This window comes from Archocentrus centrarchus, chromosome 11, assembly GCF_007364275.1.
Source record: "Archocentrus centrarchus isolate MPI-CPG fArcCen1 chromosome 11, fArcCen1, whole genome shotgun sequence".
NCBI classification, from domain to species: domain Eukaryota; kingdom Metazoa; phylum Chordata; class Actinopteri; order Cichliformes; family Cichlidae; genus Archocentrus; species Archocentrus centrarchus.
The window spans coordinates 29,873,252-29,945,340 of record NC_044356.1 but is presented as its reverse complement, the minus strand read 5'-3'; the positions used below and the strand labels follow the sequence as shown (position 1 = coordinate 29,945,340).

General features: G+C 39.9%; 2 protein-coding genes across 3 annotated transcripts; both read left to right on the top strand.

Annotated features, from left to right (window-relative positions):
• The first annotated feature begins 31,043 nt into the window (after nt 1-31,043).
• Nucleotides 31,044-64,505, top strand: oprd1a (opioid receptor, delta 1a). The gene is made up of 3 exons (XM_030740993.1): nt 31,044-31,294; nt 61,887-62,242; nt 63,781-64,505. The coding sequence occupies exons 1-3, from the start codon at nt 31,044-31,046 to the stop codon at nt 64,308-64,310; spliced, it is 1,137 nt and encodes a 378-aa protein (XP_030596853.1). The 3' UTR covers nt 64,311-64,505.
• LOC115788092 (uncharacterized) lies at nt 32,038-40,916 on the top strand. Of its 2 annotated transcripts, XM_030740992.1 has the most exons (8): nt 32,042-32,197; nt 33,014-33,047; nt 34,404-34,480; nt 35,634-35,739; nt 35,848-36,831; nt 37,513-37,665; nt 38,455-38,547; nt 39,830-40,915. In XM_030740992.1, exons 5-8 carry the CDS (start codon nt 35,848-35,850, stop codon nt 40,148-40,150), a joined length of 1,551 nt encoding a protein of 516 aa, XP_030596852.1. In that variant the 5' UTR covers nt 32,042-32,197; nt 33,014-33,047; nt 34,404-34,480; nt 35,634-35,739; the 3' UTR covers nt 40,151-40,915. The 2 variants fall into 2 exon arrangements, with proteins under 2 accessions (XP_030596850.1, XP_030596852.1); XM_030740990.1 differs by lacking the exon at nt 35,634-35,739 and having other exon boundaries at nt 32,038-32,197; nt 39,830-40,916.
• Nucleotides 64,506-72,089: the final 7,584 nt, after the last annotated feature.

Below are 72,089 nucleotides of genomic sequence, written 5' to 3'. Positions count from 1 at the left end.
ACGTAATATAGATTTCTCAGATTTATAGCATTGGATGCCACAGGAAAAGCTTCTTGTTTAGCATTTTTCTGTTGTACTTGAGCACCCAAAGCACTCTACTGTATATACATGCCTCATTCACATTCATTGATACAAGTGCTTCAGTATGTTGCCCAATGATACTTTGGCATGCAGACTGAAGCAGCCAGGGATTAAATCACCAACCTCATGATTAGTAGGTGACCTGCTCTACCGCCTGAGCAGCCACATTACATATGGTCATGACACGTGAAGTCACATGTCGGAGCGCTCATATGGGCCATTTTGGAACAAACGGCTGATATTGTCATTCGGATTGGAGGACATGTTAATTTTGACCACTCCTCTTTGCAATGTTGCTTCAGTTCAGTGAGGATTTTAGGTTATGCATATCTCTCTTATGGTTCTGCCACAGCATTTCAATCTTAACTTTTACAGTGATTCTGTTTTAGATTTGCTGTTTTGCACAGAATCATTGTCTTGTTGCTGGAAACTGTCTTGAATGTTTTCCACTTGTGAATCATTTTATAGAAATGACCTTCAGATTGTTCTGGAAGGGCAAAAAGAAAGTAAAAAATTCCAAAGTTTTACATATCAGAACTGGATGATGTTTATTATGGTTGCTGTGCAAAACCTTAGACTTGAAAGAGGATGTACATTCTTTTTACCATGACTGTGTATGTGCATATAAATACACTATATGGGACAATGTGTATGGCCGAATGTGCGTACACATGTGAGCAATGTATAACTTCATACTGATTAATGTAGGGGTTTGCTACAAAATGGCACTTTTGAGACAAAAACTTTTTCTTTAATAAGAACCTTTACTACCTTTAGACTGTGAGCAACAGGATTTAAAGATATAGAAACTGATTTATCATTTTGGTTGATTTTATCTTTTAATAGAATATTTATTCCCAAACAGAAATACAGTTTAATAAACTAACACACAGCAACTGCTTTTGGAAACTCATGCAGCAATCTAATGCTAAGCAGGCTGGCAGCCTTGGTGATGATGTGGAATGATTGTTTATAAGTCATTCTTATCGTGAAGAGAATAAGGAATGTCATCGCAGAGCAACCAATATTTAACCAATATTTGAAGAAACTGAGTTCATGTAAAGCTTATTTGGTTTTTGTTATTAATGCCTCATGCAGCATAAATAAACATGAGCTGAAAAGAATAAGTGCTGTTTTTAAAGTCAAAGATGATGTATGGAAATATATTCTGTACCGTGTCAATCACAGTAAAGAACTGGTTTATTTATTTTTGCAAAATCTTTGCATCTATATTCTATATTCATGGTAATCTATATTGAATATAAAAAAAATATTGGATATATGATGAGGTCCCATATGGAATGTTTATTCCAATTCAGTAATCCCAACAACAGTTTTATTGCAAGGTCTTTACCTTGCAATAAAACTGTTGTGAATATTAGAGACAAAGCTCCAGCAATCATATGATCCCCCATGAGAGTGGCAACAGTGGGAAGGAAAAACTTGCCTCTGAAAGGTAGAAACTACCAGCAGAACTAGTCTCAGAGAGGGGCAGCCATCAGGTGGGGGCCATAAGTTGGAACAGGAAAGCATTTTTTCTTGGGAATGGGTGGAAAGCGTGTGGTTTTTGGCAACTGTTTGTTGGCGCACAGGGGATGGATGGTAGTGACTTAATATTTCCAGGTAACTCATTCACTGCAGACATCTGCCTGGCTGGGTCGTTAATTGGTGGCAGATGGACGGGTTCCTTTCCTGCTGTCCTTTGCTGTAGGCTGCCTTGCTCCTGATACAGCAACGTGTCTGGTCAGTACAACCTTTGGACAGTGGTTCTTGTGACTCTGCACGAAAGTAGCCTGAACCCTCCCTGTCTGAAAGGAGAACATGCCTTCCCACATTTGCTTCTAAAATGGGAATAGTTTTTATGTGCAGCTTTGAGAAGCCTGGACTCCATATACTCACAAAGGCATTGATTCTTCTTGGCAGACTGTCACCGATACTTTAAAAGACTCTTTTAGCTTTTTTCTTGAGCTCAGCATGGGCACATTTTTCTCCGGCAATGGCAAAATTCTTTGGAGCTTCTACTTTTTATTTGTCTAAGTACATCATGTCCCGATCTCTCCTTTGTTCGGGCTTCTTCCTCTCCTGCTTCACTCAGATTGTGGTTTGTCTGCTGTCATATATTGACTTAAGCATTGCGGCTCTCTCTCCTACTCAGTGCGTTTCTTTTCTACTTCTTATTCAACTCGCTCTCTAAACACGTTCTCCTCTCAGTGCCATCTTAGCACTCTGCATCTTCTGTGTTTTTTTAAATTTGACATAATTTCTGTTTTTATCTGTCATTTTCTCACTATTTTCATATTATGAGCTATGGCTTGATTTATCTATCTTTCATATTCCACCTTCTCTTTCTGCTTGTCCATTTTTCTCTACTGCTCTCATGCAGCCATTACTTCAAGCTGTTCTTTCAAGACCTTCCTCTTAAGCTTTTCTTTCTGCTTGGTTTCTTGCAAACCCTTCCTGCCACAGCTTTCTTCTTTCTTGTTCCTTCTTGATTTGTTTCTCCGCTTCTTTAAGTTCATTTGTCTTTATTTGTTCTCTCTGATAAGACAACAGCAACAGAATGCAGCAGCATTCCTTTCAAGCAGTTGGTAACAAGTGACCTCCTGACCCTTTTTTCTAACTTTATCTAATGCATGCATTAAGTCCTCATCAAAGTTTTGTTTTGCTTTTTTTTCTTCTTCTTCAAAACCTCTTCTTTAAACATATTTATCCTTTAAGTCACAATATGATTTTTACCTTATTTTGAATTACACTAAATGAGTGATCTTGAAGAAACAAAGGGGCACCAGTGATTAACTTTTTCCATTTGAACATAATTGATAGAGCAACAAAGAAATGAAAAACTGTCCCATGAATAAATAAAATTACAATAACAGAATCTTCTGCTGTGGCAGTGGTCAAGAAGGTGTTCCTTTCCTGACTGTGAGTGAAGCAGAGACCTTATTTTCATTTTACCCCCTGTGGGCAATCTGAGCAAATTCAAAGATGCAGTAATAGCTGGGTGGTTCCACCCAAAGGTCTATCAGCTTCACAACTAGCTTCATTGGCCAAATGATGTTGAAGGCAGAGCTACCATATATACCCAAAGTGGCTCTGATGGAGTTCTGTAGTTCATAAAAAGCCCCAATGTGAAGTCCTGATAATAGGAAAGCTGTATCAGATCTCTGATCTTTATACATATTTACATTTTTCTACGTGACAGAGCCCAAAATAAGTGGACCAATATCAGATTTCTATATTATCTTAGTAGAAAGAAGTCAGCAGGAACTGAAACTTGGCAATTGTAAAGCCATGAATTACAATGGGACAAACCTACAGTAGAAACTTCGTGTACCTTTACAAAAAGAGAACCAGGGACACCTACACCCAGCTTATGTCCCAAAAAGAATGTGGTCTTTATGCTGACATGAATAACTCCAAAAGTAAGAAACACAGGCACAAAGTAGAAGGATGATGAGCTTGACACATGGCTACCAGGGCCAATCTCAGAGTATCACAGCACTTGGATGACCATAGGCTTAGAATTCAAAGCATGTGGCATCTTTGCAGCTTGGAGTCGTCGTTCTCCCTCAATCTGCAGAAATGGCAACTTTACCATAAAGCCATAAACGTCAGGTTTTATCTCCAAACAGCTCAGGCAACTCATTTTGAATTAGTCAATTTTGAAAATAACACAGTGTGGGTTTCATCTGTTGTTACAATGTTTGCAGAGAAAGAAATTATGAGAATCAAAACTGAATATTTGATTGTCGTTCAACAACCTAAAAACAAAAAACCTTTCAATATTTAGAAACAACACATTATTAAGACCTTTTTATCTGACTTAGCTTTCTTTCTTGTCCATGTTAAACACACCATGAATGGTTAATGCATGAACCACAGGGGGAATTTGTTCCGCTTACAAAAGCAGATAAAATAACCACCTTAAACTTGTAATAACTATTTAAACCTTTCCCTGCTGTAACATATTGTTATTCATATATAAACATTAGGTGATGTAACAACACTGTGTTTACTTTTTCTGACTACCTCCTTCATGGTAGTTAATTGATATTATAGACAGGGGTATCAAACTCATTTTACACCATGGACCACATACAGTCCTATTTCATCTTAAACTAATAACCTAGAAAGAACACCTCCAAATGAGCCCCCTTACTCTCAGTATAAACTGCACATTTAGTCCCTGGGATGTCTTAAGAAGAAACAGTGTTATCCTTACAACAGTTCAAACACCTTGTTTGGTCCTTGCTGATGGTCAAGATACAATCAATGGGTGTTTACACAAACTAAAGTATACAGAAAATATGCCTTTCAAATTGGAGACTCACATTCTGAGATTCTCTTTCCGGAGGGGAAACCGAAACTCCACAGCGGACCTTCATCTTTGCCTTTGGACATTTACGCTCCAGAATTAGAAAAATAGATAACAGTGTATTTAATGTCTCGGGGCACAAGGGCTGATGATCAGGAGATTGATGTGCCTGTGTTGATGGGGTTTTTTTAATCACTGTAAGGGACAAAATAATTACTGCTGATTTCATGTTGCCACAGCAGTGAGGATATGAGATGGGGCTTAGAAATATGATCCTATCATGAATGGATAATGAGTTTGGACAGGTCTGCTTTGAAGGAAACTTTGCTTCAGCTGTTGTCTTGTGAGATAATTAAATAAATGAATTTGAAGTAGAAAAGCTAGGGCTAGGACTCATTTATAATAATGTGAGCATTTAAAATTACAAAAATTATATAATAAGTTACATTCGCAGGAAAAAGGGGCTACCATTTACATAACTGGATATCCTCCTCCTCATGCTGGTCACACATTGCTGTGGTATGGCATCCCTTTCTTTAACCAGCACTAGCATTAGAGTCAAGCAGAATAAGCTGAGCAGTGCTACTCAAAAATAAATAAATAATAGTTAAAATATAAATAAATAAATAAAAAAAGGTAAATAAAGGAACACTTTAAAAACATGTCAGATCTCAATGGGGAAAACATGTCAGATCTCAATGGGGAAAACATGTCAGATCTCAATGGGGAAAACATGTCAGATCTCAATGGGATATCATGCTGGATATCTACAGTATACTGATATGGACTGGGTAATGTGTTAATGTGGCATCCTTTCACTCCTATTTGATGGAAATTTTTGTCTAACTAAAACTAAACTTTGTATGGCTAACCAAAGAATGACAATACCCAACCAGAGACAGAGGAGGTATGCCTCTTTGTGGAATATTGTAGAAGGTAAGCAATAACCAAAGACACTATGGTGTTCCACCATTGCTTCCTTAGTTGTATAAAATTTGAATATGACAAGGAGGGGGGCTCTGACTGTGAAACTGAACGCTCATTGGCTATCAATTTGTGATTGACAAGTCATTAGCCATGACCAAAAATTGACAAAATAGAAATAAAATATGATTCAAAATCTGTGAGTGAGCTCAATAAACTCAGCAGGAAAGCGTTTACAGAGATCAAGACAGAAGATGTTTTCCATAGACTTCTATAGGACTGGAATTCTTTCTGCAAACCACAGCAATTGGCATCTGATGGCCTTCAGACTAAGTGTGGTTTAGGACACTACTCTAGCTTCATTTTTCCAACCACAGAACTAGGTCCATCTTTTATACTGTGAGTGTGGGTATGTGAGTATGATGAGGAGTTCAAGTTAATTAAAAGCAGCTTCACATTTCAACTTCATTGTTCAACTTCACCTTATTGAATCAGTTTAGTTGTTGATCAGTAGATCAGAGTTTTGATTCAGATTTTGCTCTGGGATCTTAAGTTTGTAATAAACTTAACACCTCAATAAAATCCACCCAAATGTATGTGTCATAAAAAATATTTGTCTGGAAAAGAAAGAAAAAGAATTAATAAAAGATTGGCTGGTGGATTTTTCCATCTACCAGTTCCCTTGGCTGGTGACTTAAAGTTCATTTCTGTCACTCTAAGTAGTCAAAAATGAAATAAATAAATCAAATAAATCCAGCTTTGAAGACATGACCTGGAGCAGCTTTTAATGAGGAAGGAGCACAGTCTGAATCTCAGCTGAGCTGACACAGGTACTCTTGGTCCCGAGTCAGGTTTCCCACAGCTCAGGGCTACTGACTCAGGGACAGTGGTTATTCAGTACAGTCACTTCACTTTGAAACTTGTTGGCAGAGATTTGTAGTTTCACTATTGACTGTTTTCAATGAAACTGATTACTGCAGTAGAAAAATGCTTCAAATAAAAACTGCGCTGTGAATGTGTGTTGTTAAATCAGTGTTATTAAGAATATCGACACCACCTGTCAAAAATGATTGATGGCCCACCATTAATTTAGGAAGTCATACATTTATGATATAAAGTTATAACAATTCATAAGTTATTAAATTAAATATTAATTATTATTGTTATTATTTATTATTTTAATAATACAATTGAAATATGTATTAGAAATCTAATGTATGGGACAACAGTTCATTGTGTTTTGATGCCATTTTATAGGCAAAATGTAAACTTTTTAGTAGAAAATACTTGCTTTTTATGAATGCTTTTAATTTTGGAATGCAATATAAATATATGTGTAAATGATATTAAATATGTTAATCAGAACTGACTGACGAACAGGGGTTTAGAGTTGTCCTCACAAAGGTGGGAGGCAGTGATGGTGAAGGATGGGAGATGTGGGCATTATTTTATTTAATTTTAATGAAGCCGAAGTATGAGGAAGATCTGGAATCACTCATCTGCCTACTTTCTCAGGTGTTTGGCTGCTTCTCTATTTTACATCACTCACACTTCCCATGCTGTCAAACTCAATGCTGACCGAATCACTTCTAGTCCAATCATCTTTCAGCCTCCACTCAGTGTGCTTTAAAAACCACTGCTTATCTGTCATTCTCCCTTCCAGACTCATTCACCTTCCCTTCACCACCCACGGGCTCCTTCCAAGCCTCCATCTTGGTCTCCACCACCACCAGTGTCTAGACTCCAGGGGGGGGTTCTGCCATAATTCTCATCTCTACTGGAATTCCCTTCTGCTTCGATGGGCCGTCGGAGTCTAATCGCCAAATAGCTAATTGTATTTCTTATCAATAAATCATGTTTAATTTCTCTTAATGGTCTCTCCTTATTGAATTTGTATATGTTTACTCCATAAAAAATAATCAAAGCAAGACCTAGACATCCTTCTTTGCGTAACCCTCACTCTCTGCAGCTGGTGATCAGAGAGAGATCCAGATGTTCACAACACCAGGACCCTGACTCTACTGAGGTGACATGAGTGAAGAATTAGCACCTCTAAGTCTTTTGCCATTGTCCTCAGCCGGAAAAGGGTGGATTGCCCACTCCAGCTCAGGGACGAGTTCCTGCCCCAGGTGGAGGAGTTCAAGTATCTTGGGGTCATATTCACGAGTGACGGGAGAAGGGAACGGGAGACTTACAGACGGTTTCGGGCTGCATCTGCATTGAAGCAGATACTGCACCAGTCTGTCCTGGTGAACAGGGAGCTGAGCACAAAGGTGAAGCTGTCAATATACCAGTCGATCTACGTCCCTACCCTCACCTATGGTCATGAGCTCTGGATAGTGACCAAAAGAATAAGACTTGCAAATACAAGAGGCAGAAATGAGCTTCCTCCGAAGGGTGGCTGGCCTCTCCCTTAGAGATAGGTTGAGGAGCACAGCCATTCAGAAGGGGCTCAAAGTAGAGCTGCTGCTCCTTAACATCGAAAGGAGCCAGTTGAGGTGGTTTGGGCATCTGACTAGGATGCTTCCTGGGTGCCTCTTGGGTGGAGTGTTCTGGGCATGTCCCACGGGGGCCCCTGAGGAGGCCCCGAGGCAGACCCAGGACACGGCTGGAAAGATTATATCTCAGCTGGCCTGGGAATGCCTTTAATGGGTTTAGTTTGTTATGTGTCTTACAATGTGTTGAGTGGGTTAATTCATTCAATCTGCTCAAGACCTGATTCATATATGAAATGAGATTCCTACCTGTTCACATCCATGGAAGAGTTGTAGCTATCTTTAAACTGACATGATTTATATAGCAGCTGGATGGCGTAGTGGCAACACACTCACCCATTCAAATGAATGGACAAGTGTGTCCAAACTTTTGATGCATCATCTGTGGACAGAGGACATGGCTGACAGGAAGAAAACTTACCAGTAGCTATAAAAGGCTCACCTGAAAATGAAGTAATTATTCCAAGTATAAGTTGAAACAATAGTTTGAAGACGGAAACACATTTAATAGTGCAGGTTAAAAGACCTTAGTTTATCACTGCTTGCAAAAACCAAACAAAACAAAAAAAACCCAGCAAAAATCATGTTTCTAAACTTTGAAATTTAGTTATTAAAATGCACACACACACACCATGTGTTTTGTGGCTTCAAACAGATTAACAACAATTATTCATTGTCATCAAACTAATTAACAATGACTTCCATAGAATTATTTAACAGTGGCAGTTAAAGAGTGACTGATTATTATACTGCATAACCTCATACTACTCAAAGTGATGTCTATTGAGTTCTCTAGTAAATGCATTGGGAAAGTGTGCACTCTAGCTCCCTGGCTAAATAAATATCTCCTGTGGACATGCAACACAGACCCTGAAAAAGGATAAGCGGAAGAAAATGGATGGATGGACACACACACACACACACAGGTAAACTCATCAAGGCAGTGTTGGAAGGAATAGCAGTGCCGCTACAGGGGTGTATCATTAGCAGTGTGTGTGCGATGCCATTATCAGAAATCTGATTTTGCACGGGCCCACAGGGCTGCAGTATCATAGGCAGAGGTGTGATCTCATTGCAGGGAGAGGACTATGCACATTGTAAAGTATATGACGCTGTAAGTCTCCCTGTAATACTTGGAAGGACAAGAGGCAAAATGAGTGGCAACCATGTGCCTCACATAAAATAAAACACAACAGGGAGCGGGTAATGGAGTCCATAGCAGTCAAACCAGTGGAAGAAATATCAAATATTATTTTGTCCAAACAGGAGTACGATGACCCTGTCTGGACATGCTGTGAGTAGGCAAAAAAAAAAAAACCTGCACCATAGAGCTGTTACGTACTGCGCACACTCTGACAATGAGAGAGCCACTGCCACCTACTGTTGTGGATGTGCAATTACACTTATTCTAGTACGGCAAAAAAAGCATGTTCCCCAGGGTCAGACATGCCCCCCCATGATAGTGCACCATGCCCCCCAAGGGGGTGCGCCCCACTATTTGAGAAGCACTGTCCTAGACAGACCAACTCAACTGGTTCCTTTTGATTTTGTGGAGTAGCAGTGCTTCAGTCCCTCTCAAATGACTGAACTCCTCACCCTCTCTCAAAGGCCTTTTTTCACCGACTTGGTGCCAACTTGAACCGTTCAGCATTTTTTCCACCACGAATGCACTCGGTGCTCAGCCGAAAAACAGGTTCTGGTCTGGAACCAAGAACGTGTGACAAAAGCAGCAGAAGGCAGGACTCTGCCACCTTAACAAAAAGTTTCTACTGCTATTTCACTGCATGGTTGGGCCCTAAGGCTGAACTTGCTCCTTTGTATCAGTTCATAACAGATACTTGTTGTCTTGCTCGTAATTGCTGTCTGTGTACACCTTGTGCCGCACATAGATGCTGCAGTAGTTTTGTTTGGACTGTAAAATCTGCTTGCAGTACAACAACGTGTTCTCCTGTGTTTGTGCCCTTCGGCTTTCGTGTCCAACGAGGACTCACCACACTCATACGTAAAGGAACAGTTCACAAAGCATGGTGGAAATGCAGGCCTGTTCTTAAGCCTTTTGCCGGTTCATTTTAACCAGCACCAACACCAGCACTGCCACAAGCACTGGCACTTTGGTGGTGGAAACGTAGTATAAGGAACAGCCACCCTGTGATCTCATTCTTTCCATTACTACACAGGCTGCCACTTTACATTCATCTTCAAACCACTCCAGTACGAGCTGGAGGCCACCACCTTGTTACAGGCAGAGCCTTCCCCTTTGGGAGTGTAGCCTTGTGGGGAATGTATTTCAAGTCACAGGGTGCATGTTGTAGGCTAAGAGAGACTGCCCATGTTTGTTTTTTCCTCTGCGTCGCCCTGTGTGCGTGTTGCGGGCTAGCGCGGCAGAGGAGGAAAAAGGTGTGTTCGGTGGCGGATGAAAATAAATAAAGGTTCTGTTGCTGAAATCTTGGAAGTTGCTGTCTTTCTCCGCCTTGCGGAAGCTGACCCGCAGTGGATGAGCAGGCTTGTTACCAGCCACGAGCCAAGTGAAGAATAAGCCAGAGGTCCTCTTACCACGGTTGGGAGCCGTGATCTGGTCTGGGTAACAACCTGATGAAGCCAACAGAACCACATCATCTGCAAAAAAGCCAGCAATGTGGAAGCCTTCTGCCACTTGGCACCAGCTAAAAATTCTGTCCATAAAAATTATGAACAGAATCTGTGACAGAGGGCAGCCCTGGTGAAGTCCAGCACCCACCAAGAACAAGTCTGACTTATTAACACAATAACAAGACAGAATCAGAGAACTGAGGTGAGGGAGATGCTGAGAGACTCCCAAGATTTGAGATTCAAAATTGTGGCTTGATCAGACTTTTAACTACCTATTTACATTTTCTAGTTAAATTTCTATTTACATTTAAACAAACAGCTTTTTTACCAGTGCGTCATGGGGAATCCGACAAACAACTGGATAATCCAAACAAGACAACCAACAAGAAGACAAAGAGTGATTTGACATTAAGTGTTTTAGAGTCCATTAGCAAGAAGCTGGATCTCCTAGCCAAGATCCATCAAGAGATCAAAAATTTAAAAATAAAACTTAGAACCACCAGCAAATAGCTGATCTCCAATATGACAATGCTGAACTCTTCCGTCAACAATAACGGTGCAGATGGAAAGTCTAAAAACTGAATAAATCCTCAAAAAACTATCCTCGACATACAAACAAGAAGTATGTAGGACAATATGATTTTCTCAGGAATCCCTGGAAATACACCAGACAATCTGGAAACACTGATTAAAAACTTCATGCAATCCACTGAATCTTGACAGAAACTGTCGATACCATTGCATTTCACCACGTTCACTGACTCAGAGCCCGAGGAGGAAATGGACCACATCCCATCACTGCAAAATCTGAACATTTCCAGCAGAAAGAATTGGTTAATGGCAAGAAGCATGAAGCAAAAGTAACATCATTTTGGTATGAATTACCAGTTTCCTAGGGATATTACTAATAAGCATACAATACTATATCCCATTCTAAAACACCATAAACAGAAGGATAAATGGGACTTTTTAAATGAGATTTAAAAACAGCAATTGAAGGAGCCTTTCTCATGTGTAATGGTAAATCATTCCATAGGTTGGGAGCCACAGACACCTTTGATTTTGTTTTGCATCTTTGGAACAAGTAAAAGCATCTGGTCTGCTGACCAAAGGGAAAGAGATGGGTGCAGCAATTCAGACAGATAAAATGGGGTATGACCATTGAGAGACCTAAAAAAAAAAAAAAAAAAAAAAAAAAGGATTTTGATATGGATTCATAAATTAACTGGAAGCCAGTGAAGAGAAGCTAAAATTGGAGTGGTGTGCTCTCATTTGCTTACACCAGATAAAAATTGAGCAGCAGCATTTTGCACCAGCTGTAGGCGAGCGATGGAGGCCCGGCTAATTCTGATAAAATTGCACTGCCGCAATCAAGACAAGACATTATAAAGCATGTATTACCATTTCAAGATTACATATGGAGAAAAGAGGCTTGATTTTTGACTTCCGCCTCAACTGGAAAAAGCAGTATATACAAGGCGTTCATTCACAAGCAAAGAGAACAACAATTCTGGAGTATGTCACAAAATGTAAAGCAGACATTCCTTTGGATCCTGGGGCTCTGTGGTCGACTGGTTCTGCCTGGGTGGTGCGGGCACTTGTGCGGTGGGGTACTAGGGCCCTCATCGTAATGGTGCCGGCTGGTGCTGTCTGGGTGCCCTGGCTCACCCTGGGGGGGTGTGGGGCAGGTAGTTCCCTGGGCCTGGGCCTGGGGGAGCTCTCCTTGGCTTGGGGTACCGATCGAAGGTTGGGGTGGTTGGGCCTGTCGGGTGGGCTCGGGGATGTACTGCTTGGGTGTGTCATAGTGGGAGTGGCCACGGCAGGGAGGGCATGAGTGATATTCACTACAGTATTGATTGCGCAACTTGTGGGCCTGCCTGGCTTATTTTTTTTTGGGGGGGGGGGGGGGGGGGGGGGGGGGGGGGGTGTACAAGCAACACTTGTTAAAATGAAAGAAGTCCAGAATAAGTGTGAAACATCTTTTAACACGTCTGCTATCAATTGTGGCCAGGCATGAAAATCCACACAGTTACAGCAATCTGACATCAGAAGGGTCATTATCATTATCAAAAATTCACTGAATGCAATTTTTAAAATTGTTTTCTGTTATTGTGAATGATTTTTACTTTCTGTAAAAGCCGCTTTTAGTTACAAACTCCTTAGTAGTTTTTATTTTTTTCCATCCCTTGACAGTGGTTCTGGATCGAGCAGCCAGCAGGCAAATAATGCTCTGGTCGAGACAGATGCCAGCTAAACAGGCAGGATTTGCCCTGGGTTATCCTTGCCACCTACAGCACTTGAAGTCTGTTCCAAGAACATCTCTGTGTCTTCTGCTGTCCCGTAGGTGGGGGATGAGACAGACTGCATCCAGGCAAGCCAAATCAGTGGCCTGAGGGCAGAACACACTGCCAAGGCTTGGATGACCCTCTGTTCACTCACACGTAAACACAATGGTTCCTGCAAGAAGTCGAGCTGGACGTCCATTTTCTAAAAATGAAACACCAAGTGAGAAAAAAAGTTGAAACAAACTGCCACAGAGACACTACTTTGAGGACATTTAAACATTTTACAGGAGATTTTTTTTCTTCAAATTGAAAGATATTGAGGAACTGCAGGGAACTCTCACTTTGTTACAGTGTGTTAGTGTGTCTGTCTGTTTTACTCCTTCAATGCACAGAGCGATGAAGAGCATAGAGGAGAACAGCAAAAAGCAGTAGCTGAATTAGAAATTCACAAATTAGATAAGATGTACAGTTTATTTTAATTATTTTTAGGGACCGGCTGATTGCTCCACACTGCACTCTACCTATTTGGTTTTACTTTCAGTTCACAATTATCTCATTTATATTGAAAGATTGATTCTTGATTGAATTTTAGAAAAACCCAAAGATCAGAGGATCTCATTTGGCAGTGCTGGGGAAGAACAACTCTCTTAAACAAATCTCAGGCAGTTCTCAGGGAGGGTCGGCCATCTGCCTCCGACCAGTTCACGCCTGTGGTTAAAGTGATGATAGAAGAGAGGAGCACACAGAGACCACAGACAAACAGAACACCTTCACTTTCACTACCAAAACAGAACAGAGTTGTTCATGACACACACACACACACAGACGCAGTGTGATCTTGCTGTCAAGTACACACACATATGCCTAATAGAGCACGGTCCATTTTGCATGTGTGAAAAATACATGGAAACTTGCTGTTCAGGTTAGGATATTTTGCAAATATTAAGTCTAAAGACACCATAAATCTTTACAGCTATGAATGATACGCACACCTGCTGACTGGGAGCAGCATACAAGACTTCATTTTCAGACACACTCTAAACCAGTTGTCTGGTCAGTTTGATTTGTGGTTTCTTTTGGACTATAATGATAAAATATCTCAGCCTGATCACGTACAATACATCAGGCGATTTGAGTGGTGGAACCAGCAGTGGCTGGGATCCCACACTGAACTCCAAAACTCTGCTGTTAAACCCCGACGGGGTCGAGCAAGAGGCCTGATTCATTTTTTTATTTGCAAGCACAAGTAACAGCTGGCTTCCTCTGAAAGGTGTTTAAACGGATCCCAAATTTAATGGGAGAATTCAACAGCGCACATTTCTCCAGCCGGCATCTGTTTGAAGCATCTGTGCTCCAACCAGATTTCCTCCACGGACAAATATTATAGAACAAATAAATATATAGCTATTGATATAACCACACTGGACTAAAGCATTCAATCTCTCCCTCCTTTTCCTTTCTCATCCCCCCTTTGAATTTAAAAGAAGTCAAATGCATAAACAAGGGAATTTAAAGACTAATTACTCTTGGGAGCCTTGAAACAAAAGTTATTAGGTTTGATTTTGCTTAATCCCCAAAATGTAAACCAACAAAAATTAGAGAGCAAGGTCCGTATCATTGATGCGTTACCCAATCAATTCTCATCCCACACAAAGGCTTTCTTCCCTGGGCTGTGTGTTTTTCTTCCATCTCTTCCACCAGCAGGGTAACATGTTACCACACATAAATCAAAGTTTTATAATGCCTTCAGGTGTATCAACAGAAATGTTTTCTAGCATTCGTAATAGCAAAAACAAACCTCGCAGCGACCCCGTTACCCACAATTACATCACTTTCAGGGGTACAAATGTTTCAGTGTTGCTGCTGACTGATTCTTTCATCAGAGTTGTTGGACAGGCGCAGAGCAATAAAACAGAATGAAATACTGTTCGCTGCTATTAACTCAGAAATTCAGTGCACAGAGATTCTTCTCTCCAGTTAATATGGGCAGAAAGTGTGGCAACAGTTGCTTTGCAGGGACTATTTTCAACTAAAATCTGTTTGACACAAGCCTGAATGGACTGGATGAAAAGCATTGTTTTCCTAACTTTCCAACCCGTCTCTTTGCATAGATTCACAGCACTGTAGGCACAAAGGCAGAAACTGCAGTGGGAACAACAGTCCAAAATGATGAAAGATAAATATTTAAGACCTTTCTGTGCAGCTACACTTGAGCCGTAAGCCATTATACCTCTTAAACCATACCTATCTGTATTGCTGGTTGAGTGCAGATTGAAAGAAACTAAACAGTGAAAAGCATACTTGAGTTTTAGTTGTTGATTGCTATTCTGTCCTTCAACACCCCAAATTGTGAGTTTCAGCACTGCAGTATGTGAAAAAGCATATTTTTTCTTTCACTTCTATTTTGCAACCTGCCCCCTCAGACGTACAAGCATATACACTAGGGGAAAAAGACAAAGCTACAAATATGCTAAAATATGTTTTTAAAGATGTTGTGTAAAATTCTAAGCTTTAAACAAAATAATAATAAAATCCCCAAAGATGTCAGGAGGGAAAAGTTATATTCTTATGTACGAAAACTCTACAATATGCCCAGTGATGTGAAGAAAAACACGAGGAAGGAAGTAGAACAGTTTGTGCTTTAAAATTATTTATTCCTCCAAAGGCTATCAGGACTTAAAGATAAGGCGAGGGACTCAATCATTCTGGAGGTGCTCACAGCAGAGTCACTACTCCTCCATATCAAATGGAGCCAAATGAGATAGTCTGGGCATCTGACCAGGATTCCTCCTGGGCACCTCCAAGGTAAGATGTTTTGGGCATGTTCCAGGAGGAGGCCTCGCACTTAACAGATTACACCTCTCGGCTGTCTTGGGAATGTCTTGGTGTCCTCCTTGAAGACACCAAGAGGCCTGAACCCACATGAGCAGCAGATATGAATGTCTGTAGTGCCAGACATTCTAATATCCACGTGTGGCGCATTGAGTCATAGGCTTTCTTGTAGTCGATCCAAATGACACTCAGTTTGGTCTATCTGATCTTAGGCCCCTTTTACATGAGAAGTTTTTCAGATGAAAAAGGTAAAGTTTTGATGCCTTTCAGCCTCCTGTTTACACGAGAAAGGCGTGAAAATGATTCTAATTGAAAATGGGTTCCAGAGTGGAGAGTTTTTGAAATGCTCTGGTCTCCATGTCTATGTAAATAGGCAAATGGGCAAGCATATGGCACATTATGGTTGTGACGCATATATCCACACCGCCAATGGCCTGGCAATAGGAACTACACTGTTTTCAACATATTGTGTTTCTGTGTAAACAGATAGTTTTTGAAATGTTTCCATCCGAACGCGCTACTTTTCAAAGACGAAAAAGGTGACATGATACCTTTTCCACTGAAAATGTTCTTGTGTAAATGGAGCCTTAGAGTCCAGGTACACTGCTCTGTCAGCCAGTAGTTGCATGCTTTGACCCACTGGTGTTATTTCAAACACCCTTCTGAGCTGTGCTCATGTGTTGACTCGTGCTTACTCGGTGTGGTTGTTGTCATACCTGAGAGGACTTTCCATTGTTGTGGACAGGCAGGTAATTAGCTGATTGTTCAGTGGTGTTGTACCCTTCTGTTATTCAGTCTGGGAGACCACAGCAACCTCCCAGAATAAGAACCAATCATCACAAAGTCTCTGGAGCTTGAAAAAGGCGACTGGACTTCTTTTTGTTTCTTGAAGACGTTTCACCTCTCATCCGAAAGGCTTCTTCAGTTCTCAACCAAATGGTGGAGAGACCCAGGTATTTAAACCCCTGTGGGCGTAGTCCCCTGGAGGTGGTTATGACCCTCTATTGATCATGTGCTTGAACACATGAAATGAAATGTGAAGGGGGCGTGGGTCATATTTAATCAGTGGTTTCAGTTGAAACCAATTTAGGACTCCGCTCCATTGTTTCCTGTGGCCTATTGAGGTCACTGGAACAAAGGTGTGAATGGGGGTTGAGACGTCTGGGAAGGGAGCTCAGGACAGCACTGTAAGCGGGGGAAAGTTGGTGACGTAATCCACCTCCTCTGTTCAATGATGGTTGTTCACAGTGGACATAGATGGCTTCTTTCACTCCTCTTTCAAACCATCTGTTTTCCCTGTCCAAAATGTGGACATTGGCATCCTCAAAAGAGTGCCCTTTTTACTTCAGATGCAGATGTACTGCTGAATCTTGTCCTGTCGAGGTGGCTCTTCTATGTTGTGCCATTCGTTTGTGAAGAGGCTGTTTGGTTTCACCAATGTAGAGGTCCGAGCACTCTTCACTGCACTGAACAGCATACACTACATCGCTGATCTTGTGTTTGGCGGGTTTGTCCTTGGGATGCACCAGTTTTTTTCTTAGGGTGTGACTTGGCTTGAAGTATACTGAGATGTCATGCTTGGAGAAAATTCTTCTGAGTTTCTCTGACAAGCCTGACACATATGGGATGACAATGTTGTTCCTCTTGTCCTTCCCATTCTCTGTAGTTTGTGTTTGGCCTTCATTCCTGTGCATCTTAGCTGATTTGATGAAGGCCCAGTTGGGGTAACCGCATGTTTTGAGGGCTTTCTTAATGTGTGTGTGTTCCTTATGCTTCCCTTCTGCCTTAGAGGGAACACTTTCCGCACGGTGTTGTAGGGTCCTGATCACCCCAAGTTTGTGTTCCAGAGGGTGGGGGGAGTCAAAGAGGAGATACTGGTCTGTGTGTGTGGGCTTCCGGTAAACTTCAATGTTGAGGCTTCCATCTTCCTCGATAAGCACCGCACAGTCCAGGAATGGTAACTTGTTATCTCTGGTGTCCTCCCTGGTAAAACGTATGTATTTATCCACTGAGTTAATGTGACGAGTGAAGGCTTCTACTTCTTGGGTTTTGATTTTGACCCAGGTGTCATCTACATATCTGTACCAGTGGCTAGGTGCCTTCCCTTTGAAAGAACCAAGAGCTTTACTTTCCACTTCCTCCATGTAAAGGTTGGCTACAATGGGAGACACTGGGGAGCCCATGGCACATCCATGCTTCTGTCTGTAGAATCCATCATTGTATTTAAAATATGTTGTGGTAAGGCAGAGATCTAAAAGTGCACAAATCTGATCTGGGGTGAGGCTGGTTCTGTTCAGTAAGGAATCGTCTTCCTGTAGTCGTCTTCTGACGGTCTCCACTGCCTCAGTTGTAGGTATGCAAGTGAAAAGTGAAACCACATCAAAGGACACCATGGTTTCATCTGGATCCAGTACAAGATTCTGGACCTTGTTAGTAAAATCTGTAGAGTTTTCAATGTGGTGGGGTGTGATGCCAACAAGCGGTGATAAGATGGTGGCGAGGTGTTTGGAAATGTTGTAGGTGACCGAGTTTATACTGCTGATAATGGGTCGAAGTGGGACTCCTTCTTTGTGGATCTTTGGGAGTCCATAAATGCATGGAGTGGCTTCTCCAGGGTACAGGCGGTAGTAAGTGGGGCGGTCAATGGCTTTTTCCTTTTCAAGTTGTTGCAGGCAGCAAACAACTTTTTTCTTGTAGTTGCTTGTGGCTCACGTCTCAAGACCTCATAAGTATTGTTGTCACTGAGGAGTGTAGTAATTTTGTTGTGGTAATCCGATGAATTCAGCACAACCGTGCACCTCCCCTTGTCGGCTGGCAGTATGGTGATGTTTTGATCCTTGCTTAGGGCTGTGATGGCCTTCTTCTCCTGAATGGTGAGGTTGGATGGAGGAAGTCTTGCACTGGAGAGAGTGGCTGAAACTTTCATCCTGATCTGTTCTGCTACAGGATGAGAAAGTTTGTTATTTCTTATAGCGGTTTCTGTTGCTGTGATGAGGTCTACTATAGGAAGCTGTTGTGGGGCTATGGCAAAGTCTAAACTTCAATGTTGAGGCTTCCATCTTCCTCGATAAGCACCGCACAGTCCAGGAATGGTAACTTGTTATCTCTGGTGTCCTCCCTGGTAAAACGTATGTATTTATCCACTGAGTTAATGTGACGAGTGAAGGCTTCTACTTCTTGGGTTTTGATTTTGACCCAGGTGCGCAACACACAACACCGTGCGGAAAGTGTTCCCTCTAAGGCAGAAGGGAAGCATAAGGAACACACACACATTAAGAAAGCCCTCAAAACATGCGGTTACCCCAACTGGGCCTTCATCAAATCAGCTAAGATGCACAGGAATGAAGGCCAAACACAAACTACAGAGAATGGGAAGGACAAGAGGAACAACATTGTCATCCCATATGTGTCAGGCTTGTCAGAGAAACTCAGAAGAATTTTCTCCAAGCATGACATCTCAGTATACTTCAAACCAAGTCACACCCTAAGACAAAAACTGGTTCATCCCAAGGACAAACCCGCCAAACACAAGATCAGCGATGTAGTGTATGCTGTTCAGTGCAGTGAAGAGTGCTCGGACCTCTACATTGGTGAAACCAAACAGCCTCTTCACAAACGAATGGCACAACATAGAAGAGCCACCTCGACAGGACAAGATTCAGCAGTACATCTGCATCTGAAGGAAAAAAGGGCACTCTTTTGAGGATGCCAATGTCCACATTTTGGACAGGGAAAACAGATGGTTTGAAAGAGGAGTGAAAGAAGCCATCTATGTCCACTGTGAACAACCATCATTGAACAGAGGAGGTGGATTACGTCACCAACTTTCCCCCGCTTACAGTGCTGTCCTGAGCTCCCTTCCCAGACGTCTCAACCCCCATTCACACCTTTGTTCCAGTGACCTCAATAGGCCACAGGAAACAATGGAGCGGAGTCCTAAATTGGTTTCAACTGAAACCACTGATTAAATATGACCCACGCCCCCTTCACATTTCATTTCATGTGTTCAAGCACATGATCAATAGAGGGTCATAACCACCTCCAGGGGACTACGCCCACAGGGGTTTAAATACCTGGGTCTCTCCACCATTTGGTTGAGAACTGAAGAAGCCTTTCGGATGAGAGGTGAAACGTCTTCAAGAAACAAAAAGAAGTCCAGTCGCCTTTTTCAAGCTCCAGAGACTACTATGACCTGGATAACTGAGAATCTACACAGACAATCATCACAAAGACCTCCAACAAGTCTCCAGCAGCACCAGGATTTGATACGATCCAAGCTATTCGCACTCCATGCAACTGTTCCCTTGCAGCTGAGAGTGCACCCTGGAGGAGTCTTAGGAGATTAGACCATTTATTCTCTTGCCTTCTGCTTCTCTGGTGTATCTCTTCAGCCAGTTGCCCAAAGATGTAAGCTTTTGTTTGACAGTTTCTGCACCCTCAGCTACAGACATCCTGCTGCATCTCATATTCATCCAGGACCTGCCTTTCTACACCTCTTTTTGCTGACTCACATCCTTCTGGGCTTCCCGCCGGAGAAGGTGGTGCCGATTTCTCTACATCCATTCTTGATCTTTATTCCAAATGTTTTGAGGATTACTGTGGCAGTGGTGTATATATAAGCTTATTGGTTTCAGGGATACAGGTAGTAGGGATGGTGAGTAGAGCTTATGTCTGTGAGCGTCTCTTCTGATGGGGGTGTTGTGCCCTTGTGTTGCTACCTTGAGTCTGGCCATAATCTTCATCCTAAGCTCAGGAGCATCTGTTATTGCAGGTGGCTGGGCATCATTTAGCTCAGTTACACTACTCTCCTTTGTCACAGTTGGCTCATTATATCCATCCTGCTTACTGTTGTTCTCACTGTGCTGTACCCTCTGAATCTCCAGCTTTGATAATGGTTTCCTCCTGTTGATGTTATAGCATTGAGCTTCCAGATGTCAGTGTGGATATTGGTCTTTGGTACATCTGTGGGTTGGCTGGTATAGTAGCTGTCTTTCAATTTCATGTTCTCAGTCCTTGTCCATGTATATCTTGTTCCAGTATGACTGAGTGTGTCCAAACTTTTGACTGGTACCGTACCTCCAAAAGGTGAGACAGGTGCTGAGACTCCAGTTCAAAAAGGTAGGAGCAAAATCTGAGCCATTAATACATACACCCTACTGATCATCACTGACATAAATACTACTGATGTCAAGAGACATTTTCCTCACAATGCATGGAAGCTTCCAAATCCTAAATTTAGATAGAAAAGACTGACCTAAAGGACAGCACAGATGCTCTTATTACAAAACAGGAACGGACTAAGGACCAGAGACAGAGTCAGGGGTCTACCACAACCAACAGGACCCAACGTGCAGGCTATGCAAAGGTGCCCTGGAGACTATTCACGACGTAACAGCAGGAAGTAAGATGCAAGATAGGATAGCATCCACTGACAGACATGAGTGGCCGGGATAGTGTACAAGAACATCTATGACGCATATGGATTAGAAGTCCTCAACTCCCAATGGGAGACACTGCCAAAGGTTGATGAGAGTGACAGGGCAAAGGTCCTGTGAGACAAGTTCCAGACAGGCAGCTGCTGGCCAAAACAGCTGTACGCTTAAACCATCACCTCAATGACAGCATAACACTGATTATAGAGGCATTAAAACTGGAGGTTAGGTGTGTACAATTGTGTCCTTGCCAAGTTTGCTGGCTTTAATATTGGAGGGAAAATAAAAACCCACAACATGTTCTACATCTGTCACTTCCCTGATTAAAAATAAGCTTTGATTAGCAGAAGTTCCCGTTTACACTTATTCATGTTGCTTTGATCTAAATATCTTAAAATATTTTCCTTTGGATTTCAAAAGAAAAAGTAAAGCTGCTCTATTTCACCACCAATAATTATTATTTGAGGCCTATGACCACAGTAGAGGCACAGTGGAAAACTAACAGGCCTTTATTATCAGTGTCAGTCATCAGTAGATGTTGCCTTACGCCACAATCAATGAAGTGGTGTTGCTAAATGAACATGTCTAAGAGCAAAACCAGCACAATGCTTTGACATTAGAACCAGGAACAGCCATTGTGTCAGCTGCAGTCCACTGGAATATGCAGCTTAATGATCTTGCAACTAGATGATGTTTCCTCTGCCACTGTAACACCTCCAGTGTTACTCTAATGACCATCAAGCCTCCGATTAGCCTTCTTTATTAAGATATGTAATGACTGACAGAAATGACAGAGGAACAAATTGTTGAGGCAAAAGAGCTGTGGTGCAAATTTCATTACAATTCACACACACAAAAAAAAAAAAAAAAAAAAAAAAGAAGATCATGTCAGCAAGTGTGTTAAATGATGAAAATCTTAGGCACTAAGACAGAGTATAAATTATTCAATCTTAATGCCTAAGAGGCAACTCACGCACTATGTTGGCACTATATAAATACAATTAAATTGAACTGAACCTGCACAATTGCTTTTGCATCAAAGCATAGCTGCTCAACTGGAAAGTCCTGGCTTCAAAACAAGAGACCAGCAGCACTGACCATATGCTACGGCCAAAACCCAGGTCCATAACAGATCCATCTCGCTAACGTCTATTTTTCAGGAGTGTGAAGGGAAACAAGGCTGAAGCTAATGTGTCTCGACATTTCCCTCCTTACCACTCCATCTGCTGCGCCACTGATTAAGAGGCTTCCAGAAAAGCTCCCAGCTTTTTGTAGGATGACACTGTGGATTACAAAGAGCAACAATTCACCATTTTGAACATGATCCGAGTTCAACAGCAGTAAAAGAATCAAAAAGCTGCATTTATATCTTACAAACCTCCTTGTACTTTATGCGGAAACAAGGATTTATTCACAGACAACTCATCGTCTCCCTCAAAAAAAAACCAACAACAAAAAAAAATTTATACATTTGGATTTTCTGTTCTTCCGTACTTGAATTTAAAATAAATTTATAAAACATTAAAGTCTTCAAACAGAAGATTCTGTTGCCCCAAAAACAAACAAGTGCTAAACTGTGAGGTAGTCAAACAATCAGGAGACAGACATTCTGGCAAGGAGCTATAAATACACACAGGGCTAATTAAGAGAAGTGGACGCAGCTGGGAAAACACACAGGTGCACAGAATCAGACAATTAGACAAGGGAAGGAAGTAGAAGCAGACACAAGACACAAGACACAGGACACAGGAGACATCTATTATTGCAACTATTAAATCAGGAAGTAACTGACAAATCCAGAGGTTAGACACACACCTACACACTACAGGGAAGACTGGGAAACCTGAACAAGAAACTCATGAAAACCAAAAGCATGAAGATAACTAACAGAAAAGCCTAAAATAATCACAAAATCCAAAACCTCAAATAATAACGAAACCACTAAAGCACAAAAACCCTGGAACCATGATGAGACCTGCCCTGCACCAATCCCACAAAGTCAATTCCTGCAGAATGTGCAACAGTCTAGATTTCCTTAAACTTACAAAACTATCAACTTGTTGAAACATAACATTTTTTTAAATGAACTAACCAGATAACTTCATCAAATGATCATAAATCCAACAGAAATTAGGACATGTAAGCTTTACATTTCCAGTCTATCGAATGTCACTCACTTTAGCGTGCAAGTAGGACTTTACTACCAACTGCTTCAGCTCTAGCTTGTTCCTTTTGTCCGTTATTCAGTGAGTCGATAGTTTGACTTCTTTAGCCTGAGTTGCTTTTTGGTTGCGTTGGCCATAGGATCGTTGTCCAGCTGAATGATAAATTGCTGTCCGGTGTGCTTTAATGCAATAAAGGGCCAGTTCTCATGGCAGCTCAAACCATAAGAGAAGCACCACTGCTTTTGAGAGATGAGGTGGTGCTTTGGCTCATGAGCTGTTCCATTCAATCATTTAGGAATTTGTCTGCAAAACTTTGCTTCACAATTGTTTGCGCACTTGTGTGTTTTCACGAGATACAGTTTTTTGCTTTGAAGTCATAAAAGGGCTTCACATTACCAGCTTGTGCGCTTCTGTTCTTTGGTTTCCTGTGACATTTTTTATAAACAACTCAAGTGCTAATTTTAGCAAAGGAACTAACAACTATTCATTTTTGCTAAGGCTAACTATAATATGAACTTCAAATACTTGGTCACCTTCTTTACTGTTACTGTATTGCCAGACAGCACCACTTCAATCTAAGTAGCAGCTCTCACTCCACTCTGAGCCATATGTAAGCTCTTTTTTTGCAAAAATGCAAATTAGCCTAAGAAGCATTTAGCCACCAAGTGTTCAATTATTTTTTGATGGGGTCAAGCTGGACACAGTTCTTTCTATATTAATATAACAAAGTCAAATAGACTAAGACTTGGCTTCTTAATGTGAAACTCCCCTAATCGGTTCATGCTGTGCATTTAAAATCTCCCATGCCAGGGCTGGATGGGTTAGCTGCTCTGTTGTCTAAATGTGGAAGCTAATGTCTCCAGGTACACCGAAATGTTAAGTAGCCAAAAAAGAAACTAGTGGCAAATCAGCACAGTAGATATCTTATAACCCACAGGTGTACAAGGTTAGCAGCACACAAAGCTGAAGTGCCACTGAAACAAAATAACCAGGGTGCACTCCAACTAGTAGACCAGATTTCACAGTTTCCGAATGCTCACTCTGAGTCAGCCCTGACTAATTGCTAAGCTGCTCCTTTAAAGCAGGTGGTGTGATTGATGGTGCAGCTTCATTGGAGCAGGCATTGGAGTACCAGTCCGACCAGGCGCAGTGGCTGTTAGGGTGCAGGATGGAGTAAGAAGACACAATAACCCTGAACAGAGCTTGAACAGATTAATTAACAGAAGGAAATATACACTAAATGGACCAGTGTCAATGGAAGAGAGAGATGGAAATTACCAAGGGCTGTAAAACATTCCTCTTCCCATTCCAAACCTGGTACTTATATTAGCAACAATGCAACTCAACCACCAAGTGATCAAATAAAGATTCAGGTATTTTATTCAAGTAGCAGCTAATGTAGCCTCAAACCTCAAGCCTGCTGAAGAGATGCGGCCCAGGCCAAAAAGATCTCATTCACCAAACTGTAAAGCCCACCCATGGATTTTGGGGAAATTCCTTCAGGCGCCTCTTCTAACATCACTTGAGGCTTCGTACCTGACATCCCAGTAGCAGAAACGATCATGTTTTTTTCACATATGCTGTAGAACAATCAGTGCAGCTCCCCTTTACCCAGGTGGCTCAAGATGTTTTTCTCATAAAAAAAACATTTTTATTTGAAAGGAATATTCAGCGATGCTGAGGACAAATATTAGATTATTTCTACTGGCATTTTTAAAATGGCACATTCATCACCTAGTTAAGGAGAAATTGCAACACTGGCAGTGGGGCCCCTTATTGATTTTTCTTCAATCTAACAACAAGGATGAAATGAAACTCAAAAGTTCATTTTAACTTTAATAACATCAACAGTAACATAACTTTGTTGTTCATAAAGAAAGTTTACAGTTTCTACTGCAAAATGTTAATAATAATAAGTTCTAAATCCTCAATCCTGCCCCTCCATTTTATTAGCTGCAGTGTAGGGTAGGTCATTGTGTAGTATTTGGTTTGAGAATGGAATGGTAGTGGTCGCCTTGCTCTCCAAATGGAACCTGGAAGTTCCCATTTGTCATTGTTGAATCCGAGTCTGAAATCAGACCTCTAGTCATTTGTCACTGCAAGTCACATTTTTTCCATTTTATACATTTATTTTTTACTATTATATTAGTATTTGTTATTAAAAGTGAATATAACTGCAAGTGTGCAACAGCCCATATAGACTAAACTGAAAATACGCAGCTTCCCTGCGGAGCTCTCATCATCAGTGCTGCTCACCAAAATACATTGTGTATTGACACTGTGTCAAACCAAATACAACATCGATGTATCTCTGGAGAGACAAAACTGTCTGAGAGCTCATAAATATCTCCACTTTCAAACTATATTGCATAACCTCTATCATCCCTCTTGATCACTGCTAATACAAACACATTGTATCCGGCCATAAGAATTACCTGAGCCACATGGTTACTTTTTCTTCATGCTAAGATCCAAGATGGGTATATAATACTGTATGTATGTGCACATGTGTGTCTTCAGCTTCATTCATGTAGTCTGGTAGTAAGTGAGCTGGTAAATTTAATAACAAATCCAAATGATCTACATCCTGAAATTAAAGTTGTGTTATTGATGTCTTCAGGCAGCAAATCTGGACATTTTGAAATACCGCATCACAGCGAATCATTGAATCCAATTTCATTCATTCCTACAACAGGAAGTAAACTAAAGGAAAATGGCAGGCCATATTCTCTTAATGCCTGGTTGTTCTCTTGTAAAAATGATCTGAAGTTTGCACTGTAAGCTGAGCAATTATGAATAACAGAACTAAAATTAATACTTCATCAAAAGCCGTGGCCATAAATAAAGGTTGTGTGGCAACATGTGTGTTCAGTATTTTTCTGTTTGTTTTGTTCAAGTCAGTTTTGTTCTGCTTTAAATACTTAGAGCTCACTCAGTACTCAGTAGCCAATCATCTTATGTCATCATATTATGAACATAGGTAGCTGATGTGTGAGCACTCTCATGTTCTCCTGACAGCAAGTGCACATCTCATTTCCTTGTCACCTGACTTCCATAACTGTTGCACATATGAGTTGTTTAATACATGGTTGCTGATACACCGTTGCTTGTGGTGCCAAAAACCTTTAGATGGCTCTAACGGGCTGTTTGTTTTACTAGAATATTTTTACATGCACAATGAGAGTACTGTCTTACTGTGCATATATTTATTCCCAACATGATTATGAAAAATAACCTCTGAAAATATGCCTCTCAGTCCTAAATTCATAAGCTGTGACCGTTCTGCAGTTCGATGCTTCAGCTGTTTTCTCTCAAACTCAACATGGCAGGAATTCAGACAAACAAACATCCCTGTATACCTGTAAACTTCATCCATCTTTTAAACTTTCTTTCAAGCTTTACTGCATGTAGGACACTTAGATTTGTGCTGATACTGAACTGGACTTCTTCTGGCCTTAGAAGAGCCAAAGACAACCTACCTTTACTTTCTTGTTCATTGAAAACTGGATGCAACAATAGCGCTCATGGCAGCTATGAAGATAATAAATGATTAACACTCAAGTGGTTTTTGTTGCTTGGCTGTTTATAGATTTTCTTCAGCTTCATAGGGTCACCTACCCAGAACATGCAGACTCCACACAGAAAGGCCTGGGCCAGATGATGGATTTGAACCCAAGACTTTCTTGCTGTGAGGCACCAGTGCTAACTGCCATGCCACCGTGCCGCACTGGCAGGTTATTACAAAACAAAATTACTGGGGACACAGGCAATTTTGGCAACTTAAAATATCAGATAGTATCACATATCTTGTGACATCACTCTGATCATTTTTCTCAGTGTCAGAGTAAATGACCCACAGTTGACCATGTGGGTTGCTGAAAAAGGAGGGATTGGAGCAGTGCCATATTCTGCACTATGCTGTAGTGAACAAAGTGAGTGGCTAGTTGTTAGTGATGCAAATTGATAACTATCAGCATTTTTTGGCAAAGACAACAACTGGCAGGCAGCAGAAGAAAGCCATGTTTTCCTATAATGTGAAAACCATGAACCCTATAAATTTTCACTACATATCTGTTATTTACTTGCTGGTGGAGGTGTACAATCACAAGGCTGTATCCAGAAAATGAAGAGCAAACAGTGAATGTCTATCTCAAGACTGCAACAGCAGGTGCATATGAAATTCACAGTGTCTGTGCTCACATTTGGAAGCAGGACCTGGATAATGATGTCTCCACCCTGGACTCTGAGTAGAAATGATGACAAGCTCAAAATGGCAGCCAAATATGAATATATTTGAAAGGCTTCCAGTTGGTTTCACCTTGTTTTAGGATATATCCACAGTCCACAGGTCAGTTACAAATAGAGTGGCAAAGTATTTTCTCACACTTTTTAACCATCCAGTTAAGTTTTTGAGCAGATGCCTGTTCAGTTCAGAGACTCTCTGCCATGACTAGAAAGTGGAGATGAAAATTCTGGTACTTCATGTCACAGTCAATTATTTTGACGAGGTGAAGACAGATTGTCTGACATAAAAGAAGAAATGTGTACAGAAGGTAAAATTCATCAGAGCTATCAGAGACGCTTTGATGAGCAACTGGAAACCATCCATGATCAGTGTACCTCAGTACTCCTAGAAGATCTCACCGCAATTCCTGTGTGTCTGAACTTCTGGCTGATCAATCTTAGAGGCATGTGCAGCAGGGATGTGGGCAACCACGACAAAGATTCTTTTCATCTGAAAATGCAGCATTGAAGAGAGCACAAGCTCAATGCAGTTGAGCTCAAACACTTGTGTAACTGTCAATTTCTTGAAAATGTAGTATGAAATACTTCAGACAGAAATAAGTTGTATAAAAACTAGAAAATGCTTTTCCTGAAGAAAAACTGAGTTAGGGCCTGGAAGCTAATACCGCCATCACTTTAAATACAGCATAATGACCCCAGAAAAGCAGCATTTACTATACAAAAAAGGTGTCAATGGACAGCTCTAGATTACAGCTCATACACATCATCTCACCATGGACGATGTTATATCTGCATCTCATTAAACAGAAACCTTTAGTGGTTAGGGAGCATGATCCCCCAATGATCACACAGCTAGCTTCATACTCATGGATTAAGCCTAGTAAGAAACTAAAAAGTATTTAATGAATAATATATATACATTCATTGTATAAAAGAAGTAAATGACAACTTGATGATATTTTAAGAATCAGTTTAGGAAAATCCTAAAAAAATTTAATAAAGCTACATAGTCTGCAACAATTCTCAGAATAGTCCATGGGTAATCCGGTATTGCATTTAGCGGTTGATTTTCCAGACAGTTAGCCAGTCAGATGAGAGCAGAACAAGACTACATGCCTCCAATCAAGGCTGAAAATTCCCTGCAGAGAACATCAAGACAATGGCCTCATTCACAAACAGTCCATATGTATAAATCTAAACATTGGCATTCCAGTGGAAACACTTTGGAAAGCTACACCTTTTCTGGCTTCCTCCTCAGACACCATTGTTTCAGTTTCTTCAGTCAGACTTTCTCTTGCTTTCTTGCCTCTTGTTTCTCCATTTCACCTTGAGGTAAACGTGTTTCCATATAAAGAGAAATGGGACATGGTAGTATGCAGATCGCACAAGCCTGTTGTTTTAGACTGAGTCTGATTCACTGATTCAACACAAGCATAACAGTAAGAACAAAATACACCAATGTGCATGTTTAATGGATCCAACAGTAATTTTGTGCACACACTGTTTTTTGCAACTTTTCTGACTAAATATTATTGAACGAGGCCCAGTGTCTCCCATTTCTTTCTTATTTCAGTTTGATATAGACTATATGGACATTTGTGCACGAATGGGTCGTTCTAAAGAGCTCATTGAATTTGAGTATGATGCTGTGATGGGATGCCACCATTGGAACGAGCCAGTTCCTGAAATTTCTTCCCTATTCAATCAGCTCTAAGTAATGTTGCAAACCGCAAGCATTTCTAAACCATAGCACCTAACCATGAAGTGGCAGACCATGTAAAGTCATAGAGCATAGTCCGTGGTGAGACACTTCATGGTTAGGTGCTGTGGTTTAGAAATGCTTGCAGTTTGCAATATTACTTAAAGCTGATTGAGTAGGGAAGAAATTTCAGGGCTCTGCTGACTCAATAGCTGTAGAGTTCAAAAACTATTCTGGCATTAATATCAGCACAAAACTGTGCACAGTAAGCTTCATGGCATGGGTTTCCATGGCTGCGCAGCTCCTGTAGGTATAATCTGTGGGTGGGTTATTACTTTTGTCCATAGAGTGTTTATGTAGAGATCAAAATTAGAAAACAACATACATTTTCCTAAAAGTCAGTTACTATATATTCCAGTTTAAAATGACTCTAATGTCAAGAGGAGGGATGTATTTCAATCACTATTTCAGAATTTGAAAATATGAGAAGTTAGTTGTTGCAAGAGCCTAATTCATAGAATATTCAAAACATTACGTTTCATGTCATTAAGAACACTGTAGCTTGAATTGCTTGCCAATTCTCTTTTGAACGAGTTAAGGTTCTTTCTTGGCATAAAGTATCTCGCCACCTGGAAGAATTTGGAATGAAAGTCCACTCTGCAGTGGCCAAGCCGGGGTCGGCGCCAGTGCATAAGGACTGGGCAACCAACTCTGACAGTGGGGAATTTGGCTCACTCACTTTGCTGTTTCATAAAAGAATTAAACTATGACAGATGGACATACATTCATACTGTCACTTATATGCACATTGGCACTTGAACACAAACGTATGTCCAATAAACAGAGGTTATAAATGAAGATACACAGTAGGAAACCCATTAAATTTACATTTGAAACAGTACAGCAAACTAAACCTATACATTAGGCCACCTGAACTAACTACACAGCAAATTTAAAAATGCAGCCTATTCTAAACTATGTCTTGAACTGGTATGTACGAGTACAACTAGCATACTCAAAGAGAAATATCGCCACAAAAAAGTGCAAACAATTTATGTTCTAGCATATTGTACAAAGGGGGCATGTTTTCACAAGTTGTGCAAGTGGAGTAATGAACTCTATTACAATCTTTGAGTGAGATGAATTTCTTAAAGCTAGCCTCTTTTCAGTTCCAAAGAGACACGGAGATACTGTAGCTTCCGAAGTCTGACTTGCAGAGACCCATTTCCAAAATCATCTGGGTCAAAGGTGCATTACGCTACTATTAGACTGCTATAAGGCTGCATCAGACAGTTTCATGTCACTACATAGAAATGATTCATCCACAATGACTTCTTTCATGCAGCTGAAACAAAGAAAAGCCCCACCAGCACAAACATGACCCTGACACTTCCCTGACATAGCAGCAGACATATGCACCTTCAATAACAGTAATGCTGTTAGCAAAGTGGATGTTTTGATTAATTTCTGTGTTTGACTGCACAAATGTTGAAAAGGATGCAAAAAAATTATGATGTAGGAAACCTGCAAGGAGCAGGTTTCCAACTACTATCAGATATCATGTATCTGTATTCATTCAGTCTGACTTTCATCAAAAAGTTTTATTTCTGTGTTTAAAAGCTTGAAACCCCTAACCTTGCAATCCTGTCGACTCCAGTGTGACTTCATATAAACGAGCAGTCTTGACGTCAACGCACGGGTATAAGAAGACTGTGAGGTGGGGGTCTCGGAGAGTATAAGACACGCAGCTAGAGCGCACAGATGCAGCTGCCGGCTTCCGAGGGGCTCTATCCTCCTTCTCCATTTGGAAAGAAAACTTAGTGTCTGCACATTTTCTGGAAACTCTCCTGCGCGCCTTTTCCACTTTTTCACTCCAGTCTGACCAGTTTTGTCCCGCCTCAATTCAAAACCTTTACCTTTCCTCTCGTTAATTACGCGTTTAAGTTTTCAGCACCGAGGGCAGAGTGGGCAGCACAGAAGCATGGAGCCCTACACGGTCCCCGGAGCTCAGCTCTCCCTGTCCGACCTTTACTCCGTCATCCCATTTAATGTCACCCTCCCAGACGAGGAGAGTGACTTGATGGGCGACAGGCTGCAGAACTACACCGAGCAGCAGAATCCGGTGAGGAGCGCCGGGGGTATAATCATAGCCATATCCATCACGGCGCTCTACTCCGTTATTTGCGTGGTGGGACTTCTTGGCAACATCCTTGTCATGTACGGAGTAGTCCGGTAAGCACTGTCATATTTTAATAATGTAATGCGTGTGTTGCTGTTGATGAGAGCAATAAAACCCATTTTCTGCCAAATTCAAAGCTTAATTTGGGGTTCAGCGCTCTAAATGCACAATGATTTCAGTTTATTTCAGATGTGTTGCGCACGACGTTTTCTTCAGTTATCTCCTCAAGAGCTTGTCTAAATACAAATTAAACTTAGGATTTTTGCGGAAATCTACAAAAAAAAAAAATGGAAATGGAAAAATAAATGGAAAGCTCCCAAACAAGGTGCTTTCAGGATACACAGTGTTAATATTGCAGAGTTACCAGCTAATTACCCATCGATTGCCCCTTTCCCGCACTTTATCAGGGTGTGTTGAGCTACAAGTGAGTGCTTCCACTGCACCTGCATTTGTGTGTGAAATATGCGCATGCTAAACAAGAGAGCTAAGGTTCCCTGCATAAAGCATGGATTGCTTCTTTTTTTTTTTCTATTTCTGCGTGAGGCAACAGCACGCGTAAGTTTCATGTTAAAGATTGTTGCTTTGACTGACTCAGGTGTGCCTCAGGTAAAGAGGGCTGCTCAAATAGTCTCTGTGAGCTCACTCTGATGTGTGGACCATCAGCTGCGCGCTCCTCTTCACTGCGTGTGATGGAGCTGCGTACACTCTTAACCCAGATATTAATTGTAATTAAACGTTTTAGTAATCATTACTTATTCTTTCGTGTTTGGTAAAAATGTTGTCCCATTACTAAATCAAATTAGTTAACTGTACTTTTCTACACAAATATAGAGTGTAATGAACTTGTTAAGCAGAGATTACTAAAGATATTATGTTTTTGAAGTGAAGGGGCGGGGCATATTCAAACTCAGTCCTGCTGCAACATGCACCGTGGCAAGTTCAACGACTCCTGACTGGTAAGTGTGAAGAATAACTATTTTAAATAATTCTAGCTATTTCTTTGCTTAAAAGATAGCTGAGTTCCATGTGCAGATATAACTGAAAATTATAGTTACAGCCTACCGCCACCATTATCGACACTTTGGTAAAGTGAGGGGTTTTGGAATCGAAGTTAAATATCGCGAGTGGAGTGGCGAGCGCGAATGTTAGCATTGGCTTAGTGTTAGCATACTGACGAGTCTCAGTTTATAACGGACAGTTACTTTAGGAGAGATGTACTTTGCTGAAATAAACCTTTATTACACCAAGTTTAAGCCGAGTGTATCCTGTCTCTGAGGGTAATTTTTTTTAATCGAAAAAGCCGCTCCAGTAGTGTCAAGACAGCTAAATGCTATCGTTAGCTTAGCGTTTCACATCGTTCGTAACAGCATGTGCTTGTGTTAACCTAGTCCACGTTTTTTTTCTATACGGTTTCGTATGTACTGAAATGTAATGGTCGGACACAAAGGTTGAAATCTTGTATGACTAAAGAGCTGAAGCTGAGGTTATCGCCAGTTCTTCTTCTCCACCTCTGATCTCCAGACTCTTAAAATACAGAACTGACAACAAGTTAGAAACGTTATTAAACCTGTCAATTGTCTGCAGACAGAAGGGTAAGCCTAACTCATTTGGCAATATTTTAACTCTAATGTGAAATGGGAAAACAAAATTTTCAGGCTGAGAACAGAAATTTCAAAGGGAGACAGTATTTCAAAGTACCATATTTCCTTGATCACTGATGACATGGTTGTGGACAAGTGTGCTAAAATTTTTATTATTTTTTGTTCTTACAGGTCCGTGTGAAGATGCAGTGGAAGTGCAAATACTGTGAGTTTACATCAGAGAAAAGGGGTTACCTCTTAAAACATTACAGGCTAAAACATGGAAGCTACACCAGAACTGTACCATTTCCTTGCTTACACCAAGAGTGTTTATGCACATTTAAGTCCATCAGTGCACTTAGGGTCCACTTATCCAAAATTCACCAGAAAGACCAAGATGCACAACTGTGTGAAACACTGACCTTTCACTGTCAGTCCTGTGATTTTTCTGCTGCTTGCACAGAGGCAGTTTTTATCACTCACTTGCGGAGTACACATTTAAAAGTTAATCACAGAGTCCACTGTCCATATAATGGGTGTAACTTTCATACTACTGTGTACTCCACATTCAATGCACACAGAAGTAAACAGCACAGAACAGGCAATTGGAAGATGTTCAAACCAGAAATAGTGTCTGGTAGTGAAACCAATGAAGTGGCAGAAGAGGAACATGGGCCCCCAAACAACACTGTTGATTTAGAAGGCAGCGAAGAGTCCAGCAATGAAGAGCATCATGATCTTGGGAAACAGTTGGAGCACAACCTAGCTGCTCTTTTTTTAAAGATGCAAACCATCCTCCACATTCCACAAAGTTCTATCGATGAAGTTATACAACAGCTCCTACATTTAAGTGAACTGTCCCAACCACTGCTGCACAATTCAGTCAAGGACATTTTGAAGCTACACACAGATGTAGATGATTCAACTGTGAAACAGGTAGTCAGGGCTGCCTCAGAGAGCAATATCATACTAAAGTATTGTGGCAAGGGTGGCTCCTTATCAACCTCTAAAAGGAGAGCAGCATATGTAAACAAAAACTTTGATGTGGTTATGCCAGTTGAGTACTTTATTGCCAGGGAAAAGAAATCTAGTGCTGTATATGTTCCTATAAATGCCATGTTACAGAAAATGTTGAACAGGGCAGACATTTTAGATAAAGCTCTTCCAGTACAAAAACATGTGCCACATGAGTACAGTACATACAGAGATGGTTTGTACTGTAAAGGAAATGGCCTCCTTAACAGCGAGGAATTCAGAATCGCTGTTGGACTTTACACAGATGATTTTGAAGTGTCCAATCCATTAGGGACATCTAAGAAGAAACATAAAATGAGTGCAGTGTATTGGGTGCTTGCCAATGTGCCATCAAAATATAGGTCCACACTCCAGTCCATTCAACTTGCTCTTTTATGTAAAGCCTCTGATGTAAAAGAATATGGCTATGCTAAATTTCTTCATCCTCTGATCCAGGATCTGGTTTCTTTGGAGCAAGATGGCCTATATGTTGAGAAGTTGGGAGCATGTGTCAAAGGCACAGTGTTGTATGTGGCTGCTGATAACTTGGCTGCTCATTCTTTTGCAGGATTCTTTGAGAGCTTTGGAGTGGACAAGTTCTGCAGGTTCTGCATGGCAACGAGGAGTGAGATCCAAGACAAGGAGGTAAGCTCGGGCTCTTTTGAACCCCGAACTGCAGACATTCACAACAAACAGGTACAGGAGGTACAGCAGGATCCCACTTTGGCAAAACAGTATGGTGTAAAGGGACGATGTGTACTAACTGACAGTCTGGAGCACTTTCATGTTGCTCGTGGCTATCCCCCTGACATCCTACACGACCTTTTTGAAGGGGTTGTTCCTGTTGAGTTATCACTCTGCATTTCAGAACTGATTTCTAAGAAATATTTCACATTAGAAACACTGAACCATGCTATCAAATCTTTTGCATATGCTTTTCATGACAAAACTGACCAGCCTCAGCCTATTGCCCAAGGCTTCTCTACCAAAGGGACCATAGGTGGAAATGGCCATGAGAACTGGGCTCTAATCAGGTTGCTCCCACTTCTCATTGGCCATAAAGTGCCTGAAGGGGACGATGCCTGGAACGTTCTGATGCTCCTTAAAGATATTGTTGAATTGGCTGTAGCAACAAGGCACACTGAAGAGTCTATACATTTCTTTGACTGCAAAGTGTCAGAACACAGAGAACTGTTGCAAACTACATTCCCAAATTTCAAATTGCGTCCAAAACACCACTTCATTGAGCATTATCCTGAGATGATTAAGGCATTTGGCCCACTGTCAGATGTCTGGACAATGCGTTTCGAGGGAAAACATAAATTCTTCAAGCGGGTCATTCGTAATGCACACAACTTCAGACATGTGGCACTTACACTGGCTGTAAAGCATCAGAAAATGATGGCTTACTGTTTGGACACAAGTTCGTTTTTCAAGCCCTCAGTTGAGCTGGACAAAGTTACCACAGCACTGATCACATCTTTCCCCGAGAATGTCCAACAAGTTTTCTGCAAGAGAGTACCCCAGCTTACAAAGGTTCTGGTTGCATCATCAGTCTCTGTAGATGGAATTAGATATTGTGCTGATATGATACTCTCTGTCGGTTCATGTTCAGGCCTCCCAAATTTCAAACAGATCAAGCAGATTGTGGCAATAAACACAGAGATCTTGTTTGTGTGCAATACAATGACGGCATGGTACCATGAACATTTCAGATCATTTGAACTCTGTGGCAGCGCAAATCCCTCTTTGTGTGTGGTGGAACTAAAAGAGCTGAATGATGTTTTCCCTCTGTCAGCATACAGATTTGGAGAAAATTCAGCAGTGACACTCACTCGCTATATTCTGTGTTGAGAAACCACAAGTGTTGTCAGTACTAGCATTGCTCTGGATAGAGTCTAAATGTAAGCCTAATTGGTAATTTTGTATCTTTTTTGATAAGCCATATGTTAAACTGAATATCTATGTCTTTGTGTATATATTTCTAATAAGCTATTTTTTTTATTTCCAAGATGGCAGCACACCAGAAGATGACCTTGAGAGTAATTTTCACAGAGACAGATATAAGAAAGGTTGTTCTGAATACAAGACCTACTACAGTGGAGGATTTGATAGGCAAGCTTAAAGAATCACTGGGACTTAATTTCAACTTCAGTCTCCAGTACCAAGATCCTGAATTCAATTATGAAGTGTGCAATCTGACAGATATCGAAGATCTTCCTGAAAAACCAACAGTCAAGGTCATCCCTCTACTTGAGTTGGTATCTGTCTCAACATCTGAAGAAATTTTGAGTGGCACACCCAGTGTAGCAGATACAGAGATCCTCTCTACATCCTCGCAGGAGCGACAGAAACAGTGGCCAGATTGTTTTGATATCCCAGATTTTTCTGTTGATGTAGCATATAGACTTAGGCAAGCAGATCTTCAGTTTCTTCGTGATGGTACGCACCTGAAAGTAACAAAAGAGCTGAAACATGAGATTCTTGAAAGATTGGCAGAGAGCATGTATAGTTACACAGCATACCCAAATAATGCTCAGTTCGAAAGTGTTGCACAAGCCCTCATAAGCAAGCACCCCTCTCTCCAGGAGCGAGGCTCAACCAGTCGCTGTAGCGGCTGGAAAAATAGTCTAAAATTTAAAATGGCTAATTACAGAACAAAGCGCAGAAGATCAGGGTGCCTTGATGTAGCAGTAAATGCAGGGAAACGAGGAGGGCATTCAACTGAAGGAGAACCAGCCAACAAGAACATCAAGAAGGCAAAGAAAGGCGAGATCAACTTCTTACCCAACTTTCCAGACGGATTTAATCAGGTAGCCCTTGAGGGTGCCCGCAAAGACTTGGTTAATGAAATGCAGAAGAGAACACCAAATGGACAGCTTGTAAAAGAGAAGATGGATCTGACGTTTGCATTGAGAAGAAAAGAGGTGGTGGAGTCAGAACCTGCCGTATGTGAGATGGTGGAACGTTGGCCTGCTCTTTTCACAGAAGATCAGGTTAGTTCATTCATGAATAAAATAATGAGAACTTTTTTTTTTAAATATGTGTCTGTGTTTCTCTTAGGAAACTGCCTTTATAAAACCTAAAAATATTTATCTGTTAGCCATTCCCACTGTCAGCAAAAAAAAAAGTAATTTTACCATGCAGGACATGGTAGTTGCTATCTACAGCTGCCTTTATCTTTTTTTGGTAAGGAATATTGTATATTGAGTTGGTCGTTATTGTGAAATCAACACCCTGATGCAGAACTCTGATTTCAGATTATTCTGAAGAGGTTTATCATCTATTAATTCCCTATTCACGGTACGCTATCCTGCTTATTAAAAGGTTACTTGCCAACAAAAATATATAATTTGACACAAAATATTAATAGTCTGTTTATATGTAGCAATGGTCTGCTACACAAAAGTAACACAATACTACAAACAATCAGGGCAGTAGAAAAGCAACTCCTGTGTTGTGTGCGGTACAAAGTTTTTGTTAAAGAAGTTTGACTAGAATAACTGAAATATCCCCAAATTTAAAGTGTTAAGTGAGTGAGTTGAAGGGGGCTTTGTGTTTTACAGCTGACCATGTCCACACCTGTGCAATTTTTATTGCTGTCCTCACTCTGGTGCTTCCACCTTCAGTTATTAGCTGTAAAGATGTAATATTGGAGCATTTTCTGTATTTTGCAGGTATGCATGGAGTTCAACAGGATTGTTGGCAAGAATCTCAAACAGGAATTCTATGAGAGCATTGATCGGCACAGTCCTCGTCTTATCGAGATTTTTCGATCCAAGAGAGGGAACATTGGCCAAATGTTGACACAGCTTTCCCAACAAACAAAGGTTGGTCCTATTAATCACTTGCATTGTGTGCAACAGCTCATGTAATGACTTGGCTTTAAGTCCAACTGTATTTATTTTCATGCTTCACATAGATTGTTGAAATGATTAAAAGATTTTGAATTTAGGGATGGAAAAACAAGGCTGAGTTTCTGAACTTCACTTAAACTTTCAGAGAACTTCAGTAAAACCTGCTAGTTCTTCTCAGTGTTAAGGGTGTTACTGTCTCAGTGGGTTAATTAACCATGAGCCATGTATTTCTTAAATTTTAGGGAATGTGCCTTCAAAAGTCCTTGATTACCATTAGGGATGCACTGATATTAAAATGTGGGATGATATCGATACCCGATATTAATATTGCTGTTATGGCAGATAACTGATAATGTATACAATATATATATTTCACTACCCTTTCGACACCTTGGAAAAAACAAAACAATCCCACAGCTGACATTGATTCTCTGCTTCAGATGAACTCCTCACAATCTTGCGCTGCATTGCTGTCACATGACCAAACAAATACCACATGACCAACCTCCTCCCCTGCCCGTCCGGAATCAAATGACAAGAAGATGGAAATAGATATGGGTTGTTAATATTGGCCCAGTTTTGTTTATCGGACCAATACTCACATGTTAACAAATGACTAATATTGGCTGATACCGATGTTAATGCCGATATATTGTACATTCGTAATAACGATGCTTAAGAAGATGTGGGGACTTTATATTTTTTGATACAATCAATTGTGCTTAGTTACTTGCTTATTTTTGTCATTTTACTGCCCAAAAGACTGCAGAGCCAACTGATATTCGAACACTGGTGCTCAGAGGACTTCCTGTTATCCTTGGTGACAACCCCACAGACTTCTACAAACCAGCCTTTGTAAGTAATTTTACTTAAAGACTACCTAAAGGAACAATAACAACTCAATCTTGAATTTTCACTCTTATACACGGTTCTCATGGGTCTTTGAAATACTTTAAATTCTTTAATATTTACTTTGCAATAATGTTTTGCAGCTGTGTTGTATGACCTATTTATCCAAAGTCAGTGTATTACTTGAATTAAGTGCCATTTGACACGGCCCCGGTTTGGAGAAGCAGCAGAGGTACTGGTGTAGGAAACTAAGCAATATACTGCTGTGATCAGTGTTTATAACAACATTATTTTAGCCACCTAAAAAATCTAGATCAGTGAAATGTACACTATACACAGAATATTTTCACTGCATTACCTTACTGTCAGTCAGACTTCTGACATAAAATTACTTTTATATAAGTTGTATATAGATTTCTCCTGCCAAACTTCATAGACAAAATCTGTTTACTTTGCTGAACAGAGGAACGGCTCTTCTACTGCTGCCTCAGTCTGTTCGATTGTGTTATTATTTGATTGGTTTGGATTCACTAAAATCACACAGTAGCACACATTTAAGGATCAAGGACATGCTAGACTAACAACTCTTGTGTTCTGTGAGGTAAAATTACTAATTTTTCCTATGGCATTTGGTTGGCATGAAGAGAGTGCTGTAACTTAATTTTCTAGTCAGATAGGTCCGTTGGACAGCAGTTTGAGATGCTGAAAATAGTATGCGTCCACTAAAACTGATATAAATTTTTTGACTTATCTAAAAATACAAGTTGCAGCAGTACATTGCTTATCTACCTACACTGATCCACCTGCTGCTTCTCCAAAGTGGGGAAAGGCTGACCACCATCTACTGTAGGTAAGTATGCTGACCATCTGTAAGCACCTCATGCAACCCACTTTAAAGGGATAGTTTTTTTTTTTTTTTTTTTATATATATATCTTAATTTATATCTTATGCTATGCTGTGTTGGGTTCATGTCAGGATTTGGGCATAGACAGACAGGCGTGGGAAAACAGATGGCAGTTCCAGTGATTGAAGAAAACTTGTGAGCATAGTTTTAAACAATTCAAAGGATAAGGTATTGTTCCACTTAGCACTAGCACATGAAGATGCTGGATAGATGTTCTTTTGTGGAGCTCCAACTCATTCAACATTTACACTAGGAAACTAGGGCTGCATAGCATGATAAAACAGATATGACAGAAATTTCAATTTGATTGTGGAAGTTATTTTTTTTTATCAATTATTGATGGTCACTGAAATATCACTGTTGTGCTCTTGTCATTTATAAAGGACTCAGATGATGATGACTCTTTCCGCAACATTGACATTGGGATCCTCCTTGTTGAACCTGAAGGTGCTGTGCCCTCATCCTCCCTGCATCTCAGTCCAGCCTCACTAAAAATTGTCATTGAGGGAGAAGTGGTGATGGACAACATTCAAGACCTGCCAAAAGCTATGTGTCTTCTCTTTGGACTTGCATATGCAATGCATCTCAGTTACCCCATTTCTATGAAGTTCACGTTCCAGTTCATCCAACAGGTATTTCTTGAGCTGGGCCACGTTGAACTAAAACCAAAGTTACAAACATTGAAAAACCAGCTTGCGATGTAACGAAATGTCTTGTGTGTTGTCAGTGAACAGTCAGGGGGTTGAAAATATACTCAATGCAGATGGAGTTGATAAAGTTGCTCTTATCTAATGCAGTTCAGTGCAGCAGTACTGCCACAACTTTTATTTCTTAAGAAAGTTTGTAATGTTCAGCTTACAGTGTTATAAGAGACATCAGTGTCCAGCCACTTGTACTCTAAAAAACAGGATTTAGAAGTGTATGCTCAGGGCTCCATAGTAATATTTAGTTGATACAGTTAAAGGAAAATTCAGCACTTTTCATGTAAACGTCCAGTTTGTGTTGATGGTAAATGTAGTCATTTGAAGCAGTAAATTCAAAATAATGTAATTCTTCCTCAACAGCAACATTACTGCTTATTTTACAGGTTTTTTCAGTCAATAGCAGCACAGGAATTTATTGCTTCAGTTGATTACATTTACTAACAACACAGACTGTACATTTACATAAAACATGCAAAATCTTCCCTTAAACATAGTTGATCTGTTCATTTTCCAAGTTGGAGATTGTGTCCTATTTTAAGGTGTCCAGTTTTTTCAAAAGGATGCAAATATTTTTGTTGAATGCTGCTGCATTTGTATTCCTTCTCTAAACATGTTAGAATTGAGTTCAAGCACATATGCCTATTTTTACTTGCCTTTTGTATGGCAAACTTTTTTTTGAATGGCTACTGTTTTGATACTTTTTTATACTTCTGAAAAACATGACAAACTACAGTTAAAATTGTCTTTTGCGTAAGTATTCTGCAAAAAATAAAATATTGGAATGTTGAAATGTATTTGATTTATTCTCTTTACAATTTAGTGTTACATTCAATACAACTTGAACATAAAAAGGGTAATAGGAAGAGGGTAAGAGGAAATGTTATTAATTATATTAACAAAATATAAATAGCTTTAAATGTTAAATTGCTTATTTGCTTTACAGTTTAGCTTAAAAGTAATTTTCACTCTTAATCCAAATTAGTTGAGTTTACTAGAAAATCGCGTGGAAACTCGTTGCCTTAAACCATTCTAGTTTTTACACAAAGATGAAACTAAACATGTTTAGTTGTGTTAACTTAGAACCTTAGTGCAATGTATCAAACATGTTCAGTAGTATTTACTAAAATTGATTAGCTCACATAAATAGGAAGAAATTTATATGAGGTAATCAATTTTAGTTAAGACTACTAAACATGTTTAGTTGTGTTAACTTAGAACCTTAGTACAATGTATCAAACATGTTTAGTAGTATTTACTAAAATTGATTAGCTCACATAAATGGGAAGAAATTTATATGAGGTAATCAATTTTAGTAAAGACTACTAAACATATTTAGTTTCATCTTTGTGTAAAAACTAGAATGGTTTAAGGCAACGAGTTTCCACGCGATTTTCTAGTAAACTCAACTAATTTGGGTTAAGAGTGTAGAAGTGGAACCCTGCAGCTAGAACACATAAGGAAACAGCATTTGCCCTCTTAATAAAAGTGTTATTTGCCATGGTTTTAAAATTTCATCTCAACATGTGTGTCTAAACACTATTATTATTATTATTATTATTATTATTATTATTATTATTATTCCGTTAGTTGGCAGTCAGTCCAAGGTCACATTCTAAAAACAAATGAATAAAGCCTGCACCCACAGCTTCCCAGGCCTAACCTCCATGGTATGCTCTTCAGGGAAAAATAAATAAATAACCAGCTTATATATTTTTTTTTTTACTGCAGCTCTGCTTGTCTTCACTTATACCTAGTCGCAGACATTCTCTTTATGCATTCCCCAATATCAGCTGAAGTATTACTCATGCCTGTTGCCTGGGAAATTAAAGAAGCAGGTAAAATTAATTTAGGAAGGAAGGAGAAGGTGGGCTAAAATCGTGCAATTAGATATATAGCCTAGGTGTTGGTCTTATTTCAGTGTATGCAGGAAACAAAAGAAGACAGCAGGAGAGGGAATGCAAACAGAGGAAAAACCGAAAATGTGGAATTTATCCTGGTGGCAATCAAAACTGATACATATTCAGAGCTCTGCCAGATATTTCCATTCAGGTGTTGGAGTGAAAAGATTGGGAAAAATAAGGCACCTGAAACATGAAGAGGAGTGAGGAAGGAGGGAGGGGGACAAAAAGGGATGGATGAGGAGTAAAGCAAAGTCAGTGAATAACACTGCGTGCAGTGATTCATCTGGCGTTGACTCGTCACTGACGCCAGACAGCCCCCACAAGTCCAAGAGACAGGAAGCCCCAGCACATTAACCCAGTGAAAATGTATTGTCTCCTGTGGAACATCTGTAAACTCTGAAAGTAGTGAGTTTCTAAAAAAAAAAATACTGGAGTTGCCTTGAAATAAAAGTTTAGCGTTCTCTAATGGTTGCTATTTATATTCCTTTAGTTTTTAAAACACACTGTGGAATTATGAGCTCAGGAATACCTGAAATAACAAATGCCTTAGGTGGATTTTTTCTGTAGTACCCTCGTGGTTGCAAAAAAAATGGTGTGTGTGTGTGTGTGTGTGTGTGTGTGTGTGTGTGTGTGTGTGTGTGTGTGTGTGTGTGTGTGTGTGTGTGTGTGTGTGTGTGTTTAAAAGAAATAAAATCACTATGGAAAATTACACATAGAAAACATTGGGCACAATCTTTGGGCTGCACCCTTGTGTCCTATTACAGATTTCTTATGAAACAAGGACACTTACATTAATTACTTAAAGCAGCTTTTAAAAGCACTGATTTTAGTCACATGGTCTTCCTGTAATGAACCTGTAACTTTTGAATGTAATTCCCTCTGCTCCTGTGTGCATGATTTGCTCAGAAAAAAATAAAGACCTTGTGTAAGTACATCCACAGGAGGGCAGATTGTAGCCTAATAATCACTAACAGAAACAGAATAACATGTCCACTTGGTAGACAAGCTCTGGGAGCTTTTCCATAATCTTTCATAGTGTGGAGATTTTTGTTTATATTAATTCCACTATAGAGAAACTGGCTGTAATTCAGCCAGTGCCACAGTGGATGCTGGAGAAATTGTCAGGTAATACACTCAAAAAAGGAATTTAGGTTGTCATTACATTAAAAAAATAGTAACATGTTCTTTTAACAAAATAATTTCATGTTTCAAAGGCAAACGTGATAAAATCATGTCAGATAAGCATGAAATTTAACAACCTAACGTTCATGAAATTCAGTCATGTTGAGATAACATGATTCAATGGAGTCAGAATGATCTTGCGCCGAAGACGGAGCAGCGAGATCACGGGAGATCACGCGAGATCACGCGAGATGACATACCATTTGGTGTGCCCGGGAAATTTCGAATGGCAGTTATCAAGCGAAGAAGGAAGTTTGCGGGCGTGCATCATAAAAGGTAAGATTCAGTCTTTTTTTTTTCTCGTCCGTCTAAATGCAAATGATAATATGTGAATCAAATCATCAGCAGACTTTTAATCATTTTCCGTAATATTTGGTCGCGTAACATGTTTGTTAGCTAAAGTGACGATAGTTAGCTGGCAATTATTCGTGCTTCTCTACCATTTGCGCCAATGTTTTGCCTGTTCCATGCTTGTATGTGGCACATTATTTTATGTTGTGTGGATTAAATAGGTTAATTTTAGGCACAAACAATGCTTCGTTTTAACTCTGCAGCTCCTGGAGCGATGTCGCTCGCGCTCCATTCATTTTTTCCTATAGAACTTGTGTGATGAGGCCACCGTGGCTTCACACAAGTTCCATAGGAAATGAATGGAGAGGGAGCGACGGATTTCCATCATTTGGACAAAACGACCCTTTAACACGAGTGGCTCATCGCGTACAAGTTTTTCCACGCCTCCACAGCTCTGTGCTGTGAGCGTGCATGCGTGTGTTGTGCTCGCTGTGCAGAGGTCAGCTGTTATTTTTTCTTTACGTCAGCTGAAGCCACCTTAGCAGCCATCGTTCAGTGTTGGTCTTGTGCGAAATTCTGTTCCCATGTGAAAATCTGTTCCCCCTGTGTTGGGAGCACGCACTGCAGCCAGAGAGGCGGATCGAACTGTCTTCAGCAAACCTCATTTGGTATTTTCCCCAGTGATTTATGTACAACCTTCCCTACCACCCCTAACGTGCCGTATATTTCCAGTTGTTATTATCATGTTGCATTCCAGAGACCTATACCAAAAGTTTGAATACATGTATAGATGCACCTCTGCTCAGGATGAATTAAATATTTTAATGGTTGAAAATGTATCTGATCTCTTTCAGAACATCACTTGTCTGTTGTTCATCTGCATGAGTACCAGTGAAGGGGGTCATCGGCCATCAAGTTTTTGATTTCAGTGGTTAATAGTAAGTTTTACCAGATCTGAAGTGACTGATTCTAATGTTGGAGTGCTTATAAAGCTAAACCTGCATGTGAAGAAGCCAAAAAAAGCAGAAGTAAATTACTGCCCCAGCTATCCAGCCGGTGAAACAGCAGAGACACTGGAAGAGTTGAGAGTGACGCTCCTCTCAGAAGTAAATAAGAGAAACAATCATCAGAAGTTGGCAGAAATGATGGACAAGACCTTTGCACTCAGAAGGCAAGAATGTATTTGGAGAGGCCCCCATGATAGCAACAAGGTGGCAAGCTCTCTTCCATGTTTGTGACATAAGTGGATGAATGCATAAAAGAACAAGCCCCACTGCATGCAATGTGTCACAATACATATTGGCAGACTCCGAGAAGTTACTCATACTGATGTGGATTTACTGAAGGCCAGCAACTGTAGCCTAAGGCTACATTCACACTGCAGCCTGAAGTGACCCAAATCTTTTTTCTTTTTTTTTTTGCCCTTATGTGACCTGTATCTGATCTTTTCATGTCAGTCTGAACAACATTGGATTTCACAAAAAAACCGGAATTGAGCATTAAGGCCTGCACTGTGAACGTAGCTTTAGTTGGCCTTCTGACAAAGAAAGTTCATGTATAGATAAATACATTTATTATGCATTTACATTTCTTAAACAGAACTGCTATCTCAAACGTTTACCAAAGGTGACGGTACAGTGCCAAACTAAGTTTTGTCTACTTTTTTGTTTTTTTTTGTAGGTGAGTGCAGAGTTCGAGAGAATCACAACAATCCATTTGCAGTCAACATTCTTCTCCAGGCTTGATGTTCAATCTGCAAACCTAATGAAGGTGTATGCCAAGAAAGGAGGCGTTCAAGGGAGAAAAATCAAGACCATCCTGGCACCCATAACCCAGGTATGATACCAGTGTAAAAGTGACATTACTGAAAACTTGTCTATTGTAGAAATGACTGAGCACCACATCCTTTGTTAAACTAGAAGGATGTAAACTGTTTTGGAGTGGTCTACTTTTCACATATTTCAGGCATAAATATTTCTTAGATGACATCTTCAACTAGGTGGTAAAATAAAATGTTAAAATAATTCATTTTAATCATGGCGTGATGAAAGGAAAACACAAAGTAGTAAAAATAGTTAAGTAATAGATTCTTAAAAGATCTTTTAAACAGACTATCCCTGATCAAACAATCTAAGCTGTATAAAATGTTAGCCACTGATCACTTTTATATTATGACTTCCTTTGAATTTAGTTAAGTTTCCAAGTGTGTGAACCTACACTGCTGGATTGTTGAAATTGTGTTTTCACTGCTTTCTTCTTTTTCTGATCTGCATATTAAGAATGAAACTATTGAAGTCAGAAGAGAATACATCCTCAAAGGTCTCTGCATGTACCTGAATGAAGACCCAGAGAAGCTGGTGAAGGAATACCTGGTATGTTAATTTACCTATGTGTTTATGATAGGGATGATCAGAGTTGGAGTTAATTGGGCTTCCTGTGTATTCCTATTAGATTTAAAATTATGTTAAGAGAAGGTCATTAAAACTCTTCTTTTTCTTCTTTCTCTTGGTTAAATTTCCAGTTTCCAATTTATTTATAATGCACATTTAAAAATAACAAAAATTTGACCAGACATTTAAAAACATGCACCATACTTTGGCACAATCGCAAACCGCTCTTACCTACTAGACATTTACAACCCATTGTTACTCTAAATTGAATCACTTGCTGTCGTTGAGGGTCACTTGAAGAAGGGGGAAGGTATAAGCACTGACTTGTGGGACGTCTTTACTAGGGCTGGGTGGTATATCGAGTTTTTAAGAAATCTCGATATATATTTTTATATGCGATATAAGATGAGACAATATCATTTATATCGATAGTCATGTTACAGTCATACTTGTTTGTCTCTGAAAAACTTCACACTGCCTCGCCTTTCTCCCTCACAGCTTCACCCATAAATAATGCAGGAAGCGACAGCATGGCAGTGTTGCCAACTTAGCGAATTTGTCACTAGATTCAGTGGCTTTTCAGACCCCGCTGGTGACTTTTTTTTTTAAACCAAAAAGCAACTCGCGACCAATGTAGCGACTTTTCCCGGTGATGTCGCCGATTTTTGGAGAGTTTTGGAAACCTGAAATCCTCCGCTGTCGCTGTGTTTTGTGTACATACAGCCTTCATACTGTGTCCGTTTATATGCTTTGGCATTGCCTGGACCCCCAAGAGTCCCTGGCCATACCACAACTAGATAGCATAATTTGGTTTGTACTGTAAGTCATGTGACCTTAAAAGCGGAGGTGGGTCTTTTTTGTGTGCATGCATTGTCATGGCATTTACTCCATCATGGGAACAAGACAGGTTCTGCACATGGAAGATGTTTGGTTTGTATATAGAGTTGCTATGGAGGGCTTTGTACTCGCCCATAAGTATGACTGGTTTGGAATGACAGGCAATGTGGCAGACCCTCCAAGCAAACTTGCAAATTGAGGGTGACTGGCCATGGAATACTGGGCCTGTTTGGGATTCACCCTCTGTCCTTGTCTTTCTGACAATAACAAACACACATACCCTACTTTAGCTCCTAGTTTTTCCTGTAATGAGACAATATACCTTTTCCAAATTGGAAAATCTAACGCTGGACTCACGATTACCACAGACAGGCCTATGGTGGAGCTTAGTTGTTGGAAGTATTTCACCATGACTCAGTCAAATTTTTATGTTAATTGGTTATTTGATTACATGTGTTTTGTTATGAATATGGATTAGGGTAGTGAAAGCTGTTTTACATACTGTAAAGATTGTGTACTGTAAATATGAATGCAGTGCAAATCAATTTAAGAAATCTTTATTCTTTTTTGCAGGATGTCAATGAAGGTGCTCAAACGGCCATAGCAGAGACTGCGTTTGAAATCTTTGTCCTTCAAGCAGAAGGTGCAGAGCCTGGTGATGACCCCATGGATGTTGGGAGTGGAAGTGATGAGTAACTTGGACAGTGTATCTTTTGCTGTAGAGAAGTTGCTGGGTCTTGTCTATGTGCTAAGAGAGGCAAGAGAGTTTATTCCTTGTTTAGTAGTCAGCAAGCATCTGCACTGCCCGTGTAAAAGTAAATGCATTACATTTTTGGAAATACATTTTGGAAATACAATTCTATTGTATTTTTTCTAATTTGTTGTGTATTCTTTCCACCCTTTCAACCAGTACTGTTAAAACACTTAATTTATTAACACTAAAAAACTATTCTTTAAGGTAACGTAATTCAATCATGGAAAGTATTTCCACAAGATTAAATTGCTTTCTTTCAGCATAAAGCAAATTTGTTAGGCTAACTTAATTTCCATGAATTGGATCAACTTAATTAAGTAGTGTAGTTATACCACTGTAAAATAAGTTGAATTCAACTAAATTTGAATTCATCTGAAACAAGTAAATTCATTTAGTTGGTCCAAAACATTACAAATTAGTTGGGCTGGCTCTATTAAATTAAATTGGGCCCAACTATAGTAAATAGGTTGAATCAACCTTAATAAATTAAGTTGAACCAACACAGGTGCTTTAAATTGGAGCAACAGAATTACATAATGCTGAAATAAAGTAATCATGTGGAAATCTTTTCCATGATTTTTTTATGTTAATCCAAAGAGTTATTTTTTTGAGTGTAGGAGGGAATGGAACTAAACTTTGTTTAATTCAATTTAATTACATTTTATTTATAGAGCACCAAATCACAAGAAGTCACCTCAAGGTGCTTTATATTGTAAGGTAAAGACCAAACAATAATAAAGAGAAAACCTCAACAAACAGACAATACACTATGAACTTGCCACCTTCTCTGCCAAACAGCTTATTCTGCTATTGTTTGGTGTCATTTCAATTCAATTTATTCATATAGTGCCAAATCACAACAGTCACCTCAAGGTGCATTATATTGTAAGGTAAAGACCCCACAATAATTACAGAGAAAGCCCAACAGTTAAAATGAACCCCTATGAGCAGCACTTGTTGACAGTGGGAAGGAAAAACTCCCTTTTAACAGGAAGAAACCTGCAGCAGAACCAGGCTCAGTGAGGGGCAGTCAAATACCGTGACCAGTTGGGGATGAGGGGAGGGAGACAGGACAAAAGCCATGCTGTGGAAGAGAGCCAGAGATTAATAATAACTAGTGATTAAATGCAAAGTGGTGCATTAACACAGAGAGAGTGAAAGTAGGTGAGTGAAAAAGAAACACTCAGTACATCATGGGAAGCACCCAGTAGCCTAGGCCTAGGAGGGTTCAGGGTCACCTGATCCAGCCCTAACTATAAGCTTTATTGAAAATGAAAGCCTAAGCCTAATCCTAAAAATAGAGAGGGTGTCTGTCTCCCAAATCCAAACTGGGAGCTGGTTCCACAGAAGAGGGGCCTGAAAGCTGAAGGCTCTGCCTCCCATTCTACTCTTAAGTATCCTAGAAACCACAAGTAAGCCAGCAGTCTGAGAGCGAAGTGCTCTATTGGGGTGATACGTGAGGTCTTTAAAATAAGATGGGGCCTGATTATTTAAGAGATTTAACAGGGAGCCAATGAAGACAAGCGAATATGGGACAAATATGTTCTCTCTTTCTAGTCCCTGTCAGTACTCTAGCTGCAGCATTTTGGATCAGCTGAAGGCTTTTCAGGGAGCTTTTATGAGAGCTTGATAACAAGGAATTACAATAGTCCAGCCCAGAAGTAATAAATGCATGAACATGTTTTTCAGAATTACTCTGAGACAGTTTGGTTCTTTTAGAGCTATTGTGCAAATGCAAAAAAGCAGTCCTGCATATTTGTTTAAGATGTGCATCGAAGGACATATCCTGGTCAAAAATGACTCCAAGATTTCTCACAGTGTTACTGGAGGCCAAAGTAATGCCATCCAGAGTAAGTATCTGGTTAGATAGTATTGATGGAAGGAAGCATTATTATTAACTCAAAGTGGCGAGAAAGAGTCTAAACCAGGGCTCTTCAACTCCAGGCCTCGAGAGCCCCTGTCCTGCAGGTTTTAGATGTGTCCCTGCTCCAACACACCTGAATCAAATGGCTGAATAACCTCCTCAGTATGTAGTCAAGTTCTCCAGAGTCCTGCTAATGACTTCTATATCTGACTCAGGTGTGTTGAAGCAGAGACACATCTGAAACCTGCAGGACAGGGGCTCTCGAGGCCTGGAGTTGAAGAGCCCTGGTCTAAATGAATATCAGTAGCATTGAAAACAGCTGTACACATTGATGAACTTTTTTTTTCTCTAATGGTTAAAATTTCTTTGTGAAGAAATCCTTGAAGTCATTACTAGTTAAAGGTAAAGGAATACTCGGCTCTACAGAGCTCTGACTCTTTGTCAGCCTGGCTACAGAGCTGAAAACAAACCTGGGGTTGTTCTTATTTTCTTCAAGCAGTGATGAATAGTAAGATGTCCTAGCTTCATGGAGGGCTTTTTTATAGAGCAACAAACTATTTTAGAGGCTAAATGAAGATCTTCTAAATCAGTGAGATGCCATTTCCTGTCCAACTTACGGGTTATCTACTTTAAGGTACACATTTGTAAGTTATCCCTTGGAGTCAAACATTTCCGATTTGGGCCTTTCTTTTTCAGAGGAGCCACAGTATCCAGAGTCGTATGGAGTGAGGATGTAAAACTATTAACGAAATAATCTACCTCACTGGGAGCAGAGTTTATACTGTTTCAATGCCATGTGTTGACACATGGCATTGAAGAGCATAATAATGAAGGAATTATATCCTTAATTTTAGTTACAGCACATTCAGAAAGACTTCTACTATAATAAAACGTATTCGCCACTGCTGTGGAATCCATTTTTGTAAATTTAAATATGAAGAAATAATGAGACAAAAGCACAAGATCCAGAGTGTGATTCCGAGGGCAGAGTGGTGGGTGGGCTCATTTACATTTTAAGGGAAGCCAATTTAGTCTAATAATAGATTAAATGCAGTGTCGATTTGGATGTTAAAATCACCCACTATAATTATTTTATCTGAACTGAGCACTTAAACAGATAAAAAAGTCTGAGGGATCACACAGAAACTCTGGCTAAGGGCCAGGTGGACCACAGAAAGTTGTCTGGTTGTGGTGATCCATAACTGCTGCTAATCTTACTTTCTGTCCCCACTGGTCATATGGAGAATTGCATCTCAGAGGTGGCGCTTGCTGCTAAGCAAGGCATGCAACTGCTTGGACTCTGGGCCAGTAGGGGGCCCCTGAGGTCTGACACAATTGTAACTAAATCAGTAGCAATGTGCAAAAGTTTGTGATGACAGTGGAAGAGCTGACCTCCCCGCTTGGCTCCCACTTCCGTTGCAAGTGCTGTTTACACTGACTTGTCCATCACTGTACAGTGTGCTGGACTAGATGTAGTTGTTTGAAGAAAAAAAACTGCAAAATTCCAGACAAATACTCAATTTACAGTGATATACAAACCAAAGAAAACAGCAAATCCTTATCCTCATGAATTTTGAATTTGTGCCTTTGCTTAGATCCTTGGATAGAAACACAAATGCAAACAAAGCCCATATTTCTAGCAGAGTCTACCTGTATGCTTGTGTCATCGTGGACTGGTTTGTTGTGGCCTGAGAGCCTGTGTGCTGATGGAGAGCCTCACACAGTCACTCAAAGAGATGGTCCACTCGGTTACACAGCAGTGGGCAGGATCCTTTTATCTTCCATTGGTTTTCCACCTTCCTGCTGCCACACTGTTTAGATAAGAATTGGTTCAGTGCTCATGCAATATACTGTCAAGTGGTCTAAATTTGAAATCCAATCGATATGCAGGTAGTTGCCTGGCTCAGTTTGTGTGAAAGTGGACTCTTACTGAGCTGCTTCTTGTGGATTATTGTTAAGTTTCTACAGAGACAACAGTTCTTGAAAGCATTCCAAATGTGTGCATTGGATTTTCTGTCATGGTAATATTGTGCTAAGGACAAAATCCAAAGTTCAAGCAACGAAGCTTGTGAAAGACTTATCTTTAACAACTTGGATTCAAAATTTGGCTGCCAGTGTGAACATGATTGTATGTGTGTGAGAAATGGCTGTCAGTCTGTTTATTTCCTGGGCTGACTCAACATGGCCGCTGCATCACTGCATCCCACGGCTTGTCTTGCATCTCACACAGCAGCAACTGATGTCAGTGTGTGTGTGCAGCCTTCAGGAGAGAGTCAAGCCTGACTTTTGTGTCACCACTGAAAGGACTGATGAAGTCACACACTGCATCGTAACTACAAGCTGCGCTGCAGCTGTGCTAAATGTTAAGGACTTATCTAAATATAAATTTTGAGTCTCTGCAGCTCAGTGAGAGCTAGAGCTGAGGTTATCAGAAAAATAAGGTTGTACATTTACTCACCACTTTATTAGGCACACCTGTTCAACTACTCATTAATGCAAATAAAAAAATCTGCCAATCACAATGGCAGCAACTCAGTTTATTAAGGCATGTAGTTATAGTCGACCTGCTGAAGTTCAAACCATGTATCAGAATGGGGGAGAAAGGTGACTGAAGTGACTTTGAATGTGGCATGGTTGTTGGTATCAGATGGGCTGGTCCGAGTGTTTCAGAATGCCACAAAGCTCAAATCATTTCAATTTGGTTTCTTGAACTTGACAATGAGTTTACTGCACTCTAATGGCCTCCACAGTCACCAGATCTCAATCCAATAGAGCACCTTTGGGATGTGGTGGAATGTGAGATATGCATGCAGCAAATGCATGATACTATCATGTCAGTATGGACCAAAATAGTAGTAATAGTCATTTTTTGCCCATCACATTTCCATTTTCTCATTCTCATATGAGCTGAACACACTCATGTAATTTAAATACGCTATGAATGGTCAGTAAGACTTGAAAAAGCGCTAAACAAAGGCAAGCACATTACACATTAATGTCCATAATGACACGTATCCATTTATTTTGTGCCATTTTACATGTGAGGCTAACACACAGAGAATTAGCTTGTATACTGTATTTTCAATAGTGTAAGCATATGGTCCTTTTTCATTTTTGGATATACAGTCATGTGAAAAAGAAAGGGTGCCCTCGTTTGGCAAACACTTCGCAACAGTGGGAAGGAAAATCTCCCTTTAAACAGGAATAGACCTCTGGCAGCACCAGGCTCAGGGAGGAGTAGCAATCTGCAGCAACAGGCTAGGGATGAGGGGAGGGACACAGGACCAAAGACAAACTGTGGAATAGACTCAGTGTTTAATAATTGCTCATTGTTAAATAAAGTAGTATTATATGAACATACAAGGAGTGAAAAAAGTGAAGAAGAAACACTAAGTGCATCATCAATACTCCCCAGCAGCCTAGGCCTAATGCAGCATGACTAAGGAAGGGTTCAGGGTTACCTGATCCAGCCCTAACTGCAAGCTTAATCAAAAAGGAAAGTTTTAAGCCTAATCTTAAAATTAGAGAGTCTGTCTCCCAAATCCAAACTGGGAGCTGGTTCCACAGAAAAGGGGTCCGAAAGCTTCCTTCTTCCTCCGGGAACTACCTGCATACCCTCACCACATGAGGCAGGGCATTGTTGTTCATCAGGAGAAAGTCAGGACCCACTGCACCAGTGGAGGGTCTGATGGGTTCAAGGATTTCATCCCGATACCTAATGGCAGTCAGAGTGCTGCTGTCTAGTCTGTAGAGGTCTGTGCGTGCCTGCATGGATACGCCTCCCCACACCATCACTGACCCACCACCAAACTGATCATGTTATAAGCAGCATAGCATTCTCCGCATTCTTCAGATGCTTTCACGTCTGTCACATATGCTCAGGGTGAACCTGCTCTCATCTGTGAAAAGCACAGGGCATCAGTGGTGGTCGTGCCACTTCTGGTATTCTATGGCAAACGCCAGTCAAGCTGCAAGGTGCCCACTAGATGATGCCAGGCCCTCAGGCCACCCTCATGAAGTCTGTTTCTAATTGGTTGTCAGAGACATTCACACCAGTAGCTGCTGGAGGTCATTTAGTAGCTCTGGCAGTGCTCTTCCTGTACCTCCTTGCACAATGGAGCAGATCTTGGTCCTGATGATGGGTTAAGGACCTTCCACGGTCCTGCCCGGCTCTCCTAGAGTAACTGCCTGTCTCCTGGAATTTCCTTCATACTCTTGAGACTGTGCTGGGAGACACAGCAAAGCTTCTGGCAATGGCACTTATTGTTGCAGGGTCTAAAACGCACACTGATGGCTTAGAGGAATTAATTATTGAAATTAAGTCAGAAAGATGGCTCAGAGAGAGAGTCTAAGTAAATATTAGCAGTTATTAAAGTTCCTGTGCTTAAGGAGACATCCGTGGGGTGGGAATTTTATTTCTGAAGAAATTCATAAAATCATTGCTATCTATTTTATTTTTTAAGCCCATCTTATCTGTCAGCTTTGCAATCAGAATCATCATCTGTGCCAAACATATTTGCTTTTCCAAAATAAAGTCTATAAATTTTCTGTAGGCTCCTCTTGTTAGTGTTTTTCCTTTTGCTTAGTGTTTGTTTAGCATTTGTCTTTTGATTTGATTTTATTTCATTTCATTTGTGTTATTGTTCACATAAGTTTATTTGTTTTATGGCAATGCCAGAGCTGACAGACAGGGGACAAAAGAAAAAAGAAAAAGGAGAAAACAGGAAAAAAGATATAAATAAGAGGACAGAGCACAAACATGTTACAAGCATGTTACAAAATGTACTTAATAATGAGGGCGGGAAGCCACAACAAAGCCAGATGGAGGAAGAACCAGGAGACCCGGGCCGTTTGCAGCCCACCAAGAGCAATGAAGCCCCAAGGCCACACATTCCAGTGACAATCACATGCTAGAAGGAAGAGGGACACCCCAGCTGGAGTACCCACAGCCAGAGGCCAAGAGCTTCAGAGAACCAGAGGCAACAGCTATCCCAGCACGGGCCGATGGCAGGTGCCTAGAGCCACCCGACACCTCCTGGCTATACCTCCTGGCCTCAAAAAGACTTTATTAATATCGCAGTGCCTTTCCAGTGACTAAAGCACTTAAAGCACCCCCACATTCATAAAGCCTTTTTAATAGTATACTGGATATGCATACATCACTAATTTGTCTGCAACAGCTGTGTTGCTTTCAGTCTGCATTATGTGTTTAGCTGCTTCATATCATTTTATTGTATTTTATCTGCCTTTGTGAAGTCAGTTAGCAGTAGACCTGTCCATGTTTGTGACTGTTCAGATGCTGCCTGTCCCTCCTATTTCATGTGAATACACTCATACCCATTACTCACCCCAGGATTACCCAGACAGGGAAACCATGCAGTGACTTATCAAATTGATACCCACCTTTGTAATCGGGTAAGTGAAGCCAGATTAGGTAAATATATCCTGGGTGCAATGAAACTGAGTCAAACTACAGGCTCCTGGACAGCTACATGGCTGTAGTGATGTCATTACAGTACATTATAAGGATGAGAAAAATTGGGTATATTACAGAGACAATAGTGACCATAAAGACCCTCAAATAAATAAATAAAAAATAAGAAGCCAAAGAAATGTTATAAAATTCTATATTTATATTTAACTGTAACATTTATTGATTGTATTTGTATTCAGTTATATCTGTTCATGGTCTAAAAGAACCTTTTATTTCATTTTGTCAGTTTCAGGCTCTGATGTGTTTCACATCCTGGCTGGGTAGTTGAGATTTACATATTGCTGAGTGGGAAGCATTTGATTAATGGTGAGTTTAATGATGAACCATCAGAGAAGCGTCGAGATCAGTGGCATGCTGACAAGGTGAACAAGAAGAAATTACTTTCAAAGCCCAGGGAACAGGATGGTTAGCATTTGCAGACACTGTCAGAGGAGGCTGTGCATCACTGCTTACTTAGAAATGAAGGTCAGGGAGCCTTTTGTAGAAGGCTGCTCTCAGGCTTTTATTTCTATGCTAAGTGAAGAGGAAGTGATCAGATAGCTGTGACACCGAAAAAGAAAAAAATGATTAAGCCACAGAAACAGTCTTTCCTCCATCTCCTTTATATGCTGAACATCTGACTATGAGTTAACCTCAGGACTACTTCTGTTACTGCAATCACAAGTATTTTCTGCATAACAACCTGTCACTAGCTGGTGTAAAATTAATCTCTTGTATCTTTGTGTCTTTTGCTTGTCGCCTGTTGACGGGATGCACACTGTGCAGTCCAGACCAGAGCAATAATATCAAAACAGAGCCTTCCCTGCAGGCACTTCTACCTTCTTCGTGCCAGTTTTTTTTTTTTCTTTTTTGGATGTCTCATAATCCAGTCAACATACCGCATACCAGCATGGATGTGACATGAAAGCTTGGGGCAAAAAAAATGCTACACCAGCCTTTTCACTTTATTTTTTTCCCCCATGATATAAACAACATATCAGTGGACAAGCCTATAGCCAAAAGCTGCAGATTTATAGACTTTCATTTTGCCACACACATTTCCTTATGTCATATCAGGGTGGGTATTATAACACTGAGGACCACAAACAGCACTGTTTGTTTACTTGGAGATCCAGAAACTGCCATAAACAAAAATAGTAAATAAAAAGATGATGAATAAGTTACTAATCCAGTAACTTAATGAACCAGTGCCCCAAAAATTAAAATAGAAAATGAAGGTAGAAAATTATTTGTAAAATGTAATATGAATTGATTTGATTTAATCAGCATCTTTATCTACTGTTGCATTAATTACATTTTCCTGTTAATTTTATTTTATAGATGGGAAGATCAATTTTCTTGATATATTTATTTATCCATCCATCCATTTTCTTCCATTTGACTGATACTGTATCCACACCAAATGTTTCATGCACAATCATCTTATGTTATTGACTAATATTTTCAGCTAAAGTTTAGCTAGCTAAGCACCTTGACTCTTTAGCAATCTCCTGGGAAACTGGTCACTGCTGTGGTTTGTACCACAAAGTAGAAATGTAAAAAAATGAATAAAAAAAAAATATATATATATATATATATATATATATGGAGAACCAAGAATTGGAAAAAGGGAAGTAGGTAATGGGAAAATAAAAAGATAAATAAATGTAACAAAATAAAATTATCAAAAAATTGTGGAATTTATATAAAGGCTTACAAATACATAAGCAATTTAAAATATAATTTTATGTTACAGTTTGTAAATTAACAATAGTCTACAGTACATTTGATAATGTATTAGGTGATTAAGTCATTTATTTATTTGTTATTCTTTGTTTATGGCAGTTTCACTTCATAGTTTTCTAAAAGGAGGGGGTGGTGTCGATCCACTTGGATTAACAGCACATTTATGAAAGTGACTGGTAACATGATCCTCTCCTCTGTGTCTGAAGTCAGACTTTAGGCACTGAATTAAAGACTTTTAAAAAAAAAATTTAAACAGAAAACAGCATTTGCTGACTATAAGACAGCTGTAATACTCATTAATCACTTTTTCCATTTACTGTACATCTGTTGCCAAGTCCTACCTCAAGAAGTTGTTGATGTTCTTTGAACGCTGGGGAAACGTGTGTTATCTTAATCCAATCTCTGTACCAGGCTCCGCTTTAAGCAACATAAAGCTGTGACAGTTTGATAGTTGCATAAGAAACAAACGTGGAAGCAACTTCAAAAACTAGCCATCTGCCACTGACTTTGCTGTTTGCTTCTGTCTAGACTGAACAAAAATCTCCTGCAAATAAGATTAAATTTTATTTGTAGTCAAAATTTCCTGCAGATGCCTGCATATTAAGTGGGTAGATGTTAGGGTTAAAATAAGAAAAAAAAACTAGTGTGGATGTGCCATCCTGAAGGAGTTGGACTACCTGTGCACCCTCTGTAGGGTCCAGGTGTCGCCTCATGCTACCAGTAGTGACACTGACCTTAGCCAAATGCAAAACTAGTAAAAAAAAAGATGAGGGAAAAAATGTCAGTGGTTTTGGGAGTTGTCTCATTGTTGCCCCTCTAGTGCACCTGCTGTTAATTTCATTAACACCAAATCAGCTGAAACTGATTAACAGCCCCCTCTGCTACTGAACTGACCGGCTCAATATCCCAGAGGTTTAACTGACCTGATGCTATACTTTGCTTAAAAAATGTTCCTTTAAATTTTTTGAGCAGTGTATGTGGTATAACCAGAAATGTCATTGAGTCTTGCTTATGTTGTTTGTCCTTTGTTCATTGCCTCTGCATTTTTGTAGTGGTACTGTGTGTCATGGATCACGGTCAGTTGGCATTATTTGTGGGTTTGGTGCATCAGCAGTTGTAAGCAGTGCTTATAAGTGCATGCTTGACTCTTCATGGCCAACGGAAGAGGAGAAGAAAGAGAAGGAAGGATGTTAGACCAGTGCACAGAACCAAGGCCGAGGAAGGAGAATCAAACTGGTGCAGCAGAAAGCAAACCCTTGATGATGAGATACATTTGGAACATTTTAGAATGACGCCAGAACGATTAGACTTTCTGCTTCCCTCAGTGAGCAGTTAGCTACAGTGCTAACCAGTGGTGTCTCACAGCAGCCTGCAGCAAGGTGTCGAACATCGTGTCCGAAGTTTACAAGGCCATTTGGGATGTATCTTGCCTTTCCATACAGTACAATGATTGTCTTTCAGAAATTTGAAACTCAACCTTGTCATAAGTTGGACTTCTGCTTTTTGCTACCTGAGTCATGTCATTTCTGTAGTAGTTTCTGTGTACTACTGCTGGTTGCTTATTCTTTACGTAGCCTCCCGCATGATTAACATTTCATATTTGATGTTAATTGTAAGAGGTGCAAAATATAAGCTAGCCACCCCCAGATGCATTTGGAAAAACTAGCAGCTCCTTTGACATGGCACACGTAAATGGAAGTCAGCCTGGAATTATGTAATTAATTACACCAGTGCTTTTCCTTTTATGACCTATGAAAAAGCCCATTGCCCTTACATAATTACAAATTCTTTAATGTTGTTTTGAGTCAGTTTTACCTTCAGCTGAATAAAAGAGACACAGAAATGTTGATGTCATCTACAGACCAAAGCTGGTGCTGAGACTGAATAATAGAGCAGCTGTTCAGAATTCGAGAGCAGTTGTAATTATATTTTCCTGATTAAGCCCACATTCACATCAGACTGATTCATTACATTAAGATAACATTTCTATCAGCCTACAGAGTTCTCTCACTAATATACTTCCAGTGGACCAACTCCCAAAGACAGTTTAACTCTTAAGGCCCTGACATGCTGCAACTGCCGCACAGCTGATAAAATTACATATCCCTTGATTATAACATATGACTGTCATAATAATCTAGATCTTATCCACAGGATCTCTTTATCTCAGAATGAGATAATAATAGAAAAGATAGTCTCATTCATTGAAAAGACTAATGGGACAGGAACTGAGAGCAATACTGCCAGTAAGACTACATTTTTTACTTGCCGAGCAGGTAAAATTTAATTTGGGTGGGATGTCATCTATGAAAATATAGATTCCAGTGGTTTTCAAACTAAAACCCAGGTATACAGATGTCCTTAGAGTACATTTTTCAGTATCACAGTGATTCAGCCATGGCTGTTAGTGTGTCCAAAAGGACACAGAAAAAAATGATCTACTAATTTACTGTACTTTTTTCTAAAAAAATAAACAAACAAACAAAAAAAAAAACAACAAAAATGGCTGTGGTGGAATTTTTGGATATTAACCCTCTAATTTAGTGAGGTCTCACTATGTGTGGTGGCCTGAAAAATGACTCACTGAAGCCTTTATGAGTATACTGACCTCTGTCTACTGATGGCACTTGGCGTTTGGGTTCCACGATGGGTCACAAAGACAGCCTGGCAGCTTATAAATAGGACAGACATACTGTCTTTCTATATCTGTCATTGAATTGGTTTACTGAAGTCTGAGCCTGCCTGCTATAATATTGTTATAGAATTCATGGCCCCATCATGAATTCTATAATAATATTGTCCACTTGCATATTTAATGCAATATTTACCACAAAACTTTGCTTTATATATATTTGCAAGACACAAGACAACATTTTTTTGTATAATAAGAGAATCATCTTATTGCTCACTGATATGATTAATACCTTCCACTTTGTCAAAGTGATTAAATCAGGTAGGGACGTAATGCCTCTGTTTTTGCAAACTGTAATGACTGATAACCACCAAACACTTTTACAAGATACAGATGTGTCATAATCCATCCATACATCCATCCATTTTTTCTACTTTTCTGGGTCTGGGTAGGGGGGGCAGCAACCTACACAAAGAAACCCAGACCTCCCTCTCCCCAGCCACCTCCTCCAGCTTATCTGGGGAATCACTGAGGTGTTCCCAGGCCAGCTGAGAGATATAATCGCTCCAGTGTGTCCTGGGTCTACTCTGGGGCCTCCTCCCGGTAGGACATGCCCAGAACATCTTACCCAGGAGGCATCCTAATCAGGAGGCTTTACCCTTTACCTCCGATGTCCACCATCTGGTTCAGGGATTACCACAGTGACAGGCGCCAAACACCTTGCAGCTGCAGCTCTGTGCAGCAGCCTCAACAATGGAGGTTTGGTATCTCTCAATCTCAGCCACTAGCTCAGGCTCCTTCTCCACAAGAGAGCTGATGTTGCATGTCCCAATAGCCAGCCTCGATAGCTGCGGATCCACCAAACCCTACGGTGCCCAGCTGAGCTCCACGGGCTAAGGCTCGACCAAGCGCCGCTCTCCCTTGACCACCCTCCCCTTTGAATGCCTTCTAGCAAATAAGCTGCATAAAAGGGAAGTAATGAATGTTTTCATGTTGAACTGTCGGACAGCTGATGCCTTCAGCCTCCTGCTTCAGGGTAGCAAGGAAATGATGTACCTTCATGGAGCTTCCTGATTGACAGAGCAAACTTGAAATTAACTCAAAATTTTGAGATACTTAACTGGAAATTTTGAGTTATGGATTGCAATTTTTTATTCTATTTTAATGGTGGAAACAAGCTTCCATAGTTCTAATATTGGTTTTGAATTTTTATTTTCAGCTCCTTGATTTTGTTATTTGTGTTTAGGTGCCCCATTATTCCCTTCTCCTTTCTGTGTTTTCCCTGAATTTGTTCGTTTATGTCAGTATTTATTTTCACCAATAATGTCTCCGTGTTTTAATAATACTCATTTGTTCATTTCCTGTTTGTTTATTGACGTTTGTGTCTTGCTTTGAGTTTTACTTCCTCCCTGTCTGATTGTCTGTATCCGTGTCTTATTTCTCCAGCTGTCTCCACTTCCCTAATCACACATCTCTGTATAAAAAGCCCTGTTGTCGTCTTTGTTGGATTTTCTGTTTTACTTTCTGGTAACATTGAGTAAGTTACTGTGACCTTAGTTGCAATGTTCTGTTGGCTTCTTTTGCAGTTTTTCACCTTTGCTGCCCTTGTGGACTTTGGTTATCGGTTTCAATGAAAGCTTCCTTGCTGTTCTTTACTCAGAGCTCTGGTCTGGGTTTAAGGTCTACTCTTAAGCTAGACTTTAACAAGAACATTATTTTGCTTGAGTTTGATTTGAATATGCTTTCCAACACATTGTCTGGGGTATAATTTGTGCTCTTTTAATGACCCCTGCAGTGGCATCTCCTAATATCTGAGGAAAACAGCAATTAACTTGTAGTTTTATTATTTTGTTATCTGGAAATTAACAAGGCAGTGCAGATGATCTCATAAATTAAACTGAGCCTTTATTTATAATCGATTCCATCATGGAAATATGTCTAATTATTTTTATAATGACTTTATGAAAATGACTGGAGGTAAAATGGATCTAGAACAGGTTTCCCAATAATTGAAGCATCAATTTCTGTGAGGAAGGGGAAAAAATGCACCTGCAAATGGCTCTTTTTTTTTTTTTTTTTCATTTAAATGTGAGATTCATAGATGTTTATGCATCTGTCCATACATTCAATCAAAACTGTCATTCAGAATCATTTATTTTAACTTTGGAAGTTTTATGAGACTTTCGGCAGTGAGTTATATCAATTGGCTTTATTAAAAAAATCCTGAACATAAACAAACCACTTTTATGGATACAGTTTAATGAAAAGGGAATTTCCACAGGGGAATTTCTGCCTCCAGTAAGCAAATATATTGTTCCAAATAAACAATATATTGGCTTATACCGTAATCAGCACAAGTTATGAGCTGATTATAATTATAATTACTATAATTACTTCATTTCTTCAGATGCATTCGTGATCCCCTGCTCCCTTTCGTGCAAGTGGACTGATTGATCATAGACCCGTGAGCCAAATGTAACCATTATCTCAAATTACTCATGTGGTAAAAAATATCTAGACACTGAGAAATTGGTGTAGGTAGTGCTACACAGTATATGCATAGCATAAGGGATGTAACTATTTTATTTATATGTGTGTGCTCTCACAGCACCTGCTTTCTTTTTAACTGTTCTTATACCTTCTGTCTACTCTGTGACCACAACCAGATACACCAAGATGAACACTGCCACAAACATCTACATCTTCAACCTTGCTCTTGCTGATGCCTTGGCCACCAGCACGTTGCCCTTCCAGAGCGCCAAATACCTCATGAACACCTGGCCATTTGGGGATGTCCTCTGTAAACTCATTATTGCCATCGACTACTACAACATGTTCACGAGTATCTTCACCCTCACAATGATGAGCGCAGATCGCTACATCGCTGTGTGTCACCCGGTCAGGGCACTGGAGTTTCGGACGCCCGCTAAGGCCAAATTGATCAACATACTCATCTGGGTCCTTTCCTCTGCAATTGGTGTGCCTGTCATGATCATGGCCGTGACCAAAGTGGCAGACAGTGGTGAGATGTACTTTTTCTTCTCCCTTTATCTTCTGGTGTTATTTTTTTAAGTAATTTTTGAATTAATTTATGTTGTTGTAAATGTAAAGCTAAATATGTATGATTCAATGAATCCTGGCCAAAGTGCTGGAGAACAAAGGTAATTCTGCATTCATGTGAATAATTTGCATCTATTATGTAAATCTTCTGGACTTTCAACCAGAAATGACATGGTACACAAAGGAAATGCACAATATTAGCGACTGATTATGAATCAAATCCCATCCATGACTCTGAACTGTCCACTGTGGAGTCTCAGAGTGAATGGAAAAGCCTTTGAAACATCTGCACCAGCTTTAGTCTCATCTTGATACAAAACTGTCCAATGAAACCTAAAATAACAGGGTTCAGTGGACAGGTTTTGTAGTACAGTGTAGTTCTTTTAAACTGCTCTTCCAGATGTCTCTTTTTGTATCACAACACAAGTTTAAGATTGAAAAGGGATTGTTCATTTTTTTTGCCAATCAATGACCTTGAACAAATCTTTGACGGCATGTACTTTAGAAAAGGACACAGAATACCAAGAGAATTTCTAATAAACATGTATGTGATGCCTAGCATCATCATAAGTCATATAGCAGTGACATCTAAAGAAGCTGAAAGAGTGACTAGATGCAGGGAAGCGACAACTTCAATAAAATATCGATTTACTGAGATGTTCAGACTTAAAGAAACTACTTTGCCGTCCATGTATTCACAGTTAATAGTGTTTTGGCAACAGGAGAAATGACTCTATATGTAATTTACAGATAATGCTGAGTGGAAAAACTTGCTAAACATGAGCACCCAATTTGCCTTTCATCACAGATTGCTCTGTTCAACTGTGGCAATCACCTCACACCAAAGGTTAGGTTTAGAGACCTTCCTGGGGCAGTTTTGTGCAGTGCTGAAATGCTCTCTGTGTGCCTGGTTCTGGTTTCCTCCCACAGTCAAAAAGCTGGCTTGTTCAGTTATTTGGTGACTGTGAATGAACTGTGCATTGGAGGTGCATAAAGGACACACAAAAAAAAGCACTGCATGAATGTATATTTAAATGTGGCCTATAGTCTAAAGTGCTTTAAGTGGGCAGTAAGGCTAGAAATGCCTCTACATATGCCAGTTCATTTCCATATTTAACTGTAACCATGAGTTTTACTTAACCTTAACTATTGTAAGGGCATGCCTAAAGTACATATCACTGCTGTGTCTGATTACTTCTAGAAATTTCAAAAGGTTATAGTGGTTGGCCAGCTGTGTGAGGTGACAGAAAGAAAAGTTTAGCTTTTGCGTCAAACCCTCTTCAACCTTTTACACAACTGTTTATCTAGTATTGTGTGACCAGCTGAGTTCAACACTGTGAATACCTTCCATGACTCTCGTTCTCCATTGTGCTCCACGGCCCCCCCGCTGTAGTATTTTGGGGTTGAAGTCTATGTTTTTTGTTCAGGTGTTTTACAGATGCTACTTGATACCTAACCCTACATTCAAAATCAAAAAATTTAACTGTTCTTTCTTTTCAGGTAAAACCACGTGCATGTTAAAGTTCCCGGAGCCTGACTGGTACTGGGACACCGTGACTAAGATCTGCGTCTTCATCTTTGCTTTTGTCGTCCCTGTGATGGTCATCACCATATGCTATGGTCTGATGATCCTGCGTCTGAGGAGTGTTCGTCTGCTCTCGGGCTCCAAAGAGAAAGACCGCAACATGCGCCGCATCACCCGCATGGTCCTGGTGGTGGTGGCAGCCTTCATCATCTGCTGGACCCCCATTCACATATTTATCATTGTGAAGACCATGGTGGAGATTGACAGCAGGAATCCCTTTGTGATAGCCAGCTGGCATCTGTGCATTGCTTTGGGCTACACCAACAGCAGCCTCAACCCTGTCCTCTATGCGTTTTTGGATGAAAATTTCAAACGATGCTTCAGAGATTTCTGCCTCCCCTGTCGGACCCGCGTGGAGCAGAACAGCCTGCCCAGAGGCCACAACACCACCAGGGAGCCAGTGTCCATCTGCACTGCAACACAAGCGGGAAAGAAGCCGGCATGACTAGGCATGGACCGGGTCCCCCACTGCGCTTCGTCAAGGAGGATCCAACAAGATCTGCAATCAGAAGTCACCCAAATCTCCACAACAGAGTTTTAAGAGATCTTTTCATATAAAGAGTCGACACAGTCACGTTGCAGATACAAGAGACATTCAAAGGAATAGCTAAAGTTAATGGAATAGAAAATTCACTCTGATGTTACGTTCCTATTAAAGTTCTTGTCTTTTTTTGATGCCTTACAAAGGCGCTGAGAGTAGAATGATGTTGATGGCCTAAACTGTTAAAGCAAGATAATGAAACAGTTCATAAGTTAGAGAATGAAAGCTGAACTTTTTGGTGATTCAAAAAGGGCAAAGGAACGCCTGAAGCAGTCCGTCTCATCAACCAAAGAATGCATCATTCACGTGGCATTTATCTTGGTACTATAATAGATTCAATAATGTGCAACGAAAGCCAAAAGTTTGAAACAATGGCCTTTTTAATGCAAACTTTGCCACATCACGTGATAAATATTTGCATGTGTATTAAAAGTCACAAATGAGATTTTCCTGAGAACTTTGGAGAAGGCTTTTTCCATTTGTGTATTTAACATCATCTCATACTAAATGAGCCTTACAGAGGAGACTCACAGAACTCACACCCACCGACAGCTGGATAATGAATTTCAGCTTAGATTGTTGCACAACAAGGTCAGCAACTTTCTACATGGAGACGCAGGGAATTCTTGTTTGGTATTCTGTGTGAATCGACTGATGTTTGGGGGATTTTTTTTTTGTTTGCTTGTTTCTTTCAAAAACAGATACTTGCCCTGTGCTGAAAAACAAATTTGTTCTCAGTGGATTTGAAAAGGTCTCACACAAGAGACAAGAAACCAGAAAGAAGCCCACTTCATGGGTTTTTGTGCTTAGATGGAAAAACAGAACAGCATCAAACCACTTGTGCTTGGATTTCCACGGGCTTCTTTTCTGCTTACCTACTTGACTCTCTGTAGTGGTGTCAAGCCCACACAGAGGCTCTGTGCTGAATCACTAAAGAATGATAAACCTGCCACTGAAGAACACTGTTGGCAGCCACAACACTTCACTCCTCTTATTGGTTTATTGTTTGGACTGAGCGTGACTTTATCACATCTTAGAGGCATCTGTCCTGATGTCAAACAAACTGCTCCAAGGATCATTATTATTATTGATCTGCATTTTAAATAAGAAAAACATCTGTCACATTGAATAAATGTAGCACATTTAAGATGGCATCAACCAGAGCTAAATCATCTTTGGTAATTTATGTACTCTGACAGAGCTTGACATGAATCAAATTGGAGACATCCATCAGTGGATTGGGTGAAAGTTGTAACCATTTCAGCTTTGCATACCAGAAGAGTTATGTCAGAGATAATAGCCCAGAGTTTATCTGAATTTGCTCTCATCAGACAGTCACAGTTGTTTTGATTGAAAAGCCGACTGGTTAATGTAGACACATAAAAACACATCAGATCAGAGTTTGAATCAAAAGATGGAAAAAAAAAAGAAAAATAATGAAAAAAAATGTAAATTTGTAGATAATATTAAGATTTTGCATTACAACTTCAGACACAGAATGATGTGTGTCTTTCGTTCTGTATGTTTTCTTTACACTTTGGATCTCGATATTTCATCCCCTTGTTTTGATCTATATGGCTCAAAATACAGTGCTAAAAAACATAAAGGAACACTTTGCAAACACATCAAATCTCAGTGGGAAAAAATCATGCTGGATATCTATACTCATATGGACTGTGTAATGCAGTAGGAATGAAAGGATGCCACATCGTTTGATGGAAATGAAAATGATCAACCTACAGAGGGCTGAATTCAAAGACACCCTGAAAATCAAAGTGAAAAAAATGGTGCAGCAGGCTAATCCATTTACTCAAAATGGTACTCAGTAGTTTGTGTAGCCCCCACATGCTTGTATACATATCCCATGTCCCAGAAGTTTAACTAACTTGATGCTATACTCTGTTTAAAAAGTGTTCCTTTAATTTTTAATTTTTCTGAGCAGTATATTTAAGCACAAAGTGAAGAAGAAAGAGAAGCAAAGATAAGAGTCTTTACAATTTTCTTGGAAGTGAGTTTGTGTTCCATTTACAAATTCAATAATTTGCTTTTGGATTGGCTGCAGATTTCCTCACAGAGACATGGACTAAAAAAAATAAACACAGACCATTCTGTTTTCAGCAGGAGATGGACATTTGTTATAGTGTAATATATTCTTGTATATTTTCCTGCAGTGACAGTGTTGATTTAAAGTGTAATGTGGCTTATGTACCTGCTCTGCTTAGCCATATCCAAGTGCTGCATCTGTCTGGTGTGCAGAAAATCTCTGAGCTGCTGTTAATTTTGCAAAACCGAGCTACATCAGTATGGAATGTACAATGCTACCCAAAAAGATGACAAGCGTGTGGAAGTTACTGTTTTAACAAAACCAACAATTACTTCTAAAACATGGATGAAAAAAAAGTATGAATCAGGTAAATTTGTGGTGTAATCCAAGGTAAAAATGTGTGCATGATTTTCATTTTGTTACCACAGAATATACACTGTATGAGCAGAATTAGCCTTGTTGCTGAGGCTTTGCCAATTACAAATGCTTCCCATAGCTGGATGCAGGTAGTTACAAAAGAAGTGTTATTTTTTCTGTGTGAGTCCAAAACAAACAATCAGTAATATTTCACCACCTTTAATTTATGTGTCCATTCTCACCATCTAATATTGCCTTAATAGATGTGGAGACTTCAAGCTTTACCGGGGAACTGTGTGGTGCTCAGGAAGTTCAACTGAACATCTTGGCCAACTTCAGAGGGTAATACCATGAAGTAAGTTCAATGCCAAAGCCAAGCTGTCGCTGTGTTAGTGCACAAAATTATGAGTGGCAGCAAAAAAATGATGTAGTACAGGCAGAGCACAGCGGCTAGGCTGAGCGAATGGCAGCACAGCGCGTATCGCTTTCTACATGAAAGGGCCGTCACGTGACGTATGAATCTAATGCACAACACGAGTGCCACCTACACAAAGATGATCGGATGATAATGATAAAATGGTGATAAAACTATAAAGATAAAAAAATGTCTGCATTGTTAACCTTGGGATGTAGAGTATTAAAATATTTTAACGTAATTATTTTTACACCGTTGATTATTTCTAATGTCACGATTGCACATTAGAGCTCTGAAACTCTGAACTTGATGTATTTAAACATTAAAGGTTACTGTTCCATAGCCCACTGAAGTAGACATGGAAATCACCTCACCTTGGTTTGTCACAAGTTCAAAAATAATTACATTTTATTCATTAAATAGGTAATCTTGGTGATAAAAACCCATAATCAAAGTTCTAATGTGTACTGTAGTAGCAGTATCAGCATATACAATATGGAAAATCAAATAAGCTTTAGGGTCAGAATGTTTTTCAAATTATCTCTTAAAAGCCCCAGTTCTCCCTGGCTGCTCTATATAACTTCACGCTGTGGAACGAAATGTCAAAATAAATCATGTTCATGAAGCGGTCAGGCAGTACTTCATCACAATCAATCATTCATACTTTTAATAATGTACTTCAGCCACACTTACCATGAGTAGAGCTTTTGCTTTTGACAATAGCTGACAAAACTACAGTATATTTAAGAAAATAGAGTATTTCACAGGGGAAAGCAAAAAACAGCTCAAGAAAAGACATTAATTCCCTAGTATTAATTTTAATCTCTCACACTCACCCTGTTTAGAGTAAAGGATGGGCTTTGGTTTGGTTCTGCCCTTTTATATGAAATTTTCACCTCTTTGGCATACCCAAGTGCAAATCTTATAACAGCAGCAGTCCAAAATGCCTCACAAGACTTTCTGAAACAGTCATTGTTTAGCATGTGGCTAAAATGAATGCTAACCCTAATGCTACCCCTAAATAGTTCACTGGTGATGAAGGGGAATGCTAAGCCACAAATAATGCTTTGATCAGTGTATCAATAGGATAGGCTGGGGGTGCAGGAACTAACTTCCCAGCATTGGAACTCAACTGACGTGGGCAATGTCGTGACAGATGACTGTCTCCCCTGTTTGTCTCCCTCTCTCTCCTATCCACGTGGTATTTTTATAAACATAGTCCACATGCATTTAGCATGTCCTACAGTACTTCAAAATGTTTTTCAAGCATGCTGGACACCCATGATTTCCGTAGAGTAGAAAAGATTTCAATTTTTTGCAAATAAGTGGATCTTATACTGGATCAGGATCTTGTATTGCAAAATATGTTTTATTGTTACATTAATTGGTTTCTCAGAAATACACACAAGATGTCCTTTGGCATTATTGTAATCGTGCCTACTGTGAGACAGGTGTCGCTGCCAGTGCACGGACGCTGAATAGGTGAATGAGGCATGTTGTATAAAGTGCTTTGAGTGCTCAAGAAAAACACTATATAAAAATCAGTTTATTTACTAGTACCACTGGCAGCAGAATAGCCCCAGAGCATGATGCTCCCATAATCATGTTTGACAGCTGGTATGGTGTTCAGGTTTGAAAGCCAGCCTTTACTCCTCCAAACATATCTTCTGTCATTGCGGCAAAATCCTTCAGTGTTTCATGGACCATGAAATTTTTCTCCAGAAAGTATTTGGCTTGCCCCTGTAGGTAGCTGCAAATTGCAGTTGAGCTTTAAGGTGTCAGTTTTGGAGCAGATGGTTCTTTCTTGGGCAGCATGCTTTCAGTCCATGGTGACGTACAACCTTTTTCACTGTGGACAGTGATGCTGGTGTTCCAGCAGCTTCCAGTTCATGGCAGGCTTGAACCTTGAGATGACGGTTTGTTGTGATTTGGCGCTATATAAATTGAATTGAAGTGAATTGAACTGAACTGAACTGAATTGAACCTTGACATTCTTGGGTTGTCCTGAAAATCCTGCCCAGTTTTCTCTCATCTGAGGGTGACAGTTTGGGTCTTCCTCCAGACCTTGGCGAAGTGGTGACACATTCAAATAGCTTTTACTTACTTGAACTGCTTGAACTGATGATCTTGGAATCTGCAGTTGTTTAGAAATTGCCCATTAAGCTTCTGGAATGGTTTTCCCAAATCGCCGACCTCAACCCTGTTGAAAATTTGTGGACTATGCTTAAAAGCCGGGTCTGTGCCAGGAAACCAATTTAAATGAACTCTACCAGTTCTGCCAAGAACAGTCCAGAATCCAGCCAGAATTATACCAAAAGCTCGTTGATAGCAACCAAAAGTGTCTGGTTGAGGTGCAGCTTGCTAAGCAATATTTAACCAAATATTAGTGTGAGGGTATCTTTGTTTAGCATGAGGCTGTAATGCAACCTAGCCCTGCCTCTAAGTGGTTCTCCTGTAGCCTGATGGACAACAAAGACTACAAAACAGTGGTTTGTGGACACTGCCTGACAGTCTGTTGTCAGTTCAATGATAAAGAAAAAGAACTAAGAGCTTGTGACTTGCAGGAAATATTTTTATATAGATTCATCAACTTTTGGAACTTTAACCATATAAAACAGACTTATGACATCATATCAGTGTATTCATGTCAAGAAGTCCCAAAAGCCTGATGTACTTCTCTTCCTATGATTTCTTTTACTGTGAAGAACCATACCCCCAGGCAGGAATGTTGATGATCCACCAGTACCAGTGTTTCAACATCAGATTGGTCTATCACTTTATATTCAGTGTACTTTCATTGATGCATTGGGTTACATGCTGACATTATATGAAAGCTGTGTGGAAATGTCATTTGGTTTATATCCTAGAGGTGCTGTGTAGTGATGTAAAGCTTTTAATCTTCATGAATATTTCCATGACCATCTGTGGTACCACACGATTTTATCATAGAAATTTATAATGTGCCAATTTAATAATTTCAGCTTAATTGGTTAAATTACAGAGTGTGATGGTGCAGGGCAGATGCAGGAGAGGAGGGCCGGGAAGCCTTTTAAGACATCAGTAGATGTGCTATTATTGATTTATTGTTACTGAAGAGTTCAGCTGATTTCAGTCCTATTATGTCAGTTTTTACACTTTTTTTGCATTCTGGTCATATATGTCGTATTAGTATTGTTAGCTACACTGTAAGCAGAAATTAAAGCAGCCTTTGTGAATTTGATAACTGTACTTATGTCAGATGCTAATTTGTTGTATAACCACTGACTGCAATACAGTTCAAAACGCTCACCAGACTTGACATTACTATTTGTTTTGCAGTGTTAACACATTTCTTGGCTGTTTGGTGCAATTGTGGTTTAAAACATTTTTGTATTACAGCAACTGTGTTTCTATCATAATTTAACTGTTGCTAAAAAGGAGAAAAAAATAAAACAAAGCTTAAAGCTTGTGAGCTTTTTTTTTTCTTATCTTTTTTTTTAAATTAAATTTTTGGTTTTCTAGAAATGAGGAAAAGACATAGTACAATATTTTACTTTAAATTGATCGGGCGCATAATGAAACAATCCATCTTGCATGACCATGATTCAATTTAAAGCTAAGAGTGCTTCATTGCAGTCAGTCGTGGCAAAGTGCATTTCCACGGGTGCACGGCTAAACCCAAAAGAGATGACCCAAGGCTCTTCTGAATCCCAGTGTGTTCTGCCCACTGCTAGCTAGAAAATTAAACACCCATCTCTGCATCTCTTCTGCAAATTCATATCAGCATCTTGCAGTCGCCATGGAGACTGGCAGTCACCATAGCCAAAGACTACTCCAGTGAAAGAGCTGAAGAGTTTCAGTTTAATTATGAGGGTTTCCTTCAGTAGCAGCCTCTCATCAATTACCCACAACAACAGAGAAACCTCCCTGCCGATTTGCAGAGGGCTGTCCACTTTAACAAGGGGCTCAAATCCCTGATGTGGTATTCAAAAGGGTTCAGCAAGAGTATTCTAATACACAGGATAGTCTTCTGCCATTCTGCTGTCAGAATAGAGTCTCTGGATCTCGATGAACAGTGTTTATTTGAGGTTACCGCTGCAAGTGTGTTTTGAGAGAAATGTATTTGCAGCTGAATTAAGTAATTAGAAACTATTGTTTAAATAAACATAACCAGAAAACCTTTTTAATGAGTATATCTGTGAGGTCAACATCCACTCTAAATCAGTGAGAGCGAGATTTACATTTTTAATGGTTATGTTCAGACATTCATAACACTTCCTTAATATTAGGAAAGGATGATAAATGGCTCCATGTACCATCAATAATATTTCTTTTATTAAAACCTGAGCGTCAACAGCATGGTGGCACCTCTGTAGGCTGCACGGTAGTGATTTAAGTCATATGCTGATAATTTCAGCATGCTGACATGCTCACAATGAGGCTGACAGGTATGTTAGTTTTGCAGGCACTTGTTCATAAATGAACTGAAATTTTTACTTGATGATATTGTTTTAGGAAAAGTTATAGAAAACTCACAACCTCACATAAGTTATAAAACTTGTTCTTCAGTGTAGTGCAAAAGCCAGTTTAGTTTTAAGTTTGTATTCTAGGAAGGGACAAAACTAGAAAGATGTGCAAAGTCTTTTATCGAAAAAGTGTAAAACTGACAAGTGGGGTATAGCAGTACTGAATCAGGAAGAAAGATCCTATTTTTTTCTCTTATTAGCTACTCTTTATTGGCCCCAGAATTGAATTTCAAATTCATCTTCTCATCCAAAATCCTGAATGATCAGGCCCCATCATATCTTAAATAGGCTACTTCATAGTACCGTATTATCATAATAGAGCTCGCAAAGTAGACTAGAAGGCAGAGCCTTCAGTTATCAGG

Bases quoted from the DNA above. Each gene is read 5' to 3' on its own strand.
- oprd1a (XM_030740993.1), top strand. From the start codon at position 31,044: ATGGAGCCCTACACGGTCCCCGGAGCTCAGCTCTCCCTGTCCGACCTT. The intron at 31,295-61,886 runs GTAAGCACTGTC...GACCACAACCAG, and splicing joins GTCATGTACGGAGTAGTCCG to ATACACCAAGATGAACACTG. The intron at 62,243-63,780 runs GTGAGATGTACT...CTTTCTTTTCAG, and splicing joins GACCAAAGTGGCAGACAGTG to GTAAAACCACGTGCATGTTA.
- LOC115788092 (XM_030740990.1), top strand. From the start codon at position 34,448: ATGGCAACGAGGAGTGAGATCCAAGACAAGGAG. The intron at 37,666-38,454 runs GTTGGTCCTATT...ACTGCCCAAAAG, and splicing joins AGCTTTCCCAACAAACAAAG to ACTGCAGAGCCAACTGATAT. The intron at 38,548-39,829 runs GTAAGTAATTTT...TCATTTATAAAG, and splicing joins ACTTCTACAAACCAGCCTTT to GACTCAGATGATGATGACTC.